This window comes from Protomyctophum parallelum, assembly GCF_964188405.1.
Source record: "Protomyctophum parallelum genome assembly, chromosome: 23".
Classification (NCBI taxonomy): domain Eukaryota; kingdom Metazoa; phylum Chordata; class Actinopteri; order Myctophiformes; family Myctophidae; genus Protomyctophum; species Protomyctophum parallelum.
The window spans coordinates 2,329,394-2,401,482 of NC_139715.1; the positions used below are offsets into that span (position 1 = coordinate 2,329,394).

General features: G+C 42.6%; 2 protein-coding genes across 2 annotated transcripts; one reads left to right on the forward strand and one right to left on the reverse strand.

Moving 5' to 3' along the window:
* Window positions 1–27,137: 27,137 nt before the first annotated feature.
* Window positions 27,138–35,134, reverse strand: LOC310854347 (N-acetyllactosaminide alpha-1,3-galactosyltransferase-like; the record flags this gene model as incomplete). The annotated part of the gene is given in 7 exon segments (XM_083758945.1): window positions 27,138–27,288; window positions 29,463–29,540; window positions 30,460–30,542; window positions 30,545–30,595; window positions 31,407–31,523; window positions 34,267–34,380; window positions 35,093–35,134. Coding segments are annotated over 7 exon segments (636 nt in total).
* Window positions 35,135–49,606: 14,472 nt separating this feature from the next.
* LOC310854350 (CMP-N-acetylneuraminate-beta-1,4-galactoside alpha-2,3-sialyltransferase-like) lies at window positions 49,607–50,773 on the forward strand (the record flags this gene model as incomplete). Its single annotated transcript, XM_083758948.1, has 1 exon — window positions 49,607–50,773. The coding sequence occupies one exon, from the start codon at window positions 49,607–49,609 to the stop codon at window positions 50,771–50,773; it is 1,167 nt and encodes a 388-aa protein (XP_083615074.1).
* Window positions 50,774–72,089: the final 21,316 nt, after the last annotated feature.

Genomic DNA, 72,089 nt, shown 5'->3' on the forward strand with positions numbered 1-72,089 from the left:
GTATGACCTTGTCCCTCTACAAATTGGTGCACATGACTTGTATCTCATGTGTTGGTGGTATAGTGGTAAGCATAGCTGCCTTCCAAGCAGTTGACCCGGGTTCGATTCCCGGCCAATGCAATACACTGTCTATTCATGCAAGAGTTTCCCTGCCAAGTTGCAATGTTTCATTCAGCAATGTTCAAATGCCATGACTTGTGCAAATTGGGAAGGACAAACTGATATAATTCTAGACATAAACATTTTGCTTTCCTGTATGACCTTGTCCCTCTACAAATAGGTGCACATGACTTGTATCTCATGCGTTGGTGATATAGTGGTAAGCATAGCTGCCTTCCAAGCAGTTGACCCGGGTTCGATTCCCGGCCAATGCAATACACTGTCTATTCATGCAAGAGTTTCCCTGCCAAGTTGCAATGTTCAAATGCCATGACTTGTGCAAATTGGGAAGGACAAACTGATATAATTCTAGACATAAACATTTTGTGCTTTCCTGTATGACCTTGTCCCTCTGCAAATAGGTGCACATGACTTGCATCTCATGCGTTGGTGGTATAGTGGTTAGCATAGCTGCTTCCCAAGCAGTTGACCCGCGTTCGATTCCCGACCAATGCAATACACTGTCTATTCATGCAAGAGTTTCCCTGCCAAGTTGCAATGCTTCATTCAGCAATGTTCAAATGCCATGACTTGTGCAAATTGGGAAGGACAAACTGATATAATTCTAGACATATACATTTTGCTTTCCTGTATGACCTTGTCCCTCTACAAATAGGTGCACATGACTTGTATCTCATGCGTTGGTGGTATAGTGGTAAGCATAGCTGCCTTCCAAGCAGTTGACCCAGGTTCGATTCCCGGCCAATGCAATACACTGTCTATTCATGCAAGAGTTTCCCTGCCAAGTTGCAATGTTCAAATGCCATGACTTGTGCAAATTGGGAAGGACAAACTGATATAATTCTAGACATAAACATTTTGTGCTTTCCTGTATGACCTTGTCCCTCTGCAAATAGGTGCACATGACTTGTATCTCATGCGTTGGTGGTATAGTGGTTAGCATAGCTGCTTCCCAAGCAGTTGACCCGCGTTTCTTTTCCCGACCAATGCAATACACTGTCTATTCATGCAAGAGTTTCCCTGCCAAGTTGCAATGTTTCATTCAGCAATGTTCAAATGCCATGACTTGTGCAAATTGGGAAGGACAAACTGATATAATTCTAGACATATACATTTTGCTTTCCTGTATGACCTTGTCCCTCTACAAATAGGTGCACATGACTTGTATCTCATGCGTTGGTGATATAGTGGTAAGCATAGCTGCCTTCCAAGCAGTTGACCCGGGTTCGATTCCCGGCCAATGCAATACACTGTCTATTCATGCAAGAGTTTCCCTGCCAAGTTGCAATGTTCAAATGCCATGACTTGTGCAAATTGTGAAGGACAAACTGATATAATACTAGACATAAACATTTTGCTTTCCTGTATGACCTTGTCCCTCTACAAATTGGTGCACATGACTTGTATCTCATGTGTTGGTGGTATAGTGGTAAGCATAGCTGCCTTCCAAGCAGTTGACCCGGGTTCGATTCCCGGCCAATGCAATACACTGTCTATTCATGCAAGAGTTTCCCTGCCAAGTTGCAATGCTTCATTCAGCAATGTTCAAATGCCATGACTTGTGCAAATTGGCAAGGACAAACTGATATAATTCTAGACGTAAACATTTTGCTTTCCTGTATGACCTTGTCCCTCTGCAAATAGGTGCACATTACTTTTATCTCATGCGTTGGTGGTATAGTGGTAAGCATAGCTGCCTTCCAAGCAGTTGACCCGGGTTCGATTCCCGGCCAATGCAATACACTGTCTATTCATGCAAGAGTTTCCCTGCCAAGTTGCAATGTTCAAATGCCATGACTTGTGCAAATTGGGAAGGACAAACTGATATAATTCTAGACATAAACATTTTGTGCTTTCCTGTATGACCTTGTCCCTCTGCAAATAGGTGCACATGACTTGTATCTCATGCGTTGGTGGTATAGTGGTTAGCATAGCTGCTTCCCAAGCAGTTGACCCGCGTTCGATTCCCGACCAATGCAATACACTGTCTATTCATGCAAGAGTTTCCCTGCCAAGTTGCAATGTTTCATTCAGCAATGTTCAAATGCCATGACTTGTGCAAATTGGGAAGGACAAACTGATATAATTCTAGACATATACATTTTGCTTTCCTGTATGACCTTGTCCCTCTACAAATAGGTGCACATGACTTGTATCTCATGCGTTGGTGATATAGTGGTAAGCATAGCTGCCTTCCAAGCAGTTGACCCGGGTTCGATTCCCGGCCAATGCAATACACTGTCTATTCATGCAAGAGTTTCCCTGCCAAGTTGCAATGTTCAAATGCCATGACTTGTGCAAATTGGGAAGGACAAACTGATATAATACTAGACATAAACATTTTGCTTTCCTGTATGACCTTGTCCCTCTACAAATTGGTGCACATGACTTGTATCTCATGTGTTGGTGGTATAGTGGTAAGCATAGCTGCCTTCCAAGCAGTTGACCCGGGTTCGATTCCCGGCCAATGCAATACACTGTCTATTCATGCAAGAGTTTCCCTGCCAAGTTGCAATGTTTCATTCAGCAATGTTCAAATGCCATGACTTGTGCAAATTGGGAAGGACAAACTGATATAATTCTAGACATTAACATTTTGCTTTCCTGTATGACCTTGTCCCTCTACAAATAGGTGCACATGACTTGTATCTCATGCGTTGGTGATATAGTGGTAAGCATAGCTGCCTTCCAAGCAGTTGACCCGGGTTCGATTCCCGGCCAATGCAATACACTGTAAATTCATGCAAGAGTTTCCCTGCCAAGTTGCAATGCTTCATTCAGCAATGTTCAAATGCCATGACTTGTGCAAATTGGGAAGGACAAACTGATATAATTCTAGACATAAACATTTTGCTTTCCTGTATGACCTTGTTCCTCTGCAAATAGGTGCACATGACTTGTATCTCATGCGTTGGTGGTATAGTGGTAAGCATAGCTGCCTTCCAAGCAGTTGACCCGGGTTCGATTCCCGGCCAATGCAATACACTGTCTATTCATGCAAGAGTTTCCCTGCAAAGGTGCAATGCTTCATTCAGCAATGTTCAAATGCCATGACTTGTGCAAATTGGGAAGGACAAACTGATATAATTCTAGACATATACATTTTGCTTTCCTGTATGACCTTGTCCCTCTACAAATAGGTGCACATGACTTGTATCTCATGCGTTGGTGATATAGTGGTAAGCATAGCTGCCTTCCAAGCAGTTGACCCGGGTTCGATTCCCGGCCAATGCAATACACTGTCTATTCATGCAAGAGTTTCCCTGCCAAGTTGCAATGCTTCATTCAGCAATGTTCAAATGCCATGACTTGTGCAAATTGGCAAGGACAAACTGATATAATTCTAGACGTAAACATTTTGCTTTCCTGTATGACCTTGTCCCTCTGCAAATAGGTGCACATTACTTTTATCTCATGCGCTGGTGGTATAGTGGTTAGCATAGCTGCTTCCCAAGCAGTTGACCCGGGTTCGATTCCCGGCCAATGCAATACACTGTCTATTCATGCAAGAGTTTCCCTGCCAAGTTGCAATGCTTCATTCAGCAATGTTCAAATGCCATGACTTGTGCAAATTGGGAAGGACAAACTGATATAATTCTAGACATAAACATTTTGCTTTCCTGTATGACATTGTCCCTCTGCAAATAGGTGCACATGACTTGTATCTCATGCGTTGGTGGTATAGTGGTAAGCATAGCTGCCTTCCAAGCAGTTGACCCGGGTTCGATTCCCGGCCAATGCAATACACTGTCTATTCATGCAAGAGTTTCCCTGCCAAGTTGCAATGTTCAAATGCCATGACTTGTGCAAATTGGGAAGGACAAACTGATATAATTCTAGACATAAACATTTTGTGCTTTCCTGTATGACCTTGTCCCTCTGCAAATAGGTGCACATGACTTGTATCTCATGCGTTGGTGGTATAGTGGTTAGCATAGCTGCTTCCCAAGCAGTTGACCCGCGTTCGATTCCCGACCAATGCAATACACTGTCTATTCATGCAAGAGTTTCCCTGACAAGTTGCAATGCTTCATTCAGCAATGTTCAAATGCCATGACTTGTGCAAATTGGGAAGGACAAACTGATATAATTCTAGACATATACATTTTGCTTTCCTGTATGACCTTGTCCCTCTACAAATAGGTGCACATGACTTGTATCTCATGCGTTGGTGATATAGTGGTAAGCATAGCTGCCTTCCAAGCAGTTGACCCGGGTTCGATTCCCGGCCAATGCAATACACTGTCTATTCATGCAAGAGTTTCCCTGCCAAGTTGCAATGTTCAAATGCCATGACTTGTGCAAATTGGGAAGGACAAACTGATATAATACTAGACATAAACATTTTGCTTTCCTGTATGACCTTGTCCCTCTACAAATTGGTGCACATGACTTGTATCTCATGTGTTGGTGGTATAGTGGTAAGCATAGCTGCCTTCCAAGCAGTTGACCCGGGTTCGATTCCCGGCCAATGCAATACACTGTCTATTCATGCAAGAGTTTCCCTGCCAAGTTGCAATGTTTCATTCAGCAATGTTCAAATGCCATGACTTGTGCAAATTGGGAAGGACAAACTGATATAATTCTAGACATAAACATTTTGCTTTCCTGTATGACCTTGTCCCTCTACAAATAGGTGCACATGACTTGTATCTCATGCGTTGGTGATATAGTGGTAAGCATAGCTGCCTTCCAAGCAGTTGACCCGGGTTCGATTCCCGGCCAATGCAATACACTGTCTATTCATGCAAGAGTTTCCCTGCCAAGTTGCAATGTTCAAATGCCATGACTTGTGCAAATTGGGAAGGACAAACTGATATAATTCTAGACATAAACATTTTGTGCTTTCCTGTATGACCTTGTCCCTCTGCAAATAGGTGCACATGACTTGCATCTCATGCGTTGGTGGTATAGTGGTTAGCATAGCTGCTTCCCAAGCAGTTGACCCGCGTTCGATTCCCGACCAATGCAATACACTGTCTATTCATGCAAGAGTTTCCCTGCCAAGTTGCAATGCTTCATTCAGCAATGTTCAAATGCCATGACTTGTGCAAATTGGGAAGGACAAACTGATATAATTCTAGACATATACATTTTGCTTTCCTGTATGACCTTGTCCCTCTACAAATAGGTGCACATGACTTGTATCTCATGCGTTGGTGGTATAGTGGTAAGCATAGCTGCCTTCCAAGCAGTTGACCCAGGTTCGATTCCCGGCCAATGCAATACACTGTCTATTCATGCAAGAGTTTCCCTGCCAAGTTGCAATGTTCAAATGCCATGACTTGTGCAAATTGGGAAGGACAAACTGATATAATTCTAGACATAAACATTTTGTGCTTTCCTGTATGACCTTGTCCCTCTGCAAATAGGTGCACATGACTTGTATCTCATGCGTTGGTGGTATAGTGGTTAGCATAGCTGCTTCCCAAGCAGTTGACCCGCGTTTCTTTTCCCGACCAATGCAATACACTGTCTATTCATGCAAGAGTTTCCCTGCCAAGTTGCAATGTTTCATTCAGCAATGTTCAAATGCCATGACTTGTGCAAATTGGGAAGGACAAACTGATATAATTCTAGACATATACATTTTGCTTTCCTGTATGACCTTGTCCCTCTACAAATAGGTGCACATGACTTGTATCTCATGCGTTGGTGATATAGTGGTAAGCATAGCTGCCTTCCAAGCAGTTGACCCGGGTTCGATTCCCGGCCAATGCAATACACTGTCTATTCATGCAAGAGTTTCCCTGCCAAGTTGCAATGTTCAAATGCCATGACTTGTGCAAATTGTGAAGGACAAACTGATATAATACTAGACATAAACATTTTGCTTTCCTGTATGACCTTGTCCCTCTACAAATTGGTGCACATGACTTGTATCTCATGTGTTGGTGGTATAGTGGTAAGCATAGCTGCCTTCCAAGCAGTTGACCCGGGTTCGATTCCCGGCCAATGCAATACACTGTCTATTCATGCAAGAGTTTCCCTGCCATGTTGCAATGTTTCATTCAGCAATGTTCAAATGCCATGACTTGTGCAAATTGGGAAGGACAAACTGATATAATTCTAGACATTAACATTTTGCTTTCCTGTATGACCTTGTCCCTCTACAAATAGGTGCACATGACTTGTATCTCATGCGTTGGTGATATAGTGGTAAGCATAGCTGCCTTCCAAGCAGTTGACCCGGGTTCGATTCCCGGCCAATGCAATACACTGTAAATTCATGCAAGAGTTTCCCTGCCAAGTTGCAATGCTTCATTCAGCAATGTTCAAATGCCATGACTTGTGCAAATTGGGAAGGACAAACTGATATAATTCTAGACATAAACATTTTGCTTTCCTGTATGACCTTGTCCCTCTGCAAATAGGTGCACATGACTTGTATCTCATGCGTTGGTGGTATAGTGGTAAGCATAGCTGCCTTCCAAGCAGTTGACCCGGGTTCGATTCCCGGCCAATGCAATACACTGTCTATTCATGCAAGAGTTTCCCTGCCAAGTTGCAATGCTTCATTCAGCAATGTTCAAATGCCATGACTTGTGCAAATTGGGAAGGACAAACTGATATAATTCTAGACATATACATTTTGCTTTCCTGTATGACCTTGTCCCTCTACAAATAGGTGCACATGACTTGTATCTCATGCGTTGGTGATATAGTGGTAAGCATAGCTGCCTTCCAAGCAGTTGACCCGGGTTCGATTCCCGGCCAATGCAATACACTGTCTATTCATGCAAGAGTTTCCCTGCCAAGTTGCAATGCTTCATTCAGCAATGTTCAAATGCCATGACTTGTGCAAATTGGCAAGGACAAACTGATATAATTCTAGACGTAAACATTTTGCTTTCCTGTATGACCTTGTCCCTCTGCAAATAGGTGCACATTACTTTTATCTCATGCGTTGGTGGTATAGTGGTTAGCATAGCTGCTTCCCAAGCAGTTGACCCGGGTTCGATTCTCGGCCAATGCAATACACTGTCTATTCATGCAAGAGTTTCCCTGCCAAGTTGCAATGCTTCATTCAGCAATGTTCAAATGCCATGACTTGTGCAAATTGGGAAGGACAAACTGATATAATTCTAGACATAAACATTTTGCTTTCCTGTATGACCTTGTCCCTCTACAAATAGGTGCACATGACTTGTATCTCATGCGTTGGTGATATAGTGGTAAGCATAGCTGCCTTCCAAGCAGTTGACCCGGGTTCGATTCCCGGCCAATGCAATACACTGTCTATTCATGCAAGAGTTTCCCTGCCAAGTTGCAATGTTCAAATGCCATGACTTGTGCAAATTGGGAAGGACAAACTGATATAATTCTAGACATAAACATTTTGTGCTTTCCTGTATGACCTTGTCCCTCTGCAAATAGGTGCACATGACTTGTATCTCATGCGTTGGTGGTATAGTGGTTAGCATAGCTGCTTCCCAAGCAGTTGACCCGCGTTCGATTCCCGACCAATGCAATACACTGTCTATTCATGCAAGAGTTTCCCTGCCAAGTTGCAATGCTTCATTCAGCAATGTTCAAATGCCATGACTTGTGCAAATTGGGAAGGACAAACTGATATAATTCTAGACATATACATTTTGCTTTCCTGTATGACCTTGTCCCTCTACAAATAGGTGCACATGACTTGTATCTCATGCGTTGGTGATATAGTGGTAAGCATAGCTGCCTTCCAAGCAGTTGACCTGGGTTCGATTCCCGGCCAATGCAATACACTGTCTATTCATGCAAGAGTTTCCCTGCCAAGTTGCAATGTTCAAATGCCATGACTTGTGCAAATTGGGAAGGACAAACTGATATAATACTAGACATAAACATTTTGCTTTCCTGTATGACCTTGTCCCTCTACAAATTGGTGCACATGACTTGTATCTCATGTGTTGGTGGTATAGTGGTAAGCATAGCTGCCTTCCAAGCAGTTGACCTGGTTTCGATTCCCGGCCAATGCAATACACTGTCTATTCATGCAAGAGTTTCCCTGCCAAGTTGCAATGTTTCATTCAGCAATGTTCAAATGCCATGACTTGTGCAAATTGGGAAGGACAAACTGATATAATTCTAGACATAAACATTTTGCTTTCCTGTATGACCTTGTCCCTCTACAAATAGGTGCACATGACTTGTATCTCATGCGTTGGTGATATAGTGGTAAGCATAGCTGCCTTCCAAGCAGTTGACCCGGGTTCGATTCCCGGCCAATGCAATACACTGTCTATTCATGCAAGAGTTTCCCTGCCAAGTTGCAATGTTCAAATGCCATGACTTGTGCAAATTGGGAAGGACAAACTGATATAATTCTAGACATAAACATTTTGTGCTTTCCTGTATGACCTTGTCCCTCTGCAAATAGGTGCACATGACTTGTATCTCATGCGTTGGTGGTATAGTGGTTAGCATAGCTGCTTCCCAAGCAGTTGACCCGCGTTCGATTCCCGACCAATGCAATACACTGTCTATTCATGCAAGAGTTTCCCTGCCAAGTTGCAATGCTTCATTCAGCAATGTTCAAATGCCATGACTTGTGCAAATTGGGAAGGACAAACTGATATAATTCTAGACATATACATTTTGCTTTCCTGTATGACCTTGTCCCTCTACAAATAGGTGCACATGACTTGTATCTCATGCGTTGGTGATATAGTGGTAAGCATAGCTGCCTTCCAAGCAGTTGACCCGGGTTCGATTCCCGGCCAATGCAATACACTGTCTATTCATGCAAGAGTTTCCCTGCCAAGTTGCAATGTTCAAATGCCATGACTTGTGCAAATTGGGAAGGACAAACTGATATAATACTAGACATAAACATTTTGCTTTCCTGTATGACCTTGTCCCTCTACAAATTGGTGCACATGACTTGTATCTCATGTGTTGGTGGTATAGTGGTAAGCATAGCTGCCTTCCAAGCAGTTGACCTGGGTTCGATTCCCGGCCAATGCAATACACTGTGTATTCATGCAAGGGTTTCCCTGCCAAGTTTCAATGCTTCATTCAGCAATGTTCAAATGCCATGACTTGTGCAAATTGGGAAGGACAAACTGATATAATTCTAGACATAAACATTTTGTGTTTCCTGTATGACCTTGTCCCTCTACAAATAGGTGCACATCACTTGAATCTCATGCGTTGGTGGTATAGTGGTAAGCATAGCTGCCTTCCAAGCAGTTGACCCGGGTTCGATTCCCGGCCAATGCAATACACTGTCTATTCATGCAAGAGTTTCCCTGCCAAGTTGCAATGTTCAAATGCCATGACTTGTGCAAATTGGGAAGGACAAACTGATATAATTCTAGACATAAACATTTTGCTTTCCTGTATGACCTTGTCCCTCTGCAAATAGTTGCACATGACTTGTATCTCATGCGTTGGTGGTATAGTGGTTAGTATAGCTGCTTCCCAAGCAGTTGACCCGGGTTCGATTCCCGGCCAATGCAATACACTGTCTATTCATGCAAGAGTTTCCCTGCCAAGTTACAATGCTTCATTCAGCAATGTTCAAATGCCATGACTTGTGCAAATTGGGAAGGACAAACTGATATAATTCTAGACATAAACATTTTGCTTTCCTGTATGACCTTGTCCCTCTGCAAATAGGTGCACATGACTTGTATCTCATGCGTTGGTCGTATAGTGGTTAGCATAGCTGCTTCCCAAGCAGTTGACCCGCGTTCGATTCCCGACCAATGCAATACACTGTCTATTCATGCAAGAGTTGCCCTGCCAAGTTGCAATGCTTCATTCAGCAATGTTCAAATGCCATGACTTGTGCAAATTGGGAAGGACAAACTGATATAATTCTAGACATAAACATTTTGTGCTTTCCTGTATGACCTTGTCCCTCTACAAATAGGTGCACATGACTTGTATCTCATGCGTTGGTGGTATAGTGGTAAGCATAGCTGCCTTCCAAGCAGTTGACCCGTGTTCGATTCCCGGCCAATGCAATACACTGTCTATTCATGCAAGAGTTTCCCTGCCAAGTTGCAATGCTTCATTCAGCAATGTTCAAATGCCATGACTTGTGCAAATTGGGAAGGACAAACTGATATAATTCTAGACATATACATTTTGCTTTCCTGTATGACCTTGTCCCTCTACAAATAGGTGCACATGACTTGTATCTCATGCGTTGGTGATATAGTGGTAAGCATCGCTGCCTTCCAAGCAGTTGACCCGGGTTCGATTCCCGGCCAATGCAATACACCGTCTATTCATGCAAGAGTTTCCCTGCCAAGTTGCAATGTTCAAATGCCATGACTTGTGCAAATTGGGAAGGACAAACTGATATAATTCTAGACATAAACATTTTGTGCTTTCCTGTATGACCTTGTCCCTCTGCAAATAGGTGCACATGACTTGTATCTCATGCGTTGGTGGTATAGTGGTTAGCATAGCTGCTTCCCAAGCAGTTGACCCGCGTTCGATTCCCGACCAATGCAATACACTGTCTATTCATGCAAGAGTTTCCCTGCCAAGTTGCAATGCTTCATTCAGCAATGTTCAAATGCCATGACTTGTGCAAATTGGGAAGGACAAACTGATATAATTCTAGACATATACATTTTGCTTTCCTGTATGACCTTGTCCCTCTACAAATAGGTGCACATGACTTGTATCTCATGCGTTGGTGATATAGTGGTAAGCATAGCTGCCTTCCAAGCAGTTGACCCGGGTTCGATTCCCGGCCAATGCAATACACTGTCTATTCATGCAAGAGTTTCCCTGCCAAGTTGCAATGTTCAAATGCCATGACTTGTGCAAATTGGGAAGGACAAACTGATATAATACTAGACATAAACATTTTGCTTTCCTGTATGACCTTGTCCCTCTACAAATTGGTGCACATGACTTGTATCTCATGTGTTGGTGGTATAGTGGTAAGCATAGCTGCCTTCCAAGCAGTTGACCTGGGTTCGATTCCCGGCCAATGCAATACACTGTGTATTCATGCAAGGGTTTCCCTGCCAAGTTTCAATGCTTCATTCAGCAATGTTCAAATGCCATGACTTGTGCAAATTGGGAAGGACAAACTGATATAATTCTAGACATAAACATTTTGTGTTTCCTGTATGACCTTGTCCCTCTACAAATAGGTGCACATCACTTGAATCTCATGCGTTGGTGGTATAGTGGTAAGCATAGCTGCCTTCCAAGCAGTTGACCCGGGTTCGATTCCCGGCCAATGCAATACACTGTCTATTCATGCAAGAGTTTCCCTGCCAAGTTGCAATGTTCAAATGCCATGACTTGTGCAAATTGGGAAGGACAAACTGATATAATTCTAGACATAAACATTTTGCTTTCCTGTATGACCTTGTCCCTCTGCAAATAGTTGCACATGACTTGTATCTCATGCGTTGGTGGTATAGTGGTTAGTATAGCTGCTTCCCAAGCAGTTGACCCGGGTTCGATTCCCGGCCAATGCAATACACTGTCTATTCATGCAAGAGTTTCCCTGCCAAGTTACAATGCTTCATTCAGCAATGTTCAAATGCCATGACTTGTGCAAATTGGGAAGGACAAACTGATATAATTCTAGACATAAACATTTTGCTTTCCTGTATGACCTTGTCCCTCTGCAAATAGGTGCACATGACTTGTATCTCATGCGTTGGTCGTATAGTGGTTAGCATAGCTGCTTCCCAAGCAGTTGACCGGCGTTCGATTCCCGACCAATGCAATACACTGTCTATTCATGCAAGAGTTGCCCTGCCAAGTTGCAATGCTTCATTCAGCAATGTTCAAATGCCATGACTTGTGCAAATTGGGAAGGACAAACTGATATAATTCTAGACATAAACATTTTGTGCTTTCCTGTATGACCTTGTCCCTCTACAAATAGGTGCACATGACTTGTATCTCATGCGTTGGTGGTATAGTGGTAAGCATAGCTGCCTTCCAAGCAGTTGACCCGTGTTCGATTCCCGGCCAATGCAATACACTGTCTATTCATGCAAGAGTTTCCCTGCCAAGTTGCAATGCTTCATTCAGCAATGTTCAAATGCCATGACTTGTGCAAATTGGGAAGGACAAACTGATATAATTCTAGACATATACATTTTGCTTTCCTGTATGACCTTGTCCCTCTACAAATAGGTGCACATGACTTGTATCTCATGCGTTGGTGATATAGTGGTAAGCATCGCTGCCTTCCAAGCAGTTGACCCGGGTTCGATTCCCGGCCAATGCAATACACCGTCTATTCATGCAAGAGTTTCCCTGCCAAGTTGCAATGTTCAAATGTCATGACTTGTGCAAATTGGGAAGGACAAACTGATATAATACTAGACATAAACATTTTGCTTTCCTGTATGACCTTGTCCCTCTACAAATTGGTGCACATGACTTGTATCTCATGCGTTGGTGGTATAGTGGTAAGCATAGCTGCCTTCCAAGCAGTTGACCCGGGTTCGATTCCCGGCCAATGCAATACACTGTCTATTCATGCAAGAGTTTCCCTGCCAAGTTGCAATGCTTCATTCAGCAATGTTCAAATGCCATGACTTGTGCAAATTGGGAAGGACAAACTGATATAATTCTAGACATATACATTTTGCTTTCCTGTATGACCTTGTCCCTCTACAAATAGGTGCACATGACTTGTATCTCGTGCGTTGGTGATATAGTGGTAAGCATAGCTGCCTTCCAAGCAGTTGACCCGGGTTCGATTCCCGGCCAATGCAATACACTGTCTATTCATGCAAGAGTTTACCTGCCAAGTTGCAATGTTCAAATGCCATGACTTGTGCAAATTGGGAAGGACAAACTGATATAATTCTAGACATAAACATTTTGTGCTTTCCTGTATGACCTTGTCCCTCTGCAAATAGGTGCACATGACTTGTATCTCATGCGTTGGTGGTATAGTGGTTAGTATAGCTGCTTCCCAAGCAGTTGACCCGGGTTCGATTCCCGGCCAATGCAATACACTGTCTATTCATGCAAGAGTTTCCCTGCCAAGTTGCAATGTTCAAATGCCATGACTTGTGCAAATTGGGAAGGACAAACTGATATAATACTAGACATAAACATTTTGCTTTCCTGTATGACCTTGTCCCTCTACAAATTGGTGCACATGACTTGTATCTCATGTGTTGGTGGTATAGTGGTAAGCATAGCTGCCTTCCAAGCAGTTGACCTGGGTTCGATTCCCGGCCAATGCAATACACTGTCTATTCATGCAAGAGTTTCCCTGCCAAGTTGCAATGTTTCGTTCAGCAATGTTCAAATGCCATGACTTGTGCAAATTGGGAAGGACAACTGATATAATTCTAGACATAAACATTTTGCTTTCCTGTATGACCTTGTCCCTCTACAAATAGGTGCACATGACTTGTATCTCATGCGTTGGTGATATAGTGGTAAGCATAGCTGCCTTCCAAGCAGTTGACCAGGGTTCGATTCCCGGCCAATGCAATACACTGTCTATTCATGCAAGAGTTTCCCTGCCAAGTTGCAATGTTCAAATGCCATGACTTGTGCAAATTTTAGGAGGACAAACTGATATAATTCTAGACATAAACATTTTGCTTTCCTGTATGACCTTGTCCCTCTGCAAATAGGTGCACATGACTTGTATCTCATGCGTTGGTGGTATAGTGGTTAGCATAGCTGCTTCCCAAGCAATTGACCCGCGTTCGATTCCCGACCAATGCAATACACTGTCTATTCATGCAAGAGTTGCCCTGCCAAGTTGCAATGTTCAAATGCCATGACTTGTGCAAATTGGGAAGGACAAACTGATATAATACTAGACATAAACATTTTGCTTTCCTGTATGACCTTGTCCCTCTACAAATTGGTGCACATGACTTGTATCTCATGCGTTGGTGGTATAGTGGTAAGCATAGCTGCCTTCCAAGCAGTTGACCCGGGTTCGATTCCCGGCCAATGCAATACACTGTCTATTCATGCAAGAGTTTCCCTGCCAAGTTGCAATGCTTCATTCAGCAATGTTCAAATGCCATGACTTGTGCAAATTGGGAAGGACAAACTGATATAATTCTAGACTTATACATTTTGCTTTCCTGTATGACCTTGTCCCTCTACAAATAGGTGCACATGACTTGTATCTCATGCGTTGGTGATATAGTGGTAAGCATAGCTGCCTTCCAAGCAGTTGACCCGGGTTCGATTCCCGGCCAATGCAATACACTGTCTATTCATGCAAGAGTTTCCCTGCCAAGTTGCAATGTCCAAATGCCATGACTTGTGCAAATTGGGAAGGACAAACTGATATAATACTAGACATAAACATTTTGCTTTCCTGTATGACCTTGTCCCTCTACAAATTGATGCACATGACTTGTATCTCATGCGTTGGTGGTATAGTGGTAAGCATAGCTGCCTTCCAAGCAGTTGACCCGGGTTCGATTCCCGGCCAATGCAATACACTGTCTATTCATGCAAGAGTTTCCCTGCCAAGTTGCAATGCTTCATTCAGCAATGTTCAAATGCCATGACTTGTGCAAATTGGCAAGGACAAACTGATATAATTCTAGACGTAAACATTTTGCTTTCCTGTATGACCTTGTCCCTCTGCAAATAGGTGCACATTACTTTTATCTCATGCGTTGGTGGTATAGTGGTTAGCATAGCTGCTTCCCAAGCAGTTGACCTGGGTTCGATTCCCGGCCAATGCAATACACTGTCTATTCATGCACGACTTTCCCTGCCAAGTTGCAATGCTTCATTCAGCAATGTTCAAATGCCATGACTTGTGCAAATTGGGAAGGACAAACTGATATAATTCTAGACATAAACATTTTGCTTTCCTGTATGACATTGTCCCTCTGCAAATAGGTGCACATGACTTGTATCTCATGCGTTGGTGGTATAGTGGTAAGCATAGCTGCCTTCCAAGCAGTTGACCCGGGTTCGATTCCCGGCCAATGCAATACACTGTCTATTCATGCAAGAGTTTCCCTGCCAAGTTGCAATGTTCAAATGCCATGACTTGTGCAAATTGGGAAGGACAAACTGATATAATTCTAGACATAAACATTTTGTGCTTTCCTGTATGACCTTGTCCCTCTGCAAATAGGTGCACATGACTTGTATCTCATGCGTTGGTGGTATAGTGGTTAGCATAGCTGCTTCCCAAGCAGTTGACCCGCGTTCGATTCCCGACCAATGCAATACACTGTCTATTCATGCAAGAGTTTCCCTGCCAAGTTGCAATGCTTCATTCAGCAATGTTCAAATGCCATGACTTGTGCAAATTGGGAAGGACAAACTGATATAATTCTAGACATATACATTTTGCTTTCCTGTATGACCTTGTCCCTCTACAAATAGGTGCACATGACTTGTATCTCATGCGTTGGTGATATGGTGGTAAGCATAGCTGCCTTCCAAGCAGTTGACCCGGGTTCGATTCCCGGCCAATGCAATACACTGTCTATTCATGCAAGAGTTTCCCTGCCAAGTTGCAATGTTCAAATGCCGTGACTTGTGCAAATTGGGAAGGACAAACTGATATAATACTAGACATAAACATTTTGCTTTCCTGTATGACCTTGTCCCTCTACAAATTGGTGCACATGACTTGTATCTCATGTGTTGGTGGTATAGTGGTAAGCATAGCTGCCTTCCAAGCAGTTGACCCGGGTTCGATTCCCGGCCAATGCAATACACTGTCTATTCATGCAAGAGTTTCCCTGCCAAGTTGCAATGTTTCATTCAGCAATGTTCAAATGCCATGACTTGTGCAAATTGGGAAGGACAAACTGATATAATTCTAGACATAAACATTTTGCTTTCCTGTATGACCTTGTCCCTCTACAAATAGGTGCACATGACTTGTATCTCATGCGTTGGTGATATAGTGGTAAGCATAGCTGCCTTCCAAGCAGTTGACCCGGGTTCGATTCCCGGCCAATGCAATACACTGTCTATTCATGCAAGAGTTTCCCTGCCAAGTTGCAATGTTCAAATGCCATGACTTGTGCAAATTGGGAAGGACAAACTGATATAATACTAGACATAAGCATTTTGCTTTCCTGTATGACCTTGTCCCTCTACAAATTGGTGCACATGACTTGTATCTCATGCGTTGGTGGTATAGTGGTAAGCATAGCTGCCTTCCAAGCAGTTGACCCGGGTTCGATTCCCGGCCAATGCAATACACTGTCTATTCATGCAAGAGTTTCCCTGCCAAGTTGCAATGTTTCATTCAGCAATGTTCAAATGCCATGACTTGTGCAAATTGGGAAGGACAAACTGATATAATTCTAGACATAAACATTTTGCTTTCCTGTATGACCTTGTCCCTCTACAAATAGGTGCACATGACTTGTATCTCATGCGTTGGTGGTATAGTGGTAAGTATAGCTGCCTTCCAAGCAGTTGACCCGGGTACGAATTCCCGGCCAATGCAATACACTGTCTATTCATGCAAGAGTTTCGCTGCCAAGTTACAATGCTTCATTCAGCAATGTTAAAATGCCATGACTTGTGCAAATTGGGAAGGACAAACTGATATAATTCTAGACATAAACATGTTGTGCTTTCCTGTATGACCTTGTCCCTCTGCAAATAGGTGCACATGACTTGTATCTCATGTGTTGGTGGTATAGTGGTTAGCATAGCTGCTTCCCAAGCAGTTGACCCGCGTTCGATTCCCGGCCAATGCAATACACTGTCTATTCATGCAAGAGTTTCCCTGCCAAGTTGCAATGTCCAAATGCCATGACTTGTGCAAATTGGGAAGGACAAACTGATATAATACTAGACATAAACATTTTGCTTTCCTGTATGACCATGTCCCTCTACAAATAGGTGCACATGACTTGTATCTCATGCGTTGGTGGTATAGTGGTAAGCATAGCTGCCTTCCAAGCAGTTGACCCCGGTTCGATTCCCGGCCAATGCAATACACTGTTTATTCATGCAAGAGTTTCCCTGCCAAGTTGCAATGCTTCATTCAGCAATGTTCAAATGCCATGACTTGTGCAAATTGGGAAGGACAAACTGATATAATTATAGACATAAACATTTTGTGCTTTCCTGTATGACCTTGTCCCTCTACAAATAGGTGCACATGACTCGTATCTCATGCGTTGGTGGTATAGTGGTAAGCATAGCTGCCTTCCAAGCAGTTGACCCGGGTTCGATTCCCAGCCAATGCAATACACTGTCTATTCATGCAAGAGTTGCCCTGCCAAGTTCCAATGCTTCATTCAGCAATGTTCAAATGCCATGACTTGTGCAAATTGGGAACGACAAACTGATATAATTCTAGACATAAACATTTTGTGCTTTCCTGTATGACCTTGTCCCTCTACAAATAGGTGCACATGACTTGTATCTCATGCGTTGGTGGTATAGTGTTAAGCATAGCTGCCTTCCAAGCAGTTGACCCGGGTTCGATTCCCGGCCAATGCAATACACTGTCTATTCATGCAAGAGTTTCCCTGCCAAGTTGCAATGCTTCTTCATTCAGCAATGTTCAAATGCCATGATTTGTGCAAATTGGGAAGGACAAACTGATATAATTCTAGACATTAACATTTTGTGCTTTCCTGTATGACCTTGTCCCTCTGCAAATAGGTGCACATGACTTGTATCTCATGCGTTGGTGGTATAGTGGTTAGCATAGCTGCTTCCCAAGCAGTTTACCCGCGTTCAATTCCCGGCCAATGCAATACACTGTCTATTCATGCAAGAGTTTCCCTGCCAAGTTGCAATGTTCAAATGCCATGACTTGTGCAAATTGGGAAGGACAAACTGATATAATACTAGACATAAACATTTTGCTTTCCTGTATGACCTTGTCCCTCTACAAATAGGTGCACATGACTTGTATCTCATGCGTTGGTGGTATAGTGGTAAGCATAGCTGCCTTCCAAGCAGTTGACCCGGGTTCGATTCCCGGCCAATGCAATACACTGTCTATTCATGCAAGAGTTTCCCTGCCAAGTTGCAATGCTTCATTCAGCAATGTTCAAATGCCATGACTTGTGCAAATTGGGAAGGACAAACTGATTTAATTCTAGACATAAACGTTTTGCTTTCCTGTATGACCTTGTCCCTCTACAAATAGGTGCACATGGCTTGTATCTCATGCGTTGGTGGTATAGTGGTAAGCATAGCTGCCTTCCAAGCAGTTGACCCGGGTTCGATTCCCGGCCAATGCAATACACTGTCTGTTCATGCAAGAGTTTCCCTGCCAAGTTGCAATGCTTCATTCAGCAATGTTCAAATTCCATGACTTGTGCAAATTGGGAAAGACAAACTGATATAATTCTAGACATAAACATTTTGCTTTCCTGTATGACCTTGTCCCTCTGCAAATAGGTGCACAGGACTTGTATCTCATGCGTTGGTGGTACGAATTAGACCGTTCCTAACCCAGGAATCAGCCCAGCTCCTAATCCAGACATCAGTCTTGTCAAAACTCGACTATTGTAACTCCCTCCTTACTGGCCTACCAGCATGTGCACTTAAACCTCTCCAGCTGATCCAAAATGCCGCAGCTCGCTTGGCAAATTTCTCAGAACTTTGTCTCGAAAGTTTTTACAAAAAGTCCATGATTTACAAATGTGTTTCCAAGATTTGCAAATGTTTTTCTATGATTTGCAAATGTTTTTTCCATGATTTACAAATGTATTTCGTATTTTTACAAAAAGAATAAAGATTTGTGTGTGCGTTTATCCTAAAATACCATTTGTAAATCCTCAATTCGGCGTGTGAATTGTAAATCTGCATTTGGCATTCCTTTTTCCCGTTGAATCATTTTAAGACAAACGTCACGCTTTTTTATGATAATTTTCACAAACGTATTGTCGTATCCACAAAAAAACTTGTAACTTCTAAGTTGCCATTTAAATACATTTTTACAAATATATGACAATTTGTAAAAAAAATAATTTATACTTGCAGGCGCATTTATCATAAAATATCATTTGTAAATCATCAACTCTGTGTGTCAGAGTTGATGATTTGTGGATTTTCTCAATGCATGTGTGACTCCAGCCACTTGTGGATTTTCTCAAAGCATTTGTGACTCCAGCCACTTGTGGATTTTCTCAAAGCATTTGTGAAACCAGCACTCTAAACCAATGGGAGACTTACCATAAATCCCATAGTCTGAAGTCTTCAGACTATGGGATTTATGGCAGTCCAAGTTCCAGTAGATGAGTTAGATGCTCATTCATTATTGAGATCCTTGGTCGTCCAGTTCCCCACTGTATTTCAAGTTGGACTGGTGCTGGAGGATGTTGTTGATACTCTCTCATGGTCTGAACTGCAGTGCACAATTGTGCCTCTCGACTCTAACCTCCTGTGTCTAACATGCTGTGACACAATATCAATGAAAACTATTTCCTGTGCTGTATGCAAATTCCAGGTAGTCCACATATAGGGGTGCTTACTGGAGAAAATGTGACACCCTGTCATACAGTCTTTCCAAGACCTGATGTCTAAGCAATTCCTACAATGCAAAAATAATAGGACAAATTTGGTGAGAGGAGCCAGGCTTTTACAATAAGGTCATACGTGTCAGTATAATATTATGACGTCAGTATGCAGTCAGTGACATGTCAGTGTCATATCACAGTCAGTATCATGTCATCACGGGCAGTATCACATCAGTATCATGATAAGTATCTGGAAACAAGTCCACAGCAAAAGGATTTCAGTTCAACCACTTTAACCCCCTATGTACAAGCTCACTATTGCTATGCCACAAGTTGTGAGCTTGCAGATCTGCTATTTTCAGCTTGCGGAAACTAAGATTTATAGAAGGTAGAAGGTATGGGTAGAAGGTACCGTAGATTCTTTCAACATTGTAATAGCATAGCCTACACTGAGCTAAGGGAGCTTATTGAAGGCAGAAATACATCTAGAAAAAGGCACCAAAAAGTGTAAAATGGCTGCAGAAGAAAATACTTCTAAGACGACAAATGAAATGCAAAGAATGCAAACACAAAATGAAATTACAGACATCCATTTGTTTTGACAACTATGCATGGTAAGTTTATTATTATTATTGGATAAAAGGAAACATAAATGGGGATTTCATCTCAGAATACAAATAAATGCAATGGTAATGCAATCCATGTAAAAATAAATTCTAGCAATGCCCACATTGCAAAGGTGTCAATCTAACTTGTCAAGTTTGTGTCAATGCCCCATGATCATACTGTAGTTAGCATTACTTTGTAGGCTATGCTACAGTAGGCTATGCCTACTGTGGTTATCAAAGTGGGGTTTGGGGACTCACAGACGTCCTTGAGGGCGATCCAGGGCGTCCCCAGCAAAATAAATTAATATAGCATAAAAATCTGCTTAACCACTTCAAGCCTACTGTATATCCATCAGCTATTTGGAAAATAGCCAATCTACAAGATCACAACAAATCAAATGCCACACATTGTGAGCTTGTAGATCGGCTATTTTCAAAAAAATATTGATAGCATGACAACTGAATATTACACACATCAATAATCATATGTGGGTCCCTGGCACAGAACATTTCCAGATGTGTGTAGCCAAATACATTTGGGTGTCCTGAGAAACACTATAACCAGTACAATGTGGGTTTCATATTTGTCTGTATTTCCAGGGTTTGCAAACATCACAAACACAGAGGGAGGAAACTGAAGAGGTCTATTAGACACAAATCAATATTCAACAAGTCAAAGGTGTCCCTCTTGGCCCAGGCCGTAGCGTAACGGTCTGGGCACCGGACTGGTGATCCAGTCGCGGTGTGCAGCGGGTTCGACTCCCGGACCCGACACGGCCTTTACCGCATGTCATCCCCCCATCTCTCTCCCGTTTCCTGTCAGCCTACTTTCTATCCCTTAAAAAATCAATAAAGGCGTAAGCCGCAAAAAAATATCTTAAAAAAAAAAAAAAAGGTGTCCCTCTTCAACTGGATGCACTTTTTGTACAGGTGAGCTATGGCATAGGCAGGGGAAACATTATGATTGTTGTCTGTCTGGCTATGGCTCTCTATACTATACTAGGGTGCCCAATAGGTAGATTGTGATCTAAAAGTACAGGGGTTCCCAAACTGTGGTTGCGTGCACCCCTTGTGGTGCCCAACGCCCTCTCGGGGGTGCGTGACATGAAAAGGGTAATGGCGGTTTTACGGTGTTATTTAGCACAAACGGCAAAGTCCTGTAAACCACTGTTGTAAGGAGAGGTATAGAGCAGCTGTGCAGTATACAGCAGCTACATGTCTCTCAGTGCAGTGACATTCTGTGATTATTTGCCATAATCATATACAAAAAAATTATACAACGAGACTGAGCGTTGGGGGTGCGTCAGCTAGGTCAGGAAGTAACAGGGTGCACGGACAAAAGTTTGGGGACAGCTGTTGTACTACAAAGGCTGTGCAGGTAGATCACATGGCATGTCCCTAAAATATATATCATCTATCACTTGAATTGACTTGATTGATTGACATAAAAAGGTCCTGTCAGCTCAAACCCACAATGCAATACATTGTTTTTAAGAGTGTTGCACACAAACATCAGTAACATTACAAGGTTTTATAGGCCTACGAGAAAACCTACCAATTCCATTTTTTCTCTCTATGTCCTGTTCCAAGTGTGTCTTATGCAGTGTTGGGACGTAACGTAACATAAATAACGCGTTACAATAACGCCGTTACGTTCGGCAGTAACGGTTGATGTAACGCGTATTTTTTTTTCATTCAGTAACTTGTTACCGTTACTACATGGTGCGTTATTCTGTTATTCTTCCGTTATTTTTCATGTAGTCTCGATCGGGGGAGAATGAGAAGAACTGTCAGACTCAATCTGCTTGTATGCAGGTTGCCTGCAGTGTGACTCTGAGTGTGGTGGATACGTGCGTCACCACGTGTGGGTGTGTTTATGTTTACTAAACAGCAGCAACAAGAACTATCATGGCGGTGCCCGTGGTAGAGCCAACATGTTTCTCAAAGTGGATATATTTGCACTACTTTACATTCAGTGGCGGCCGGTGACATTTGCCCTAGGGAGGGCGCTATAACAAAATCAAGAAAACATGCAATAGGTATCATAGATTAAATATCTACTGAGGGAGCCTGTCTAAGGTTTATTAAATATATCTACTAAGGGAGCCTGTCTAAGGTTTATTAAATATATCTACTAAGGGAGCCTGTCTAAGGTTTATTAAATTTATCAAAATGTAACAAAAGGTTCATATAGCTAGGGTTAAAAAAACAAACCTGAGACAGAACGACCAGTGCCATAAAAAAGTGCAATGGCTCAAAGCCACATGACCTTGCTACAGTGGCTTTAACATTAACAAAAAAATAAACAAAAAGTCCTTATAAAAGAACCCTCAAAGCCATGACTCTGCCATTAATTTTTACTTTTTGTACATACATTTGTGATGATTACATCAGGTTTGTCTGGACCCAGCACTTTAATTCTTATTTTTTCTCTCAAATGGTGTTTTCTGCAGTGATTTCACATAGTTTTATTTTTCCTCTTATTGTTCCATTATGCAAGTGAATTAAACTATTATTATCTTGACTTTACCTGGCTCCATTCATCTGTCTCATCCCTCGTTTTTCTAGCATATGTTGTTGTGGCTGTGTGTTAAACCCTATGTCAAACTGTGCTGTAATGTGTATGCTGCCCCAAAGTGCTTAGTGGTGTGAATAACATGTCATGGATCGCACATTTTTCAGTGGCTGCCTATAGTTTGTATTGAAGACATGTGGACTGCAATGCATTACTCTTCAGTGCTGAGAATCAAGGGCTACAGATGAACGCGCACCAACATGTGACACTCAGTAACCAATCAGGAACGTTACACAACGTAAACAACATTTCACATTTAATGGAGGCATAATACTAACGTGGCAGCATAATACAACTTTTAATCACTGCCTTTGGTTAGTGGCTACTTATATTATATAATATTTACGTTTCTGGATTGCTAATTTTAAATAAATTACAGGCTGTAGATTTCGTTTCTCAGTCATTATTATTCACGTTTTATTCAGTGTGTGGGCATGGTGGTGCGGCGCACCAGCGCCCCCTATGGACGCACCGCCACTGTTTACATTTGTGGAGCACAAAGAAAAGAACATTTATGTTAAATGCAAATTGTGTGTTGGGTCAGGGACAAAGACCGTATCTGCAGCCGACAACAGCAATGTGAATCTGAAGAAACACCTAGACAAAAAACATGCTACGACGAAACTAGTATCCAGGACCTCTACTACAGACGCAGCCTGCAGCAGCACCCTCCCGGTACAGGGACAATCGGGTGCTCCCCCACCTAAACAACAGCGGCATTTGGTCTGCCCACAACAGGAGCTTCCTCAGGATAACATATCACTGGATAAACCCGAGCACTTTAGAACGCCAGAAAGCTGCATTGGCCTGTAAACGGTTCAAGGGTAGGCACACGCACGATGTCATTGCTAGTGAGATTGACCACATTCACACTTTGTATGGAGTGTCAACAAAAGTTACATCCACGGTTACTGATAACGGCTCTAACTTTGTGAAAGCCTTTGCCATGTATCAACCACCGGAATCTGATGATGACGATCATGATAATGTTGTTGTTGATAAAGAAGAAGATGTTATCTTCACTGATGTTACAGACGTGCTTAACACGCCACAGAGGAAGGGATTGTTTTACCTCCGCACCAGAGATGCGCATCTCACACACTCAATTGAATTTCATTTAATGACATCGAGAAGTGGCTTGTTTCAAATCCGACCACTAAAGCAATCTACCGAAGCTCTACAGCTAAGTGCACAGCACTGTGGAATAAGGCAAGCAGGTCCACATTTGCTGCAGAGATAGTGGACGAGGTGGTCGCCAAAAAGCTGCTTGTGCCGCGCACTACAAGATGGAATTCATTTTTTGATGCTGTGACAAGAATTGTTGAAATTCCTATGACTGACTTGAGTGCCATCTTTAATCGTTTACAGCTCAAATTAATTAGTGACAGGGAACTTCATTTTCTGAAGGAGTATTGTGCCATAATTGTCACGTCCTGTCCTAGGACGTACCACGCCTGGACCGCCGTCCTAATCTTTGCCCTTCTACCCCCCTGTGTGTTTCCCCGCCCCCCTGTTAGACTGACACCCTGGGACTCAGCTGTGGACAATGTTGCCATCAGGGCTTGTTAGTATTTATGTGTTGCTCCTGTGTGTTTCTGTGTGCGTTCCTAATTGTTTTCTAAACACGTCGCGAGTGTGTTCATGTGGTTCTAGCCCTGTGAGGCATCCTGTGTTACTCCTGTTTGTTTGAGAAGCAAATAAAGCCTGTTCCAGCACTTGGTCGTCCGTCCAGCTTACTCCCGCTAAGTTAAGTCCCCACCGTGATAGTAAGAACGCACCATAAAAAGTTCAATGGAGTCTGCGGGGAACGAACCAAGAGGAAAGGGCCGCGACAACCACCAGGAAGGTGGGTTGGAGCAGCTGGAGCGGTTTATCGAGGAGCGTTTGGCGAGGTCGGAGGACAGAATCGCTACCGTCCTGCTGATGATGATGAACAAACTGCGGGCAATCCCTGTGGAGCGCCAGGTTCTCACCAGGGAGGTGGGAACACAAACACTGGCGACTTTACGCAGCACCGATTCCCAGACCGAGCCGGAGGAAATCGGGGGTGTTCGTCTTCGGTTCTCCGGGGTCCAGCGCGTCGGAGACATCCCTGGACCTCGTGGAGAGAGAGGAGGCGGACAGCAGCCAGCGGCTTCCCGAGGACAGCAGCCAGCGGCTTCCCGAGGACTCCCAGCCTGGGGAGGGAGACCAGCTCTCGGCAGCCAAGAAGAACCAGCGACTAAGGGAAGGCCTTTGTTTCTATTGCGGTCTTGCTGGCCATGTCATTACCCGCTGTCCGGTTAGACCGACGAGGCGCATTAGGCGCATTTATGTTATACTGTGTTTTTTTCCCCTGCCTTTATTTTCTCCTCGTTAGCGTGCCCCGTGGGGGTTGTTTTATTTGTTTTTTCGGGGGTGGTGGGCCTCCTTTGGACCCGGTGGGGTGGTTTTGGACCCATGTGGTGTCTGTTACCTGTGGTCGTCTTTTTATTTCTTATGGGGTTACTGTATTTGGCCCAGAGGGGTCTGTTTTCGTTTTCGTTTTATTTGTGATCCTGCTGTTTTAGCCCTGAATTTATTGTTTTACTGTTGGTTAGTATTATAGCTCTGCATCTCAAACAACCCAACTTATAGAATTATGTAAGTAAACAAAGGGTCTGCTCTCTGCTGGTTATTGTGGAATTGTTAGATTACTAATAATCATAGGCTATAGTATAATTATTATATCTCAAAGGTCAATTTGAGGTTTTGAGTAGAGGGTTTAAGAGATTAAAATGTAATAGCCTATCGTTCATCAATTAATGTTACCAACATATACATAGAAAAGAAACAAATAAACAAAACAAAAATTACAGGGCACACTTGTAGTGCTGTCAAACAAGTCTATGTCTAGTTTAATCTGCAATACAGTTTTATAATATAATTGCCTATGTATAGTGGAGGTCCCTGCTTGATCTCTCACTCTCAGCTAAGTGGTCCTTGGCTTGACCTGAAAAACATTGAAGACCCTGGCCTGCATGTATTATTAACGTTTTAAATGCATAGCAGATGTACAAGCTCACAACGCGTCTCATCCACGCCCCGCTGTGAGCTTGTGGATCTGCAATTTTAGGCATGCAACACCGTCTTGCTGCAGACTATAAATAAGGCTTCTATCCCAGAGAACAGCAGGGGAAAGCTGGACAGTGGAAATTTGTGAAACGGTTGTAAACGACTTTAAACGCAAGCAGTACACCCAGCTGTGGCGTTGTTGTTGTTTTACACGTGTGTGCAGACTGCAGAAGCTTTCTTTAATTACAAATTGATTATCGCGACGCAGATTTGCATAGGAGAATCAGCGAGAACAGCTTTGGAGTGTGAATCAGCACGCAGCGCTACAGTGAAAAGTCAACAGATTGACGGACAAATTCGGACAGCTATTTTATAAAGCTAAAGGCGGTGCTTCTCGTTTAATGCGTACCATAACTCCAGAAAGACATCGGCCTGCTGTAGATTAGGCTACAGTAGGCTACCCACGTTGGGACTCTCCACAAATGCAGCACTGCACTATACTCTCCAACGTCCCGTCATGGAAATATTTCAGCACAGACAGCCCAAATCCTCGCATGTATGCGCACATGCAAAACACTGTTTAAATGGCTTAAGCAAAAACTTGCAACATTGTTTTTAATTGCGCGATTTTATCTCCTACTAATTTCATAATGACACAAAGACACATCGTTGATTTATTCCTTTACTTTTTTTTATTTTTTTGTAGCCCATATACATACCATACCAGTTTTATAAACATTTTAGGAGTGAATACATATGTTTAGATGCCTGTGACAGCCTCTCAGCTGGTCAAACAATGCTGCTCCGCTGTTCTACGACAGAAAAACAGGTGAGGACAAAGCGTACGACAGCCCCCGACCAGACGTGATCTTTGAACTTTGTCAATTTCAAGCTTTGGCGGAAATGGTAAATGCCGAAAAATGTAATAATTATAATATAATTATATAATAATAAAAAAAGAATTTTGGCGTGTACCCATATTTTGGCGTACGCACGGTTGATAAATGAGGGCCTTTGTGTGCACGGCCCTGGGTTAGGGTTAGGGTCAACAGGGTGAGTGTGTGCACGGCCCTGGGTTAGGGTTAGGGTCAACAGGGTGAGTGTGTGCACGGCCCTGGGTTAGGGTTAGGGTCAACAGGGTGAGTGTGTGCACGGCCCTGGGTTAGGGTTAGGGTCAACAGGGTGAGTGTGTGCACGGCCCTGGGTTAGGGTTAGGGTCAACAGGGTGAGTGTGTGCACGGCCCTGGGTTAGGGTTAGGGTCAACAGGGTGAGTGTGTGCACGGCCCTGGGTTAGGGTTAGGGTCAACAGGGTGAGTGTGTGCACGGCCCTGGGTTAGGGTTAGGGTCAACAGGGTGAGTGTGTGCACGGCCCTGGGTTAGGGTTAGGGTCAACAGGGTGAGTGTGTGCACGGCCCTGGGCCTATTTGACCTCACTCATGTCCACCATTTGGTCTGACCTCCTCGTAGTCCTTCTGCAGCTGAGAGATCCTGATGACTCTGATGTCGTCTGGTTTCTGGTCATAGTCTGACCACAGATACTCCGGAGACAGTACTTTGGTCGGCTTGTTGTACAGCAGGTACCTGATGGAGGGACAAACACACAGATAACGAACAACAAGTCAATGATGATGTAAAAAAAAAAAAGCCACTCAAACATAATGGGGATAATATAATTAGAAATGATGCTGTGAACAATAATTCCTTCAATTTCCAAATCAAACTAAATTATCTCATAAAAGGGGACCCAACGGATTAGTCATGATTTATTTGTATCACTTCACAGCATCCCAATGTTGAAGCCGCCCCGATCTCTACTGGCCAAAGCTGGAACTACAGGTGGGCGAGTTTTTTTCCCCGTGCATGTATGTATAACACGGAGCGCTCGATAGTACTTCCTCATTTTGACCACCTTAATGTTGGTGGTAAAAAAAACTAAACAAACGCGGAAGTTAAAGCATTCTTCCGGGTCTTTCAAACACCACTGAGCAACTTCCATTGAAATGAATTGTGAGGGCGGGGCTGTCTCTAGCTTATATATATATAATAAATTATTATATCTTATAAGTATAGCACAACAGTATGTGATGTAGGAATCATACTTGATATCCCCTAGAATAGATACTTCCGAAAATAAAACTGAACTGAACTATAACTCTATGATCTAAGGCAACTTTGACGATGGCGAGGGCCAATATATTTCCACCCTCACTCCAGAGGGCCATATTGCATACAGGTTGGAGCAAAAATAGCTATATTTGAATTGAAATCCTGAATATCATACTATAATTCAGCCAATGTCTGTCTGTGTGTGTCTGTGTGTCTGTCTGTGTGTGTGTGTGTGTGTCAGAAACACTGTCATAGCTCCACACTGCCTGCACCAATCACTCCCACTTTTCACACAGGCATTGACCATAATAATATGGAGGTCTTAATGAAGCCCTATTTTCGATTTGACACATTAATGATTAATAATGAATTTATTAGTGAATTAAAAATGCGAAAAGGTACCCAGGACAGTACCCCCAGCGGCCACAGGGCGGCAAAACTCCTCTCCCCGGAAATCACGTGTCACCAGTGTCACAAGTGAATTGCATTTTGGGACGGACACTGATTAATACTGGGACACAGTTTTCCGCGCAACATCTGTCTACCACCTCCTTCGCCGTGCCGTACACATGAGCTACATGCACGCAGCTATACTTTCGCAACACACTTGTATGTGTGTACTTTCACCACGCGTGTGTGTGTGTGTGCGTGCGTGTCTCGCTACTTTCGCAACGCACGTGTGTGTGTGTGTGTGTGTGTGTGTGTGTGTGTCTCGCTACTTTCGCAACGCGTTCAATTAACATTTATACGAATACTTACGTTATAGTACTGTTTTTATTCATTAAAAAAACACTATATATATTATACAAGTTAAAATGACTGGTAATTAATATTTCTGGGGGGCAATATCTCACAATGGGTAAGGACTAGTTATTTTTAATTTTTGAATTGTAATGCTGAAAAGTTAAATGTTTAATTTCAAATGCCTTTTAAAAATTATAGTTGTTAACTTTAATACATTGGACATAAAAAAAACTAACATTTGAATACTACTCATTTAGACTGAAGTTAAAGAGGGTCATGTTTGGAATTGTAACCTGAGGTAACATGAGGGCCACATTAAAGGACCACTTCACCACTTTTCAACCTATCTTCATATAATAGGTCCTCTCTAATAATCATGAAAGAATTTTGCACGATTTTGTCCTACTCAGTCTGTGTCTCATAGGACGGCTGTGGGCAGTTTAGAAACCGTCTTCCAGTGACATCATCATTAGGCAGATTTATTTTTTAAACAAGATTTATTTACAAAAATGTTTAGATTTTCATTATCGTGAGAACGATGGCTTCCATTTTCGCATTGCAACTGTTCAGAAAAAAAAACTAGAAAGCCTGCAGTTTTTATTAGCTTGCATTCCCCATCGATGATGTCACTGGAAGACGGTTTCTGAACTGCCCACAGCCCTCCTATGAGACACAGACCGAGGAGAAGTAAATTGCACCATTTTTTCACAATTATTTAAGGACCTATTATAATGAAGATAGGTTGAAAAGTGGTGAAGTGGTCCTTTAAGTGAAGGTGGGGGACCATGTGGCCCCCGGGCCGCCAGTTGCCCACCCCTGATCTAAGGAAAGCCCACAATGCAACAAAGCACAACACAAAGCACTAAATGAGAAAATGCATAGTTATTAGTTATCATGTACTGTACTTGTTGAGATGGCTCTCCTCTTGCCAGACGGCCTCGATATCCTTCTTGGAATCTATCTCTGATTGTTCATGGCAGTACCTGAGAGAAATAACAATAACAATCTTTAATTATAGAGCACCTTTCAGACACAAGTGCAGTTCAAAGTGCTTTACATAAAAGTTAAAAAGAAATCACATGAATGCAAAATAAATTGAACAAGGGTAAAAAAAAAAAAAAAGTATAATAGCTTCAAATCTGGTCAGTAGAATTTGTTCAAATTGAAAGTGAATTTAAGATAAAGTTACAACAACATCAGTTAAAAGCAAGGTCATAGAAATGGGGTATGTCTGTCTGTCTGTCTGTCTGTCTAGACTAGCATTTGTATTGAATGACTGCAGGTTTGAGAGCCACTGTGGTTCTTGTTCCCAAGTAGGCCTGTGGCCCCGAAGGGCACAGCAGGTCTAGGTCTTCTTGTTCCCGGTGGCCAGAAGGGAACAGCCAGGTCTAGGTCTTCTTGTTCCCGGTGGCCAGAAGGGCACAGCCAGGTCTAGGTCTACAAATGGAACCGAAACGTTGCATATTGTGGACATAAAATAAAGCGCTCTTGAAGGTCTCCCTCCTTCTCCTAAAGTTCTGCTGCTTCGTCGCCGACGCACCGCCCTGCGTCTATTAGTGAGTCTCTCCTCGATAATAAACTGGGCGTCCTTGAAACGAAACGGCTGGAGAATCACTAGAGCCTTAAAAATCTTCCCTTTATGGCACAGCTGCAGTGTAGTAGTAATCTATGGCTCTGCATACCTGACCAGTCTCCAGGTATAGCCTCCCCATACAGCTGCAGTGTAGTAGTATGGGGCTCTGCGTATACCTGACCAGTCTGTACATGTCCCCCAGGTATCCCCCCACACAGCTGCAGTGTAGTAGTATGGGGCTCTGCGTATACCTGACCAGTCTGTACATGTCCTCCAGGTATCCCCCCACACAGCTGCAGTGTAGTAGTAATCTATGGGGCTCTGCCTACCTGACCAGTCTGTACATGTCCTCTAGGTATCCCCCCCACACAGCTGCAGTGTAATAGTAATCTCCCTGACCAGCTGGGATGTATAGGCCTGAGACTCCGGACGTCGCTCGTACGTAAACTTGTCCCGGTCTGTGTCCTAATATAGAGGAGAATATAAGAATCAGTGGTGGGAAAAGTATTCTGACCTGAGATCAGATTCTAACGCACAGAAGAATGTATTCCGACCTGAGATCAGATTCTAACGCACAGAAGAATGGTGGTCCTTTAACGCATTTTGACCTGAGATCAGATTCTAAAAATGTCCTAAATCCTGAAAAAATAGCAGATCTACAGGCTCGTAGCGCGCCACCGAGTGGCGCGCTACGAGCCTGTAGATCTGCTATTTTTCAATAGCTAAATCACAACGTAATGCTAACACCAAAATGGGTTCCCGCCCAAAATGGGTTAAGTAAAAGTACCAATACTGCTTAGTACTTAGTTACTTTCCACCACTGTGTATTTCTATGCGGAAAGTATATACTACTACTACTATAGAGCGTTGCAGTCCCGCCCCCTGTCATGACGACGCCAGGCCCAGTCCCGCCCCCTTTCATGACGACGCCAGGCCCAGGAAATGATTCCCAATGAATTTTTCCTCATAGACATTTCAAAAAGTATTTATCTAAAGACGGTTACGCCGCGGACAAAGCCAACTCGAGTTGTGACAAATCATGGCAATAAACACAATATTTTGGACCAAACAAAATAATTACAAAAAAATGGTGTTTGTTGTCATGATTTTTCACGACAAGAGTTGGCTTTGTACGCCACTTAAAAGGTCTTTAAATAAATACTTTTTGAAAAGTCTATGAGGAAAATGAACAGAGAATCATTTCCTGGGCCCTGGTGGTAGGGGGTGGCGGGACTGCGACGCTCTATAAGCCTATACTACTAATAACAGTAAAGACCTTGTAGAAGCTGCGGTGAAGCACTGCAGACAGCCGACTCAGGGACTCTGCTCCGAAACGGCCGTAGAAGACACTGTCGATGTCCATCATGAACAGGTAGTCTGCTTCACCACGGATCTGTATAGGGAGACAGAAACCAGATCCATCATGAACAGGTAGTCTGCTTCACCGCAGATCTGTATAGGGAGACAGAAACCAGATCCATCATGAACAGGTAGTCTGCTTCACCACGGATCTGTATAGGGAGACAGAAACCAGATCCATCATGAACAGGTAGTCTGCTTCACCGCGGATCTGTAGAGGGACAGAAACCAGATCCATCATGAACAGGTAGTCTGCTTCACCGCAGATCTGTAGAGGGACAGAACACAGAACCATCATGAACAGGTAGTCTGCTTCACCGCAGATCTGTAGAGGGACAGAACACAGAACCATCATGAACAGGTAGTCTGCTTCACCGCGGATCTGTAAGGGGACAGAACACAGATCCATCATGAACAGGTAGTCTGCTTCACCGCGGATCTGTAGGACAGAACACAGATGTTTTAGAATAGTGGGTCCGGGGACGTCCCCCAGGGGTCCTTGAGGGAGTTCCAGGGGGTACCCAGCGATAGTTTGGAACCAAATTGACCCTGACAGTACGTTTGGCGACAGCCAGGCGAATCTTCCGCAAGTGCATTATTTGTCAACGGGACCCTACAGGCAACTACTGGCGATAGAGGCGAGCAGGCGAACAGGCGATGGTCGAAAAGTGGGCGAAGGAACGTCGGCCCGAAAAGATAAAAATAATTAATCTTTTGGGCGACGTCGCCCCGGCGATAGTGCGCGATTGGGCGATAGTGCGCGATAGTCAATGAAATTCAAGCGACACTCGCCGTTGGTCTCTAAAGTCTCCCGCTGTTAAAACGTACTGTTATGGGTCTGTAACTCTGAGAGTGTACAAATGGACCCGTTAGGGTCCAACTCCATTTGGTTCCATTTGTACACTCTCAGAGTTAACTTAACATTGATTTTACGATAAAAAAGGGGGTCCCCCCCGAGATAGAAGTGCCATTAAATGGTGGCCTAATGCAGGTCCAACTGGGGGTGCTTGAAATGAAAATGGTTGAGAATCACTACTAGAGCCGTAATGAAAATCCCTGGCATATATTTTTCAAATGGGGGTAAGTTTAGGGGTCCTTGACATGAAAAGGTTTGGGAACCACTGATTTAGAACATACATGGGCCACATGGCGGCCCGGGGGCCACGTGCGGCCCCCACTTTCACTTAATAATGCGGCCCTCAGGTTAATATCATAATACTGATATATATTATAGATTTCAGCTGTTTACAATTCCAAACATGCAAACATGACCCGCTTTTGTATGTCCAATGTGTTTGGATTCAGTTCATGAAGTTAACATAACTGTAACTGAATTCATTTGAAATTAAATATATATATTTTTTTAATTTTTCAGGATTAAAACAAAAATAGCTGATCTACAAGCTCAAAGTTTTGACCTTGTATATTGGCTATTTTTTGATACGACAGTAAATATGCAACGTGGCCCCTCTGGAGTGAGTGTGGAAATATAGTGGCCCCTCGCCATCGTCAAAGTTGCCCACCCCTGATTTAGAAGAAACAAAAAGTGTGTGATGGCGTGCACCTCAGCAGCCCGAGACAGCATGCTGTATACGGTGACTTCTCTTTTTGGTTAATTTAGTTTATAAATGCATTCTCAGTATATTCTACACACATGCAAACACATTGAAATAACTTACACACAACCAGTGTGAAATGACAGCTCATTGTTTAGTTGTTTTATCTGTGTTATTTATTTGCATTTGAGTTGACTGCAATTCGAAAACTGGCCCCCGCATTTCCATTGGTTCAATAATTTATAAAACCCACAGATACTGTACACTAAATCGCTTTCAAAATGTTTCTAAGGGAACATGCCTATGTTCCCTCAGCCCTGTGTTCCCTCAGCCCTGTGTTCCCTCAGACCTATGTTCCCTCAGCCCTATGTTCCCTCAGCCCTATGTTCCCTCAGCCCTATGTATGTTCCCTCCTATGTATGTTCCCTCAGCCCTAAGTTCCCTCAGCCCTATGTTCCCTCATTCCAAATTAGACCCATGTTCCCTAACCCCCATGTTCCCTCAATCTGAGTGTAACAAATGTAATAGTGTAATAAGTATATTAGTGTAATAGTGTAATAAGTGTAACACAGACAGCATTTTTTCCCAATGAAATTGGCTGAAAAAAGCCACTCGTACTATAATCTCGCTTTTATCCATTAGATGGCACCATTTTCCCCCAAAATAGGTCATCTCGTCTCGTCTCGTCATAATAATAGGTTCATAATAATTTCTCAAATTAATTAACTTATAATTATATCGTTCGGCCTCATGGTGGCGCTATAACAGCCCACTTTACGTTTTGGCTTGTTATAACTCTTGAACCATAGGTTACTTTTTTTTTACCCTGGATTCCTTGGGTCATGACGGATCTCACCATATAGGCCGGTATATCACCATATAGGGCAGGTGCTCTAGCACCTGCCCTCCGTCATGTGGCGTGCACAGATAGACACTAGGTCCTAGTGTCTATCTAAGAAAGAACGAAAGTTACTATGTTTACCCATGGTAACTGGACTAAGCTCAATAACTTGTTTACAGTCAGGCCCTGCTCATAGAACATTTCATGGTAGGGGTTCAATGCCTTGCTCAATGGCACTTCAGTGGTGGTAATTTTAACGTGCTGGTCCGGGAATACGAACTAGCGACCTTCCGATATCAAGACTGCTGCGCAAACCGTTCGGCCACCGCTGCCCCTAGTGTGCACGCCACTGTCTAAATGGGTTATTTGACTTCCTGTACCTGTTTGTCGATGGCGGCGGTGGCCCATTTCATTCTGCCCAGAACAACGTCCTGCCAGCGCTTAGCGCTGGGCATTGGAATGACTGAAATGTTCCTTCCTTTGCCCAGGGAGATCTGTTAAACACAAAACAAACAATACTATATTTGTAATAATAATAATAATAATAATAAATCAATCAATGACGTCCAAGACTTTAGCCTTTATTTCAAACATTTCTTATAACCTCTTTAGTCCCGTATATACTTCATCGTACAACAAACAGTGAAAATAGCCGACCTACAAGTGTACAATGTGTTGCAGTGGGGCGTGTTTTCTTTTACTTTTTTGTTGTTGAAATTGTTAGTCTATAATGACGTGGGTGAAAGTGGTTTAAACAGAGGCCAGAACTATATTCCTTGAAATAAAGGCAGTCTTACTACTTGTATAATGTTCATAAACATTGTATTGTTTCCGGTCTCCTTTATTCAATTTCAATAAAAATGCTTGCCAATAATATTATAACGGGTAATAAAAACCAATGAACCAAATTATAGTGTGTAAAAGTGATGATGGTAATAAATGACTGACCTCAGGAACCTCGTCCTCGAGGTCAGTGAAGACATAATAAGTAATAAGTAATAAATGTAATAAGTAATAAATGACTGACCTCAGGAACCTCGTCCTCGAGGTCAGTGAAGACATAATAAGTAATAAATGTAATAAGTAATACATGCATGGGCGGAGCTTGGGGGGGTGCAGGGGTTGCATTGCACCCCCTGGTGGCCGGGGGTGAAATTGCTTTGCTTTAAAAAAATAAAATAAAAGTTCAAGATTACTGTACATGACCAAGACATCTCCCTTCAGGAACGGTATGGGTATTTGTGACATGGGGTATCAGAGCTAAAGGAAACCCATATTACTAAAGTATGGCTTTCCCGGTGTATTGTGCAGGAGGCCATCCAACTGGCTTATGCCAGTACAGGGTTTCAGCCTCCTGAAGGCCTTAGGACCCAGGATGCTGCCATACCCTGCGTAGAGCATATGCTCTGCTGTGGGCCTCTGCTGGTAGAATCTAAAGCAGCAGCATCAAATATTTGCGATTGTTTTACAGCCCAATAAATCATCTTCCATTGGCCTTCATTGAGTTGATTGATTGACAGCTGACATGACAAGCCTCTGTTACGGGTCTCAGGGCTGCTGAGTACCTCATTAATAAAACTGAACCTGAATAAACAGGGATAAAGACGGAGCAATGTGTGTTGCTTTTCTTTCCAGAATGTAACTGAGGGGAACCGGAAGCTGCGCTCCTTATATTGGGACCCCAGAGAACCTGGGCTAGAACAAACGTTCCGTCCTCCAGGTGGGGCGAAATACTTTCGCGGCGGAGACGTAAGTCCCAACCTATTATTTTCCGTTGTTGGCTATATTCGAGTACGTCATGGCGTAAATTTCAATTCTTCCCGACGTTTTATTAATTCGCCCCAACGTCGGGGCTATAAAATAATTCGCCACGACTTAATAATAATTCGTCGCAGCGTTAAGAATCCGTTGTGGCGTGAGGACTCGTCGCGGCATAGAACGGGACTCGTCGCGGCTATATCTACCCGTTTGCGACGTAATAGGTTGACTTTGGTATATTTGCGGTGGTATAGAATCCGTTGTGGCGTGGGGACTCGTCGCGGCATAGAACGGGACTCGTCGCGGCTATATCTACCCGTTTGCGACGTAATAGGTTGACTTTGGTATATTTGCGGTGGTATTGCCTTTTTCCGCGCATCGTGCCCGGGGCCCGGCACGTGCGCCTCGCCGGTCCGGTTCCGTGGAGGGATGGCCCGACCCTCGTCCGTGAACCCCTGGGGGGGTGGGGGGGTCCCTGGGGGACCCTTGGGGGATCACGGAGGTCCGCATAGCGACGAGAGTGCAGTGAGTGTGTGTGTGTGTGTGTGTGTGTGTGTGTGTGTGTGTGTGTGTGTGTGTGTGTGTGTGTGTGTGAGAGCATGTGTGTGAGCGCGTGTGCGAGCGCTGAAGATGACATAAATGACAAAAAATAGAATTGTGGGTGCATGGGGAAATCACAGCTAACTAAAAGATATAATGTATAAGCCAATCCCTCGTTAATCCTTGATTTGTGTTAATAATGTTAAGGGTTTAAATTATCAAAAAAATGCATCATTATGCATATCACCCAATAAAATAAAATAAAAGATCAGTAGGCTATAATATATAAAGTAACGTGTCAGTGCAGGCAAGCTTATGCAATGCAACACAGTGAACGTCCAATAGCGAAAATAATCAGCTAAGGCCTACAAACGCAGACCAACACAGACATTAGTTACTTATTAGTATAGGTATATGTTTGCAAGTTCATTAGACAATCAAGGCTGTGCAGGTAGATCACATGGCATGCCCCTACATTTATATAATCTATCACTTGAATTAAGGTGACTTGATTGATTTACATGAAAATGGCCTGTCAGCTCAAATGTTGCACACAAACGTCAGTAGCATTACAAAGTTATACCAAAAAAAAACCCCAACCAATTACATTTTCACCTTATATGTAACATCAGCACCACTATTCCAAAGGTATTTTTTCAGCAATGAGATAAAAAAGGTGAGTAAGATCTTGTTTAGCTGTAGCTCTCAAGGCAAAAAGGTGTGGGCGCTCCTGCTATAAAGGATAGCACATGAAGTTATTTGCCAAATTTCATACAAATTTGTTTTTTTTCACACACACACACACACACACACACACACACACACACACACACACACATTGTTTGCCTGGAAACAAACATATAGCGTGTGAATGGAGGCCATACATATATGGTCTGAATGTATCACCTGAGCTACAAGTAAAACAACGGTGTTGGAGTTTAACTTAGATGATAGGGCCAAGAGATATTTGTATGTTCAGCACACTGTGTGTAGTTTTGTGTCGCTTGAAAGCATGACATGATAGTTTCCACTTGATTGCAATGAAATTGATAAATTGATAAATTGAAACTGGGCATTTTAAAAGTAGCTCTCAAGTCAAAAAGGTGTGGGCGCCCCTGCTATAAAGGATAGCACATGAAGTTATTTGCCAAATTTCATACAAATTCATTTTTGCTGTGTCACCGACCCAAAGTTTTATTATCTATTGGTATAACATTTGATTATCAATGAATTTGTTATAGGCCTATACTCCAATTCACTTTGACACATTATGATGAAAGCTGATATAGATGTAAGGTGAATTGAGTGGTGTAGGCCTATGGGTTATATCGTGTTAAAGTCGATTTCCACAATAGCGCTATACAAATTATTTTTTATGTTAAAATAATTTTCATTTTAAAGCGATCACATTGATCGACATGACCCCCTCAAGGGTTAAGAAAAGTTCCCAGATAGGCTACAACAACATTTACAAATTCTATATGGTTGTTGTGACCGTGGGACTCCGAACGTGTTCAAAGAGAGACTACAATAACATAGGTTAGGTCAACCTAACCTTATATCTTCTGCACCTGCCTATGCTTTAACCTAACATATATAAAGCCACGTTTCACTCATTCTGTTGCTTGCCTGAAGACGAAGTTCTGCTCAATCTGACGGAGAAGCAACTGCTACACACACGCATATCGCAGGTTTGTGTTTATTCATTATAAGAAGAAACTTGTTGAACATATATATGGGCACCTGACTTTTGTAAAAGTTTTTCAGTTTTCTTTCTTTCCTTTCTTTTATATTCACACTATATTAATACGCTCATTTGGTTAATTAATTCATCTTGTTTGTGTGTTTTCAGAAATGGATTTGCAGAGCATTTTACAAAGCGGGACCGACACAGCATCTGCATCTGCAGCATCCTCCTCAACATACCAGCTCAAGCGACCCACCATCAAGCTGAAGGCTGTGGCGGAGCTGTCCGGGAGTGGGACTGGAACCGTGAAGGGGGCATTAAGAATGCCCTCTCCTCCACCAACCTGCACGTGGCGTTCACGGACGGCGTGACCATCACGAAAATGGTGCTTTTTGAAAGGCAGGCCCCCAGGGTGAAGGCGGGCATGACCTACATGGTCAGAAATGACCGGGTCACTGCGCACGGGCTGCAGTGCTGGGGAGACACCGGCTTCTACGCCACATCGCCCCTGGACGTCGATGAGGCCGTAGAGGCGCGATGCGAGGCCCTCATTAACCCGGCATCCAAGGCGATGTCCCTGGCCAACATTGCTACAGCGGCAGCAGGCCGGCTGGTCACAGTGCAAGGTTACATTACTGATGTAAGTCGACCTTTATTATATTATTATAACAGTCGGAATGTTGGATGGTGTACCCAAAAGAGTAACTAATAAGTTAACATGTACTCCAATATAGGCATACACCGTACAAATATGCAGTACTATAAATACTATAATCATGCAATAAATATATGAATGGGGATATAATTTCTTCTCATTTCTATCATGTGCAGATGGAGCCGGTGCGCAAACATCAACCGGAGAAGGCAACGGCTGTTCCCAGGCAGAACATCAAAATACATGAGGTACGTTTTATAATTTAGTATAGCCTGTTTGTCTGCTCACTTCCAACTCTGTGAATATAGTTAATATCCTTACGATCTGTTTAATGCACATTAACGTTGTTAGCTCATTCATACTGTTAACGCCATGTGATTCCGTCATTGCAGAAAGGAGTTGAGGCCACAGTCCAGCTCTGGCGAGAGGCCGTCCTTCTCCCGCACCTTCAAAAGGGAAAGCTGGTGAGCTTCAGCCACCTGACGGTGAAATATGGCAACCTCGCCTCTACAGGCTTCACAAAAACCGAGGTAAGCCTGTCAATACAAATTAGGCTACTGTTTGTAACTGTATTGTGTAATTTCATTTGCAATATTGTAATTAAGTGTAATATTTTAACATTAGCCGTAGTGAAAGGTCTTTGCTACATGTATGCATTATATGTTAAACGAATGACTGAAAACAATGTTTGATTTCAACAGGTTGTGGAGCCGGAGCTGCCCAAAGAATATCAGCTCCTTGAAGCAATGAAGCTGGCCAGCAGCGACATGGAGCTGCTGTTGGACAGTGACCAGGTGGTGCCCGTCTCCTTGCCAGCGTTCGAGACACTGTTCCCCCCCGGTGAAATCACCTATCCACACGCCGTCATCGTCGAACAGACATCTGATGGGACGGAGGTGCGGGCCTGCAGTCAGGACCTTGGTATGGAGCTTCTGTTCGACGATGGCGACGAGGGGCTGGGGGGGGGGGGGCAGTTTCTCGAAAGCTGGCAAGGAGAGGAGCCCGCAGCCACAGCCGCGGTGAAAGACTCTTTTTGATTAATCATCACCATCATTTTTTCTACAATTTTTTCTACTATTTTTGCTATTTTTTTAAAATAGTTTTTACATTTGTTCCTCCTATTTTGTATATTTCATGTTTTCTGTGTTTAATAAATATAAGTTCAACTACAATACATATTTTATTCCATTCAAGACTCACACATTGTTTCAGGAAAGAAATGAGCAACTAAAATGGTTAGCTTTCACTGTTTTAATAGCATAATATAGACTTGCTTGATTCATTGAATACTTTATTAACTTTATTTAACAGAAAAAAGCACAAGAAAGTACATGTTCTGCTAAGAGGATTTTAAACCCAACAAAGCTATGAGTTAATTGTTTATAATTATAATTTGGAGTCATTCATATTGAATGCATGGGGAACAATGACATACAAAATTACAGTAGGCCTATAGGCCTAACGGGGTTGGGAAACAGTTGCACACCGGGTGGGGGCGCGTAGTTGAAAGCCAATGGCCAGTAAATAACTGCTCGGGTAAAAATGCTTTTTATTAAACAACGCGGGATGCAGCAATGCTAATCGCTGTACCAGCAACATTCTAACAACCGTGGCACATGTGGCGAGGACTTTATATTTGGAATCTGAATGTTTATGTACACGTTTACAATGTAAATGTAGCGATTGCGTAAAACAGGCTGCAGTTGCCATGACGCACCATGGCTAAATCTGCAGTGACAAACTATCAAACAATAAATAAAACGTGGCAAGCCATTCACAGACGGTGACTATATGAAGGAGTCATATAGACGTTTTATTATCTCCCGGGTTGCAACGAAACAGCAAAGCAGCAGCCAGCAGTGGTGGAGTTTAAAGCTGCGATCCACTTCTTAAAAGTTTGCTCCCTTCTGCCTTCCCACACACTTGTGTGGAAAACATGGAATGCTCTTCCAGACAATTATGTGAACATGAAGAAACTCGCATTTGGAGTATTATCCATCTTTGGATCAACGTACTTTTGTGAGCAGATATTCTCAAACATGAACTACATTAAATCCAAATACCGCACACGCCTCACCGATGAGAGCTTGCAGTCGTGTGTGAAGATTAAAGTGACATTTTACATGCCCAATGTTGAGAAGCTCTCCAGCGATGTCCACACACAGAAATCACATTCAACGGGTAAGAACACAATGCAAAAAACATGGCATAATAATGGAGGGTGCGTTGACTGCGTTCGGAAATGCGCACCGGAAGCGCACTCGCCTATTAGTTTGCATTGCACAGTGCACTATTTCCGAACGGGCTTGAACCATAGCGCAATTTTTATTTTGATAGATAGGCTAATATCCACTTGCAGCCCTGTTGTCTTCATTATATAAGCATTTTAAGGCTTACATTTTTTTTGCGGCTCCAGATAGATTTTTAATTAATTTTTTTGGTCGAAAATGGCTCATTCAACATCTTGGGTTGCCGACCCCTGCTTTAACCTAACATATATAAAGCCACGTTTCACTCATTCTGTTGCTTGCCTGAAGACGAAGTTCTGCTCAAACTGAAGGAGAGGCAACTGCTACACACACGCATATCGCAGGTTTGTGTTTATTCATTATAAGAAGAAACTTGTTGAACATCTATATGGGCACCTGACTTTTGTAAAAGTTTTTCAGTTTTCTTTCTTTCCTTTCTTTTATATTCACACTATATTAATACGCTCATTTGGTTAATTAATTCTGGGTGCCTGCCATGCAATGGCAGAAACACAGGTTGAAATCCGCAACACATACTTAATCGCCGCAATAATAATAATAAACTAGAAACAAAATTTCAAGAAATTTTACTGGGTGCCTGAAGCTCGCCAAGACTGTGCAGCATTTGAGCCACGGACCACCATTTGATGACATTTAGCCTCTCCAGGGTCCATATGGTTACATATGAGCCAGGTCTCCCCATTGACTTTCAATTTATTCATTGCGCATTACGTTGCCACCAACATTCTAATGCTAACATGCTAACATGCTAATGCTAACATGCTAATGCTATCATGCTAATGCTAACATGATATCATGCTAACGCTAACATGCTAATGCTATCATGCTAACATGCTAATGTTAACATGCTAATGCTAACATGCTAATGCTATCATGCTAACATGCTAATGCTATCATGCTAACATGCTAATGCTAACATGCTAATGATATCATGCTAACATGCTAATGCTAACATGCTAATGCTATCATGCTAACATGCTAATGCTAACATGCTAACATGCTAATGCTAACATGATATCATGCTAACGCTAACATGCTAATGCTATCATGCTAACATGCTAATGCTATCATGCTAATGCTATCATGCTAATGCTAACATGCTAATGCTAACATGCTAACATGCTAATGCTAACATGCTAATGATATCATGCTAACATGCTAATGCTAAGATGTCTGAGCTGTAAGGGTCCATTTGGTTTCGTTCAGGGGGGCGGCCCGGTTCCGGCGAGCCGCCCTGCTTCTGAAACGGTCGAGAAATGACAGTTACGTGTTTCCCCGATTTTCTCCATTGACTTTCAATGTGTGTGTGTGCGAGTGGTGGTCAACTTGGTCTAAGTGCATGGAGCAAGTTTCAAGACTGTAGCATGTTGCAAACAAAAGTTATAGCTGTGTAAAGGCCAGCCAATAGGAATACAGAGGGGCGGAGCTTAAGCAATTAAGCCATTACAGCTTGTTCCTCTTGATGGTCTACGTCCATGTACCAAAGTTTGAGGCTGTAGCATGTTGTAAGCAATAGTTGGAGCTGTGTAAAGGCCAGCCAATAGGAAGACAGGGTTTGTGTGTGTGCGTGTGCGTGCGCGTGCGTGTGCGTGTGTGTGTGCGCTCAGGGGGGCAACCCGGTTCTGGCGAGCCACCCCGCGTCTGAAACGGTTGAGAAATGACAGAGTTACGTGTTTCCCCAATTGTCTCCATTGACTTTCAATGTGTGTGTGTGTGTGTGCGTGCACATGTGTGCATGTGCGTGCATGTGCGTTCGTGTGTGCGCGTGTTTGAGAGGTGGTCAACTTGACCTTGAATCATTAACAAAGTATCAATTTCACCTGGGCTAGGGCTAGTCTATGCAAATGCAAACACTATTGAAAGTTAAAAAACCACACTGAATCAGTGAGAGAACGTATGTCCGAACAAATTGCTCTATCGAAAAAAGTAAACGTCAAATGCGATTTTTGTTTTCGCCGTGAGTGACCCGAGACATTGAGGTACGCCGTGTGCGATCGTGGTATTGGTACGATAAAAAACGTGGTTATGAGAGCGAGTTAAGAAATTGTGTTTGTGATGAAAAAATTGCTGACTCATTCATGCATTTAACATGGAGTTGTATGACACATTATGATGGTACACCTGTCGCTTTCAGGGCTGTAGTTCACGTACCGTATGAATCTGGGCTGTGGTTGTGACATTGGGTGAAAGAGGACGAGTGTGGCTACAAAATTACCGAAACCCATGCGTGTAAAGTGAATATTTTGGCCATGAGGACGATTTGTTCGGAGAATTTCGCTACAGTTTTCACATTGGCTTCTCCCTCTGACCCGCTCTCTCTCTGGCCGTGCGACACTCTAAATCGAGATTTTTGCTCAGACCACACACACTTTGAACTGAGATAGCGGGCAAACCGTGCAACGTATTCGAATTCCGTCTTAACCACAACAAAGTCGATGGCCTTGTGTGCTGTTTGAGGTTTAAATCGTGTTTCTACGTAACAGTATGCCAGAGCAATGTGGCTCCAAAGTAACGTGTCGTTTTCTGTTTTTACCCGCGTTTCCCCATTGACTTTGCATGGGGCATTTTTCGCGTCGTTTATTGCGAATTACGTCGGCACGGTAACCCGAAACGGAAAGAAAAGCACAAGCACACCATTCCCGGCCGAGCCGCACGTTTCGATGTATATATTGTGGGGCTTCGGTAAACCGTGCGGCCGGCCATAGACGTCAAAGTTTCGTGTCTTGATTACGATTACGATTAAGTATGTGTTGCGGATTTCAACCTGTGTTTCTGCCATTGCATGGCAGGCACCCAGATAATCAAGACACGAAACTTTGACGTCTATGGCCGGCCGCACGGTTTACCAAAGCCCCACAATATATACATCGAAACGTGCGGCTCGGCCGGGAATGGTGTGCTTGTGCTTTTCTTTCCGTTTCGGGTTACCGTGCCGACGTAATTCGCAATAAACTACGCGAAAAATGCCCCATGCAAAGTCAATGGGGAAACGCAGGTAAAAACAGAAAACGACACGTTACTTTGGAGCCACATTACTCTGGCATATTGTTACGTAGAAACACGATTTAAACCTCAAACAGCACACGAGGCCATCGACTTTGTCGTGGTTCAGACGGAATTCGAATACGTTGCACGGTTTGCCCGCTATCGCAGTTCAAAGTGTGTTTGGTCTGAGCAAAAATCTCGATTTAGAGTGTCGCACGGCCAGAGAGAGAGCGGGTCAGAGGGACAAGCCAATGTGAAGACTGTAGCGAAATTCTCCGAACAAATCGTCATCACGGCCAAAATATTAACTTTACACGCATGGGTTTCGGTAATTTTGTAACCACACTCGTCCTCTTTCACCCAATGTCACAACCACAGCCCAGATTCATACGGTACGTGAACTACAGCCCTGAAAGCGACAGGTGTACCATCATAATGTGTCATACAACTCCATGTTAAATGCATGAATGAGTCAGCAATTTTTTCATCACAAACACAATTTCTTAACTCGCTCTCATAACCACGTTTTTTATCGTACCAATACCACGATCGCACAAGGCGTACCTCAATGTCTCGGGTCACTCACGGCGAAAACAAAAATCGCATTTGACGTTTACTTTTTGCGATAGAGCAATTTGTTCGGACATACGTTCTCTCACTGAGTCAGTGTGGTTTTAACTTTCAATAGTGTTTGCATTCGCATAGACTAGCCCAGGTGAAATTGATACTTTGTTAATGATTCAAGGTCAAGTTGACCACCTCTCAAACACGCGCACACACGAACGCACATGCACGAACATGCACACATGTGCACGCACACACACACATTGAAAGTCAATGGAGAAAATCGGGGAAACACGTAACTCTGTCATTTCTTGACCGTTTCAGAAGCAGGGCGGCTCGCCGGCACCGGGCCGCCCCCCTGAACGAAACCAAATGGACCCTTACAGCTCAGAAATGTTAGCATTAGCATGTTAGCATGATAGCATTAGCATGTTAGCTTTAGCATGTTAGCATGTTAGCATTAGCATGTTAGCATGATAGCATTAGCATGTTAGCATTAGCATGTTAGCATTAGCATGTTAGCATGTTAGCATATTAGCATTAGCATGTTAGCATTAGCATGTTAGTATATTAGTATGTTAGCATTAGCATGTTGGAATTAGCATGTTAGCATGATAGCATTAGCATGTTAACATTAGCATGTTAGCATGATAGCATTAGCATGTTAGCATGATAGCATTAGCATGTTAGCATTAGCATGATAGCATTAGCATGTTAGCATGATAGCATTAGCATGATAGCATTAGCATGTTAGCATGTTAGCATTAGCATGTTAGCATGATAGCATTAGCATGTTAGCATTAGCATGATAGCATTAGCATGTTAGCATGATAGCATTAGCATGATAGCATTAGCATGTTAGCATGTTAGCAGCATGTTAGCATTTTAGCTTGATATCATGTTAGCATTAACATGTTAGCATTAGCATGTTAGCATTAAAATGTTAGCATGTTAGCATGTTAGTATTGGCATGTTAGCATGTTAGCATTAGAATGTTGGTGGCAACGTAATGCACAATAAACTAAGACAAAATACCCCATTGGAAGTCAATGGGGAGACCTCCTGGCTCACAAGTAACCAGATGGACCCTTCTGAGAGGCTAAATGTCATCAAATGGTGGTCCGTGGCTCAAATGCTGCACAGACTTGGCGAGCTTCAGGCACCCAGTAAAATTTCTTGAAATTTTGTTTCTAGTATTGTATCTGTGTTGTCTCAGCCTTGTAGCTATTGTTTTACCCGTTTCTCCGACATATTGTAAACCACATTTTTCACATGTGATTAAGTAAATGCAGTTGCTGGTTCTGGTTGTTATTTGTTGTTTAATCTCTAACGTGCGTTTTGTAGTTCTATTTTTGACTAATTGTTTGGGTTTGAAGTATTCTGGTCCCTGGCGTGCTGGTATGGTCCGCAGGGCTAATTAGTGTCCATTTGGGGGGGGGGGGGGACCTCTGCCATAGGAGGATGTACAGTATATGATGTTTACGTTGAAGTACACGTTATCGTTATATGGTTTAGCAGAACACAGATCAAGATCCTTGATGACTATTTCTGTGCATCTGACGTATTGCCTTGTTGTTCTTGCTTTACTGTAAATCGCTCTGGATTAAGAGCCTCTGCTAAAATGCCTGAATTGTAACTTGTGTATACTGTTGGGTTCCCTTCGTTTTTTGCCTGCAGGTCAAATCAGGATCTTTAGGCTTCCGTTCTTAGCTCTCTGTACTTACCCCAGATTCTTAGCCACAATTAACCCTAGATTTATTTAAAGGTATATTCAGTGATTTCACTTAATTCAAATATCACTAATTTTTTAGTTTTGTTGTGATAATCCTCTCTACTATAGAGTGTGCTGGCCATATAAGGAGTTCCTCCCTGTCCCCAGTTAACCCCTGGGGGTCAAAAAACCTTAGGTTTCGTTTTTGACTCTCTATCCTGATTGGATGAAAGGCTGGGTCCCACAGCCAAAAACGAAACCTAAGGTTTTTTGAGTGAAATCACTGAATATACCTTTAATGTGCAGTGTGGCCATTAAGCCACAGAGCTTTTGGCGTTTTTCAAACTATTGAGCACTGAGATTGATTGTGTGTGTGTGTGTGTGTGTGTGTGTGTGTGCGTGCGTGCGTGCGTGTGTGTGTGTGTGTGTGTGTGTGTGTGTACTATAATGAATGGGGAGTCTGATTTCACCTTCCCAGAGTAAAACTTCTTTGATAATATACTTTTAAAAACACAATATCCATTCCAAACATTTATGACAGCCAGTGTTGGGCAGTAACGAGTTACTAGTTACATGTTACTGTAATATTGTTACTTTTTCCAGTAACGAGTAAAGTAAGGTATTACTCTGCCAAAACAGTAATATTATTAGAGTTGTTCCGATACCGATACTGGTATCGGGTACTCGGCCGATACTAGCCTAAAGTACTCGTACTCGAGTATCTGAACCGGGCCCGATACTTTGAGACGAGTTGAAAACGGCTGATCTACAAGCATAAATGACAACTGACAAGTGTAGACGGGAGGTGGTAAAATAAGTGGTTACTCAACAAAAATAAAAAGTATTCGTATCGGTATTCGGTATCGGCGAGTACTTAAAAGAAAGTACTCGTACTCGTACTTGGTCTGAAAAAAAATTTGTATCGGGACATCTCTAAATATTATACCTATTTACTTTGTAAAGAAAATAGCACATATTACTCTGGATTTGTTGGCTACCGTTTAAAAACTTTAAATACCGTTTAAAAAGATAAAGCAAATAACTTGCTTTATTTTATAGCCTTTTTGGCTGATTGGCGACTCTTCTTAATATTATTATTCAAAACAATTAGATTCAGTTCTAAAACGAGACAAGCCTCGCATGTGCGTTTTAACCCATTTTGGGCAGAAAGCCATTTTGGTGTTAGCATCATGTCATGCTTTAGCTATTGAAAAATAGCAGACCTACAAGCTCGTAGCGCGCCACCGAGTGGCGCGCTATGAGCTTGTAGGTCTGCTATTTTTTGAAAAATCAACGACTGACATAGAAACATAGCTTTTTCAGAAAACTGTCAGGATGTATAGAAGAACATTTTTAGAATCTGATCTCAGGTCTAAAATGGGTTAACCTGAAGAGCTGCGTATCAGAATCACGAGAGATCTTCAAGTTTTGCACGGAGAGGCCGTATCTTCCGAGGCATCTCCTGCCGCACAGCCAAACCAAGTTTAACTGAAAAATGACCATGTCCCCCTTGTATATCAAACTACTGTCCCTGGTCACATATTGAGGGTGCATTTTATCGCCAGAGATCTTGGATTGTCTGAGCATATACACACAGATCGTCAGCAGACTAATGGAGAGAAAATTAACATCTTCAAGGGTTTCCCTTGCCGGATAACCATCAGGCCCCGGCCTGTTATAACCATAGACTGTAAAAAATATGGACAAAGCGTTCCCCGGGTCTAACATGAACGTAAAATGAAGCCTGTTATTCCTTGCACTGTAAGTCGCCATCTTTCTAGATCCGTTTGGGCCCAGCTGGCCATTGGCTGGCTCCGTTTGGGCCCAGCTGGCCATTGGCTGCCCAGACAACGAGGCGGGACTTCCCCCCTTCTTCTCCGTTGGTTTTTATTTTGACTCGAGTGGGAGGGGAATCCCGATCATAGACTGTAACGGTAGCCACGCCCCTCAGAACATACGCAACATTATGGTCATTTTTTTTATAAATGGGACCATAATTAGAAATGAGACTTTAAACTAGTGACTGGAAGCAGAAAGTATTCATGACCATGTTTATTAAGGTAATAGTCTAGGTGAAGTTGGGCCCAAATACATGGACTTCTATGGGGGTTTTTTTGGGCCCAATGACAGCGCCACAACAGGCCATTATATGAACTACGATTTCCTTAGTGGCTTCACAAAATATCTGTCTGACTGCCCCCCTGGTTTGAACCTATCCGAAAGAAAGGGAAATTGGTCGAGTCCTCTTGATACGGTATAGATTTCAACGGGACATCTGGGGTGGCTGTGACGAAGACTCTCACTTCCATTCATATTATCGGATCTGGGAGAGTTGTTCTATTGGATATAGTCTCATACATGGGGGTAAACTAACTAAATAAATAAATAACTAAATAAATGATGGAAAATAGGACTCTCATATAGCACGTTGGGTTATATGACACTAGAACTTCGCGGCACGCTCATCCTAGCGCCACGCCTCGTAAATGGGAAGAAGGCAATAGCGGGAGGGCGATACTGTTTTTTTTAACATGGCATCATGATGCAACCCATGATGTTTTCGTATACCCAGTTGCTTGGAAAGTGCAAACTTGGCAACCTGGCTGAGAGGCCCTATTTTTTGTTTTGCTTGTATTTATTTCCGTATAAAAGCAAGCATGGCAAGTGGCAATGTTTCTATATACCAAGTTGCTTGGATGTCGCAAATATGGCAACCTAGCGGGAATAGTACTATACTGTACTGTGCTGTGCTGTACTGTAGTCTGCTGTGCTGTGCTGTATTGTACTGTACTGTAGTCCTCTGTACTGCACTGTACTGTACTTCCCTGTGCTGTTCTTCTCTGTACTGTACTGCACTGTGCCATACTGCACCCTGTGTATGCGTGCGTGCGTGCAGTGAAAAGAGGAAGGGCGGGGAATGGGGAATTTGTGACGTCATTTGCATTGCAGCGAAATGTGCAATAACAGTGTGACAAAAATCATATTCGTACAGTAAATATGGCAGCTGTGGGGAAGTGATGCAGTGCATGTGGATCCGGGTGGCGTGCAGGATGTTTAGTGCACGGAGAGATGTGTGCTAATGGAGTGGTGTGGTAGGAGAAGGAGCACGGATAAACGGCCATGTGCTTGTGTACCCCCTTTCCATCAGGGTAGAAGGATATGACACGTGTAGTATGATAATCCCTATATTTGGTCCAGATTGACCTAGTGCTGATATCAGATAGATATGGTAGAACCCATATATGGATAGATCTGACTGGCGTAGTCATCACAACAAGCCTAGTCGGAGGATATATAACTGGGGTTTGCTACAGGTTTGGTGACAGAAGTCAAAGCTTCCTGGTTTAAGCTCTAATTGGCGTTGCCACAGTGGTGTGTTCTACACGAAGTAATCAGCAATAGAGATTTGAGCTGTCTAATATCAGCACTCCAATTAAATAGAACTATTTAAGTGCACCTAGAATACTGTGCACCTCGCCGTGAAACCATCATCAGAGGGGGCGCTCTCTCTCTCTCTCTCTCTCTCTAACGGCCCCAGTCTTCTAAGATCATGCGTCGTAGGAAGGCCGTGCGAATCATCTCCCTGGGAATCTTTGGTTTCATTCTGACGGCCCTCGGTGTCTGGGCCATGAGCGGCTTGGAGTGGAGGACAGGTCACGGTGAAGGCAGGACGGGTCACGGTGAAGGCAGGACGGGTCACGGTGAAGGCAGGACGGGTCACGGTGAAGGCAGGACGGGTCACGGTGAAGGCAGGACGGGTCACGGTGAAGGCAGGACGGGTCACGGTGAAGGCAGGACGCGTCACGGTGAAGGCAGGACGGGTCACGGTGAAGGCAGGACGGGTGATTGGAAGCTTGGCTTTGCATCTTCCAAGGTCGCCACCCTGTACCCAGGTTTTGGATCTGTGCCCGTTCCCATGTTCCTCGATTCGAACTTTAAGCAATTCCCCGACATCCTAGAGTGTGGCATTCCATTTGGAGTTAATTCACAAGAGAAGATCCTAGAGGACATTCTTTCGGCTACGGGAAGCTACGGTTTAGGGGAGGACCTGGATCGTTTGGAAAGCAAGAGTTGCGTCGTCGTCGGTAACGGAGGTATTCTGACCGACAAGTCTCTGGGTCATGTGATCGATACGTTTGACGTCGTCGTGAGGTTGAACGCAGCGCCGGTGAAAGGCTACGAGACGGACGTGGGCTCCAAGACCACCATGCGCATCATATACGCCGCAAGCTGCCCCAAGGAGACGGAGCAGATAGAGGACCAGTCGCTGTTTGTCCTCTCTGCATTTAGACCTGAGGACCTTCCTTGGTTTCGTCATATGGTCTTGAAGATGACACAGCGCGTACCAAGAAAGCCAGCCGACATGCGGATGCTGAACCCCTACTTCATCAAGGAGGCCTCCTTCCAGCTCATTGGCTTGCCGTACCACGATTGTTGGCCCGTTTGGGGTCAGAAGGGTCAGAAGGGTCAGAACGCCAATATTCCCACCACAGGGGCGATTGCCATAACGATGGCCCTCCATCACTGTGACCGAGTGGCTGTGGCTGGCTTTGGCTACAACATGAGCGACCCCGACGCCGCTTTGCACTACTACGAAGACCTCAAAATGTCAGCGGTGACAGAACACGGCGATCATAACATAGTGAAAGAAAAGCAGTTTCTGGCGAAGCTTGTGAAGGCTGGAGCTATCGAGGACCTGACCTTGGGCGTCATGTAGTAATTTGTCTCGTGTTACCATTGAGTCTCGCAAATTTCCAAATTGCTTCATCATAAGAGTCTGGAGTGTCCAACGGAAGAGCTGATGACGAAGAAAGAAGTGGAATGTCCGCACACGATATAATTCTGCTCCCCGTCTTTTTATATTTCAAAGATAAAACCCATTTTGGTGTTGGCATCATGTTATGCTTTAACTATTGAAAAATAGCAGATCTACAAGCTCATATACGAGCTTGTAGGTCTGCTATTTTTGAAAAATCGACAAGAACGACTGACATTTTTAGAATCTGATCTCGGGTCAGAATGGGTTAATCAGACCAGTGTGTGTCCCAGTGGAAACCTCGTATGAATCTGATCTCAGGTCAGAATGGGTTAATCAGACCAGTGTGTGTCCAGTGGAAACCTCGTATGAATCTGATCTCAGGTCAGAATGGGTTAAGTTTCGTCGCACAAATGTATTCTAATATGGACGGTGTCCGAGGGTCTTGTCCATCAGAGGATGCAGCCAGATGGAAATTGCACATTTAAGGTGAGACACTACAGGTGAAATCCTGATTTGTCTTTTTTTTTTTTTTTTGCTATTTTGCTTCCTAAACATGTTTTCTTTCAAACTAAAGCAAAATACACATTAAAAATACAGATTTAGATGTTTATTTTGATAGTTTATTTTAGCCAATGACAGCTCGTTTTTCTGGGTGAAAATCCACCATCTCTATTTTCATGATTGGTTGTTGGTACAAAGGAAGTGACCATATTTGGATCAGACCACAGTCAGCTCGAGGTCCAGACCTTTCCAATGATATATGCCATTAGCCTATATGTTGTTGCCAAGGTTTGGATGAGATATTTGTCTCCAAATAGTGGCTTCAATTAAAACGTTTTGGAATTTTACAATACAAATCTTTAAAGGCCGTTTTCTCAAAATAAGTTTTCCTCATACCTGGGACAAAGAATCTCCACTTCAGTTGAACTCACATACACCAAACGTTCCAGTCTCATTCATAACTATATTCCGCAGACATTTACACATGGATTTGTTGATATATCATTCACAGCCTGATTTACATCACATTTTATACCTAAAAACATGCCGAAAATGGGTTTTTTATGCCTGTTGACACTATTTTCTGATTTGTGGAGTGATAATTAGAGATATCAAAAATCCCATGTGTAATTTTCTTTGTCTCTAATGTGTCAACAAAATGAAATGATAATTTTGAACCTGGCTTTATCCGATCTTCAGATTTATCGTCCCGAAATGTATGCAAATTAGCGCATATAATGCCTAATTTGCATATTTAAACATATAATTTCAGAAAACTTGTAATACAAAAAATCTTATTTTTTATATAAGTAATCAACTGGAGAAGTTTCATTGTGATAGCTATTATTTAACTTTTTTCCCTATTCACCTGGGGTGTCTCGCGTTAACAAAAAGATAGGAAGGACATTTACATGAAATACTCTCAATAACGGGACTTTTGAGTTTGTTAACAGTCTTTGTATTGAGTTGTGCTTGAAATGTAATGTAATTCTGCAAACTGTTAATAAATATTTAAATCAATCAATAAATCCTTGTTTGTGCCGAATCTGGGTTGCACATGGTTTTTTGAACTCCCTCTGGTGTTGTTGTGTTGCTGGCATGATTAGACTGACTCAGCGTCACTGTTTATTATGATACACTTTTCATTTCATTAAAAAAAAAAACGCGGTAATGAACCTGACACCGCGGTATGCGTTGTGCGTTACATACCGGCGGTATGCGTTACATACCGGCGGTATGCGTTACATAGTGGCAATTCTGGGTGCCTGCCATGCAATGGCAGAAACACAGGTTGAAATCCGCAACACATACTTAACTAGAAACAAAATTTCAAGAAATTTTACTGGGTGCCTGAAGCTCGCCAAGTCTGTGCAGCATTTGAGCCACGGACCACCATTTGATGACATTTAGCCTCTCAGAAGGGTCCATTTGGTTACATGTGAGCCAGGTCTCCCCATTGACTTTCAATGAGGTATTTTGTCTTAGTTCATTGCGCATTACGTTGCCACCAACATTCTAATGCTAACATGCTAACATGCTAATACTAACATGCTAACATTTTAATGCTAACATGCTAATGCTAACATGTTAATGCTAACATGATATCAAGCTAAAATGCTAACATGCTGCTAACATGCTAACATGCTAACATGCTAATGCTATCATGCTAACATGCTAATGCTATCATGCTAACATGCTAATGCTAACATGCTAATGCTATCATGCTAATGATATCATGCAAACATGCTAATGCTAACATGCTAATGCTATCATGCTAACATGTTAATGTTATCATGCTAACATTCTAATGCTAACATGCTAACATGCTAATGCTATCATGCTAATGCTATCATGCTAACATGCTAATGCTATCATGCTAATGATAACATGCTAATGCTATCATGCTAACATGCTAACATGCTAATGCTAACATGCTAATGCTAACATGCTAACATGCTAATGCTAATGCTAATGCTAATGCTAACATGCTAACATGCTAATGTTAACATGCTAATGCTATCATGCTAATGCTAACATGCTAATATGCTAACATGCTAATGCTAACATGCTAATGCTAACATGCTAACATGCTAATGCTAACATGCTAATGCTAACATGCTAATGCTAACATGCTAACATGCTAATGCTAACATGCTAATGCTAACATGCTAATGCTAACATGCTAACATGCTAATGCTATCATGCTAACATGCTAATGCTAAGATGTCTGAGCTGTAAGGGTCCATTTGGTTTCGTTCAGGGGGACGGCCCGGTTCCGGCGAGCCGCCCTGCTTCTGAAACGGTCGAGAAATGACAGAGTTACGTGTTTCCCCGATTTTCTCCATTGTCTTTCAATGTGTGTGTGTGCATGCACATGTGTGCATGTGCGTGCATGTGCGTTCGTGTGTGCGCGTGTTTGAGAGGTGGTCAACTTGACCTTGAATCATTAACAAAGTATCAATTTCACCTGGGCTAGGGCTAGTCTATGCGAATGCAAACACTATTGAAAGTTAAAACCACACTGACTCAGTGAGAGAACGTATGTCCGAACAAATTGCTCTATCGCAAAAAGTAAACGTCAAATGTGATTTTTGTTTTCGCCGTGAGTGACCCGAGACATTGAGGTACGCCGTGTGCGATCGTGGTATTGGTACGATAAAAAACGTGGTTATGAGAGCGAGTTAAGAAATTGTGTTTGTGGAGTTGTATGACACATTATGTTGGTACACCTGTCGCTTTCAGGGCTGTAGTTCACGTACCGTATGAATCTGGGCTGTGGTTGTGACATTGGGTGAAAGAGGACGAGTGTGGCTACAAAATTACCGAATTATCGTTACAGTCTTCAGATTGGCTTCTCCCTCTGACCCGCTCTCTCTCTGGCCGTGCGACACTGAGAGTCGAGATTTTTGCTCAGACCACACACACTTTGAACTGCGATAGCGGGCAAACCGTGCAACGTATTCGAATTCCGTCTGAACCACGACAAAGTCGATGGCCTCGTGTGCTGTTTGAGGTTTAAATCGTGTGTCTACGTAACAGTATGCCAGAGCAATGTGGCTCCAAAGTAACGTGTCGTTTTCTGTTTTTATCCGCGTTTCCCCATTGACTTTGCATGGGGCATTTTTCGCGTCGTTTATTGCGAATTACGTCGGCACGGTAACCCGAAACGGAAAGAAAAGCACAAGCACACCATTCCCGGCCGAGCCGCACGTTTCGATGTATATATTGTGGGGCTTTGGTAAACCGTGCGGCCGGCCGTAGACGTCAAAGTTTCGTGTCTTGACGATTATAATTAAGTATTGGTTGCGGATTTCAACCTGTGTTTCTGCCATTGCATGGCAGGCACCCAGAATAATTATCGTAGTCAAGACACGAAACTTCGACGTCTATGGTATTGGTACTTTTTTATCGTACCAATACCACGATCGCACACGGCGTACCTCAATGTCTCGGGTCACTCACGGCGAAAACAAAAATCGCATTTGACGTTTACTTTTTGCGATAGAGCAATTTGTTCGGACATACGTTCTCTCACTGAATCAGTGTGGTTTTAACTTTCAATAGTGTTTGCATTCGCATAGACTAGCCCTAGCCCAGGTGAAATTGATACTTTGTTAATGATTCAAGGTCAAGTTGACCACCTCTCAAACACGCGCACACACGAACGCACATGCACGCACATGCACACATGTGCACGCACACACACACATTGAAAGTCAATGGAGAAAATCGGGGAAACACGTAACTCTGTCATTTCTCGACCGTTTCAGAAGCAGGGCGGCTCGCCGGAACCGGGCCGCCCCCCTGAACTAAACCAAATGGACCCTTACAGCTCAGACATCTTAGCATTAGCATGATAGCATTAGCATGTTAGCAGTAGCATGTTAGCATTAGCATGTTAGCATGATAGCATTAGCATGTTAGCATTAGCATGATAGCATTAGCATGTTAGCATGTTAGCATGATAGCATGATAGCATTAGCATGATATCATTAGCATGTTAGCATTAGAATGTTAGCATGATAGCATTAACATGTTAGCATGATAGCATTAGCATGTTAGCATTAGCATGTTTGCATGATAGCATTAGCATGTTAGCATGATAACATTAGCATGTTAGCATTAGCATGTTAGCATTAGCATGTTAGCATGGTAGCATTAGCATGTTGGCATTAGCATGTTTGTATGATAGCATTAGCATGTTAGCATGATAACATTAGCATGTTAGCATGTTAGCATTAGCATGTTAGCATTAGCATGTTAGCATGATATCATTAACATGTTAGCATTAGCATGATAGCATTAGCATGTTAGCATGATAGCATTAGCATGATAGCATTAGCATGTTAGCATTATAATGTTAGCATGATAGCATTAACATGTTAGCATGATATCATTAGCATGTTAGCATTAGCATGTTTGCATGATAGCATTAGCATGTTAGCATGATAGCATTAGCATGTTAGCATTATCATGTTAGCATGATACAATTTACAATTTACAATTTAGGCATTTAGCAGACGCTCTTAATCCAGAGCGACTTACATTTAGGCAAGAACAAAAGCATGGGAATACATCACATAAAAGCATTTATCATGAAACATGCGTAAGATAAGAAGGTAACAGTGGAATATCTATATGATGAAACTATACATACACTATACATAATAAACTATACATATTCACTACTATGCTATACATATGTACTATGGGGTGCTATGACTATATACAATACAATTATAGTGCTGTCTACATAACATGCTATAAGTCTGTGTCAAATGCTATCTAAGCCAACAGAAATGCTATGTAAGGGGTTAGGGTAAGTGCTATGGGCCATGATGGAGTCTGAAAAGGTGGGTTTTCAGGCTACGGCGGAAGATTGGGAGTGATGCTGCAGTTCTGACTGCAATGGGAAGTGCATTCCACAGTTTTGGAGCCAGAAGGGAGAAGAGTTTGGGAAGTGTGGAGCGTTGTCCCGGCGTTTTTAGTGAGGGTACTTCCAGTTTCCCTGCGTTGGCTGATCTGAGTGCGCGGGAGGGTTTGTAGGGTTCAATCATACTTGTAAGATATGGGGGAGCCATACCTTTGGTTGCTTTGAATGCCAGCATCAGAGTTTTGTATTCTGTGCGGGCAGCGACCGGGAGCCAGTGGAGGGAGCGGAGCAGGGGGGAGACATGTGAGAATTTTGGCTGGTTGAAGACCAAGCGAGCTGCTGCATTTTGGATCAGCTGGAGAGGCTTAAGTGCACATGCTGGTAGGCCAGTAAGGAGGGAGTTACAATAGTCGAGTTTTGACAAGACTGTTGTCTGGATTAGGAGCTGGGCTGATTCCTGGGTGAGGAACGGTCTAATTCGTCGTATGTTATAGAGTGTGAACCTACATGATCGAGTGACAGCTGTGATGTGAGCTTTGAACGAGAGCTGACTGTCCAGGACAACACCAAGATTCCTGGCTGTTGGGACAGACGTTACCAGGGCGTTGTCTACGGAAATAGTTAGCTCCCGCATAGGGCAGGACTTAGCTGGGAAGAAGAGAAGCTCAGTCTTGTCTGGGTTCAGCTTGAGGTGGTTGGAGGACATCCACTGTGATATGTCAGCCAGGCATGCAGTGATGCGCTCTTCCACCTGAGTGGCAGAGGGGGGGAAGGATAGGAACAGTTGTGTGTCATCGGCGTAGCAGTGATAGGATATATTGTGAGCAGAGATGATAGTGCCAAGGGATTTAGTGTACAGTGAGAAAAGGAGGGGACCAAGTACAGATCCCTGTGGGACCCCAGTTTGGAGGGTTCGGGGGGATGATAGCAGACCTTTCCAGGAAACCTGGTAGGTCCGATCGGTGAGGTAGGAGGAGAACCACTTTAGTGCCGTTCCACCGATGCCTAGCTCCGCTAGGGTTTCTAGGAGCAGCTGGTGGTTCACTGTGTCAAATGCTGCTGATAGGTCTAGGAGAATCAGTACTGCAGAGTGGGAAGCAGCTTGGGCAGCATGTAGTGCTTCTGTGACTGCCAGCAGGGCAGTTTCTGTGGAGTGGGCCTTCTTGAATCCGGACTGGTTGGGATCCAGCAGGTTGTTCTGTGAGAGATGGAGAGAGAGCTGGTTGGAGACGACACGTTCAATGGTTCAATGATAGCATTAGCATGTTAGCATGATAGCATTAGCATGTTAGCATTAGAATGTTAGCATGATAGCATTAACATGTTAGCATGATAGCATTAGCATGTTAGCATTAGCATGTTTGCATGATAGCATTAGCATGTTAGCATGATAACATTAGCATGTTAGCCATTAGCATGTTAGCATGATATCATTAGCATGTTAGCATTAGCATGATAGCATTAGCATGTTAGCATGTCAGCATGATAGCATTAGCATGTTAGCATTAGAATGTTAGCATGATAGCATTAACATGTTAGCATGATAGCATTAGCATGTTTGCATGATAACATTAGCATGTTAGCATGATAGCATTAGCATGTTAGCATTAGCATGTTAGCATGATAGCATTAGCATGTTAGCATGATAGCATTAGCATGTTAGCATGTTAGCAGCATGTTAGCATTTTAGCTTGATATCATGTTAGCATTAACATGTTAGCATTAGCATGTTAGCATTAAAATGTTAGCATGTTAGCATTAGAATGTTGGTGGCAACGTAATGCGCAATAAACTAAGACAAAATACCCCATTGGAAGTCAATGGGGAGACCTCCTGGCTCACATGTAACCAAATGGACGCTTCTGAGAGGCTAAATGTCATCAAATGGTGGTCCGTGGCTCAAATGCTGCACAGACTTGGCGAGCTTCAGGCACCCAGTAAAATGTATTGAAATTTTGTTTCTAGTTAAGTATTGGTTGCGGATTTCAACCTGTGTCTCTGCCATTGCATGGCAGGCACCCAGAACTACAATACTACATACAAAATTACAGTATAGGCATATGCAAAATAAAATAAAAACCTCATATAAACGGTTAGAAACGCTATATGTAATGCTCATGGTTTAACTTGTATTATTTAAACATTTCTGCTATTCTGTATTTCATTATGGTTCAAATAAAATAGATAGGATGCTATAGGCTGCTATAAAATATATAATGTGTTTTCAAGCCAATCCCTCGTTAATCCTTGATTTGTGTTGATAAGGTTAAGAGTTTAAATTATCAATGAAATGCATCATATGCATATGCCAATAAAATAAAATCAGTAGGGGCTGCTCCGAGGCCATACGCTGAGAGACACGACACAGACACACACACACACACACACACACACACACACACACACACACACACACACACACACACACACACATTAATACATTAATATGGTAGAAAAACGTAAAGTGTATGTATCGCATTAATGCTGTAAAATGTCTCAATTATTGGTAGTATTAGCATTGTTTTGTCATTGTAAAGTTATGTTGTAGCCATCACAGTAAAAAAAAATACATGGACATCATAATTATGTTGTCAATATACACTATATAGAGTAGACATTATACTACTAACTAGTATAATGTCTAAACAGTAGAATAAATATATCTTGAGCTTAAAATGATGATGAAAAAAGATGAGGAAACCATTTTGCTCTGGGGTGAAACTGTCATCTCACCAAACCTTCATTATGAGCAGATCTGGCCCACAATACAGCCGACTGTTCTTAAGTGCCCATCAATGAGAACAGCGCTGCCCTGTACTCCACAATCTGTATGGCCATTGCGGTACATAGTAATATAACTATTATATTGTAATTGTAATGTCATTAATTTGAAGTCACGTAAGTCAGGGAGGCTTATTGTCAATATCAGCTAGAGTGCTAGAGTCTATCCCAGTGCGGGTACCCTACAAGTTATTCCACCCTCCAATAGACACAGCTGTACCACGGTCTGTTTACGGACACCCGCAGGGTCGCTTGAGTGTTGCATAAATTAGCAGTTTGAGAATGTGCCATACACTACCTGTGTCTGTTCTTTAATGAGGCGGACAGTAGAAATGTTGCTATATGTCACTTTGTTGGATAGGTATGGGTTAAACGATGGAGGTCTTAATCCCTAGAGAGGGAGGTTTTGAAGGGTAATATATAGTGGTGCATTCAATTTATCGATGAAGAATCTGGACAATAGGTGAATCAATTGAGAGGCTGCTCTATCGATATGGCAATAAATTATTTGGGTGACGCAGTGTTGCCAAACGTACCTCTGTTTAACGTTATCAAAGCCCTCTTTGGGAGTTGAAATGCAGTCCCTTCCCAGACCCCTTGTTAGGATGTTTAGACATTTATTTGAATTATCTGTGGGCCTGGAAGTGCTTTATTGTATTTGTGCAACATGGTCATTATTTTGAATAAACGGTTAATCGAGATATATCTATATATATATATATATATATATATATATATATATATATATATATATATATATATATATATATATATACTATATGGAGTTTATACAATAACAGCATAAGAATAAAAACAAAAACAAGGCAAAAATAATGAGAGAGAGAGAGAGAGAGAGAGAGAGAGAGAGAGAGAGAGAGAGAGGGGCGGGCGGGGGAGGCAAGCCTCACGTCAGCGTGAAGAGCGAGAGATAATCGCTGTAAATTAACAGAGGCATGAAAATCTAACTGAGCGAGACCGTTTGACGTGAGGACAACGGGGGGAAGTCCAAGCCAGCCCGGGCGTGCTACGCTGTGAAATAGACAGCGGGAGGCGGTAGCTAGCGGGGCAATGTTAGCTGGGCAATTGTATTCACAATTTCATACAGCCCATAATGCATTGCGATTGTGTGTGCGGCAGTTCCGGTTGCACACGGGGAGGGGTCGCGGGAGGTGACGAGGAGGGAAGCCTCGCCCCCACGGGGAAGAGGCTTCCCTCCCACCCCATCCCACATTCCCTGCTGCTGTTAGTCTGTTCTCAATAGGTGTTAGGGTGGTAAAATACTGAAAGGCTTGATGCTCCTGCACTCTTCACATTTGCCTTGTGTTTATCTGTCAGTGCATGCCGTTCAATGGAGCCTTTACCTTTGCTGCTGATGTCAATATCCGTTCTACACAAAGTGCAAAATGCATGGAAACTGTCAATCCGACTTTTCTTTATGAACTCTAGTTCATTGATCCATTCCTCATTAAATGAAGTCTTTCTTTTCGGCATATTTGTTTTTTTAATCTATCTCTGCACAAGCACATGGGAAAATAACGTTTATTATATTTTATTCATGAGTCATGATGAAGGAATGAGTTGAATGCGTGCTGTAATGCTGTGGCCCCGATGGTATATGGTCTTCGCTCGTAGCATTTTATTGAAGAAGACTTGAATCGGGTGTGATACAGCGTATGAAAGCAAACTTCCCAAGGATTATGGAGATGTTTTTATTTTTTTGAAAGTTTGAGAAATGAAAGAATTATGGCCGTTTCTAATCTCAACATTTTATTAAGAAAGCAAAAGTGAAGAGCGCTGTTGCCATGTCTCATAGAAAGTAAATAGGTATATAAAAATAATCCCAAAAGAAGCGCATATAACAGGGGTCTGTAACCTATTTTAAGTGCCATGTTTTTATTTTCTAGATAGTGAGTCTGCCATATCCAGATTAATTTTAATGACACCACAATAAAATAAAAAACATATTTTGATTGTCCACAAATATAGTGGTTATAAGTTCTTCCTTCTTTTTAAATATTTTCTTGCACATTGGTATAATGATCATTATATATCCCCCTGCAGTCAGAGTTCATAGTTTTAATGAATGAATGTGATGCATTGTGAGATGGTATAGATCTGCTATTTTCAAAAGTAATCTTGGAAAAAAATAATTACATTTTTGGATTAGCCGTCCTTAGTTGGGCAAATGCATTCATCTGGGGATCCTTGACATGGGAATGTGCTGTGTGAGGATCACTGGTTTAAACAACATTAGGAGAAAAGCCCAAATAACCACTTTAGAAACAAAAAAAGCAACTAGTACAACTACCAATATTTACAAGCAACTTTACAGAAAAAGAAGCCGCTTATAATAAACAGACATGGCAACACTACAGCAGCCTCTCAGAGCCGCTCAAGTGTAAAATCAAACAGTGCTTTTTGCATTTAAGAGGTGGTCAGACCTGTACGTCTTATCGTTATGTCCTGAGTGTCTGGCCACCCTAGGTTTCATGTGAAATGTACCTAAATCAATCAATCAATGAATGTCAGTGTTGTTTACTATTCGTTATTGTGAATGTGGGTGGGACAGTGGGAGGCGACAGTCTGGCCATGCAAGCGTGTAAAGTGTAAACAGTGTGACGCTACATCCGTGGTAGCATCCCACCGGATGGGCCGCACACACGACTCTGTCCCCAGTGCGTTGGCGGGGAAAAGTGTGAATAGGCTATACTATAAAGCAGGGGTGCCCAAAAGGTAACCTGACTTTGCCAGATGGGGGCGGTATTGGGTAACCATGTTCCCCAACACCACAACCATCTGGGACCTCTCAGGGAGTTCAGCTAACACCGAACCGCTCCCGGTTCGAGCCAATCAGCGTGAGCTAAGGGCGGGATATGTGCGAAACCGGATGTGAAGCTATATAGACACGTCAATATGATTGGTTGTGTTTGCACGCCCACACGGTGATAGACAGACGGTCCCATCCAATCATCTACCAAGTATCTTGAAAAAAAGGAACAGCCCCGTCATCGAATTTGCTTCCGCGATCCCAGATCCCAATAAGCTGTGAAACAAATTTGTGTAGCAAGCTTCTTGGATCTGGCAGCGTCAGGTTACCCAAAAGGTAGCCCCTTTCGGGACCCTACATAAAGCTTTTCTGAAATTTTGATGAGTTTTATGTTGGGTCCCTGCTCACTACTGTATTTTCGTATGGAAATCCCTGGACACGGATGTAGAAATTCTCTCTAAAATAGGATCTGCGCCAAGTGACGGCATTATTTTACTTGAGTTATTCTGAATTCGGGAACTTTAAGTAGCTATACATCCCGCTGCGAATATCTCCTGTGGCGCGGAAGCCGCTAAGTATTTTTAATCTTTGTTTGACCGATTTGGTCGCTTTATTTCTTCTTGTTTGTTTACCGTTTATTGTACCGCCTCCCGGTGTGCGGTTGGCTTGTGCGGCTACGTCCCTGCCTCTGATCTGCTCTGTCATAGCTATAGCGCCACTAGCTAGCCAGATAGGCGGTACAATAAGGTGTCAATAAACAAGGAAGGAAGAGATTAATCCAAGCTTCCAAATCGGGCAAACATAGATTAAAAATACTTAACGGCTTCCGCGCCACAGGAGATATTCGCAGCGGCATGTATGGATACTTATACTTCACATATTCAGAAAGCCTCACACTGAATAATATCGTCATAGAGCGCGGGGAGCCGCGAAACATGTTGTTTATGTTTTAAAATGGGTGCGTCCCATGTGGCATGGTAGTAGTGCAACAGGACCCCATGGACTGGGTCGAACAAAATGTCAGAAACTTCAGTACCATTGGGTTCTGCTTGGAGGGCTACCCAAAAGGTAGATTGTGATCTACCAGTAGATCACAAAGGCTGTGCAGGTAGATCACATATCTATTTTTTTAATTATGTGTTTCCAGCATTCTTCTGCAAAGTTTTATTCCCCTATCTGGGGGGATAAAATCTTTGTAGTTTCCAATTCCTGCCATGGCTCAGACATATATATTTTTTTATTATATATGTGTGAAACTGTGAATGCTGGTGTTTCCACTTTCCAGCATTCTCCTGCAAAGTTTTATTCTCCTATGTGTGGGGATAAAATCTTTGTTTCCAATTCCTGCCGTGGCTCAGACATATTTTTTAATTTATAGTATTTCACAATTTAATATTTAGAAAATATCTTTGCAAGGAAGTCCTGGCCTATACACTATGTGTGCAGACAGTGAGTGGTCCAAGCAGCCCTTCATTCCTTTTTGGTAAAAACAGCAATGCTGTTAAAATCAGCCTGTAGCTGTTTTGGGTCCTCCTGTCTCACAGACTGAGAGCTGTTTGCTCTCAAACCATAGACTGTAAAAAATATGGACAAAGCGTTCCCCGGGTCTAACATGAACGTAAAATGAAGCCTGTAATAATATGCTAATTCCTGATGTAAGTCGCCATCTTTGGTACCAGCTGGCCATTGGCTGGCTCCGTTTTGTATACCAGCTGGTCATTGGCTGCCCAGACAACGAGGCGGGACTTCCCCCCTTCTTCTCCGTTGGTTTTTATTTTGACTCGAGTGGGTGTGGAATCCTGATCACAGACTGTAACGGTAGCCACGCCCCTCAGAACATACGCGACTTTATGGTCATTTTTTTAATTAATGGGACCATAATTTTCCAAAAAGAATATTATGACATTAGAAATGAGACTTTAAACTAGTGACTGGAAGAAGAAAGTATTCATGACCATGTTTATTAAGGTAATACAGTCTAGGTGAAGTTGGGCCAAAATACATGGGCCTCTATGGAGCTATGGGGCTTTTTGGGTCCAGTCCAGCGCCACAACAGGCCATTATATGAACTACCGATTTCAAATGAGGCTTCACGAAATATCTGGCTGACTGCCCCCCTGTCTCAAACTCAGTGTTGCCACAAAAAGTAAACTAAACCAATTCAAGCCTTCTGTGCCTATATGCAGTGTAAGTGCTGTTTGTCGGCTTTCAAACAATTGAAGGCATGACAAATTTCAATGTCCACAAGTTGCATTCATTTTGCTTTGCTTTTACTGGAAATAAAGTGCATAATACAAACGTTTACTCATTCTTCTGTGCTACTGGTAAAAACCATGTCTCCACGTAGGCGCATGAATTATCCCCCCCACACCTGTCCATAATTAAAGCCTAGGCCTGGGAGGCGTGGCCGTTTGTGCCCAAAACAATAAACCAATTATCCAATAATCAACAAAATATTCTCAAAACTAATAAGGTTAAATAATAACAGAAATAATACTCAGAAAATACAAAACATAGTAAAATGGCTTCTACATGCAGTATACAAAACATGGAAACGTTGCTTGCATAATTGCAGCAATTATTTTTATTTTATTTAGTAACTGTCTCTGACAGTGATACAAAAACCCTCACTCAACGTTCTATTCTCCTGCAATTCTCTGAAACCATAATATGATATCCCAGTGGCAAGCATACCTGCCGTTCTTGTTTTCATCTTCAACATTAGTCTTTTTAGCAAACATTTCAAGAAATCACTACGCAGAATCGGGACCATCCCATAGATCCGAAGTCCCGTTAGTCCGAACATGCACTGCTCCCGTGCTTGCGGTTAGGTTTAGGTTAGGGTTAGAGATAGGGATAGTAATTTCGGAACAATGAACCTTCTGACTAATGACAAGGCACCGCAGAATCGCACAATTGAAAATCTCTCACTTTCTGATTTGCACATATGAAATGTCTGTATTATAAAAAACAATGGTACTTTTGAAAAATTATATCCTACAATATATAATTGTGTAACGGCCTGCACCCCCACAGGCTGTGTCCGATTCACCCTGATCCTTGACCACGATGTTAGGCATGTAGACCAGCGCCGGGTCCATTTGGTTCCATTAGAGCTAAAAGGCCACAGCACGCAGCACATACAACGCTGCAAGGGCTTTTGTCTTTATGTTTATGTGTTGTTTAGGCGCGTAGCCTGAAAACCTCACGAGCTTTAATAACTTTGTAAAAAAGGAAAAAAAAGAAAAGAAATAGGCCTAAAGGACAAACCACGTCCACCTTGCCATGAAAGTAAAACAATGTATTTAATATAATAATTATTTAAAGTCTTTCATAAATGCTGCAGCTTCTTTGCTATTTGTTTGTTTTATTGTAGGCCTATAGGTCTACATTTATCATATGCCTACATTTATTTCTATGCAATATTTAGGCATAACATAACACATAACAAAAGCTTGCAGCTAAAGTTCTCTTTATCTTTTCTGATCAATGCAATAGTTATTATAAATGTTTGTATTTTTAAATATCCCTCCCAAAGTACACTATCGCGTCGTGAACCATGTATGTAGGCCTAATGTTATTGGGTCCCAGAGGGGCACTAATAGTGTTGACAAAGTCACACAGATATAGGCTACTCTCTACTCCGATACAATATCACTGTTCACTTTGTGGGCCACTTACCAAACAATTATGGTGTACAACTGTACATGGCTAGCCAAAAATATCGGTTCATGAAATGTAAAACCCCCAAAAGGATTACCGTCCTAAAAGAGTTAGGCTTCAGGTGTTCATTCATTTGTGATTGGTATTTATTTTTACTTGTGTTTTTCAATGTATATATTTTTTTTACAATATATACGGTACATGAGGGGCTGACAGACAGAACACAATAACAACCAAATAAAGACATGGACCTACTCAGCAACACAATCAATACTAGTAAACAAAGGAGGTCAACTGGACAAGCAAAATAATTTACACTAATTAGCCCCCGGACCCCCATTCGAAAAGATATGCCAGGGACCCCCATGGGAGAAAGCTCTATTCAGTGATTCTCAACCAGTTTAATTTCAAGGACCCCCAGCTTGACATGCATTAGCCTACGGACCCCCTAATGGCATTTGTTTTCTAACTCTGGGACGGTGGGACCCCCATTTTATAATCAATGTTAATTTAACTCTGAGAGTGTACAAATGGACCCGGTCGTTAGGGTCCATTTGGTTCCATTTGTACATGTTGGCAGAGCTGCCATTACAGCAGTAAGGGTAGATAGCCTTAGGGTGGCCAGACGTCCGGTTTAACGCCGGACAGTCCGGTTTTAGACCCACCTGTCCTCCTCCCACCTCAACCTCTGGCCGGACACATAATTGTCCGGTTTTTTGTGATATAGGCCTACAGTGCTTGTGTAATTTACTGTAATTTACGTCGTCTGCCTGGGTATTAAAATCTCCGCAGCGCTGCTCAGCTCCGCCTCCGCAGCGAGCCGGCCACACTGTCTTAAAAAGAGAGAGGCTAGTGGAGACGTTCAGAGTGTTGCCATGTCCGCTTAATTATAAGCGACTTTAGGCTTGTTTTATATAGGCTACTAAGCCTAGTCAGGCTTCTTTTGGGCTTGTTTTCATAGACATGGTTGCTTGGTTCTCTTCCAAAACTGGGCAACACTGCCAGTGGGATGGTCGGTTTGTTTGTTGTGCTCTCACAATCACTTTAGTATAGTTAATGCAGAGATAAACAAACCAAATATGCCGAAATGAAAAACTACATTTAATGAGCAATGGAGCAAGGAACTCGACATCATAAAGAAAGGGAGGCTGTGTGAACATATAGGCTACTGGCATCATTCTATGTCCCACACCGATGACCATAAAACTGTATAAAAAAAACCACAAGAAAGAGATTAAACATAAAACATATCTAAACATGAAATAAAATAAATTGATTCTAAAATGAATGGCCTTTGTGGTACCCTATAATTTAAAAAGGTTAATTTAATTAGCAAATATATGTTCTCTGTGGACATAATGCTGGAGATGATGGTGGTGAAAATCAGGTGCAATAGTAGTAGTAATAATAATAATATATGGGGGGGGGGGGATCTGGGAGGGGGGGGGGGGGGGGGGTCGGGGGAGCGAGCCCAGCAAAAGTGTCCTCCTTTCTGAGGTCTTGCAGGTGGCCACCCTAGATAGCCTGGAGCTAGTCGGGCTAGACACTCATGACAGAGGAACGTAAATGAGTACTCAGGAGGCAGCAATACATTCAGCTCGTGACCATGATAACACGAGTGTCTTCACATTGAGTTAATAGGCATATCCGGTACTTCCGGTATGGTACTTCAGTATAAAGGTTGCATTAATATACACATACAATAAATTATCATCTTAACAGTACACCATCTGAGTTACAAAACCCCATAAGGGTCCATTTGGTTCCTAACTATCATTTAGCTGGTCCCCCTTGAAAGGGAGGGAGGGAGGCTGTCATTACAAGCCATTATCATAGAGAATAAATCTTTCCCACTTCAGTGGGACTGGTCTGTTGATCTGTTGTTCATTCATCATCATGGAACTGGTCTATTGATCTGTTGTTAATTCATCATGGAACTATGGTCTATTTATTGATTATGTATTTTGTAAGTTATGATAGAGACCAAACGTCAGGATGTGTTTTATTTTGTAGTGATATTCATGCCCTGTAGTAGCTATACGGTTAATTAGTATTGTTCCTAGCAGGTTCCTGCCCTATAGTTACTGTTACCTGTGTTGTCTCGCCTCCCTGTGATTATTATCAGTTATCTCCACCTGTGTCATTGTCCCTAGAGCCAATCCCTGTGTTGATTGGCAGCTGTGTTCACCTGTGTCGTCCCTAGAGCCAATCCCTGTGTTGATTGACGGCTGTGTTCACCTGTGGCTGGTTATCCCCGTGTCTATATAACCCCAGTTCTGTGTTCTCTGTGTTTGCCACTTCTCTAATGTCCTGCTGCAGATCTGTTCTCCTGCTCCTGGTGTTTCCAGCATTATCCTGCAAAATTGTATTCTCCTATGTGGGGGGATAAGGTTTATTCTCCTATGTGGGGGAATAAGGTTTATTCTCCTATGTGGGGGGGATAAAATCTTTGTTGTTTCCAATTCCTGCCGTGGCTCAGACATATATATTTTTAATTATATATGTGTGAATGCTGGTGTTTCCAGCATTCTCCTGCAAAGTTTTATTCTCATGTGGGGGGATAAAATATTTGTTTCCAATTCCTGCCGTGGCTCAGACATATACATGTTTTAATCATATGTGTGATTGCTGGTGTTTCCACTTTCCAGCATTCTCCTGCAAAGTTTTATTCTCCTATGTGGGGGGATAATATCTTTGTTATTTCCAATTCCTGCTGTGGCTCAGACATATATATTTTTTAATTATATATGTGTGAATGCTGGTGTTTCCAGCATTCTCCTGCAAAGTTTTATTCTCCTATGTGGGGGGGATAAAATATTTTTTTCAATTCCTGCCATGGCTCAGACATATATATATATATATATATATATATATATATATATATATATATATTTTTTTTAATTTATATTATTTCACAATTTAATATTTAGAAAATATATTTGCAAGGAAGTCCTGGCCTGTAGGCTACAGTGTGTGTGCAGACAGTGAGTGTTCCAAACAGCCCTTCATTACTTTTTGTTAAAAACAGCTATGGTGTTAAAATGAGCCTGTATCTGTTTTGGGTCCTACACTCAGGCCTCTTTTAGACGGGGACCATCTCCATATAACACGTCAAAGTCCCGTTGCGTTCTCATTTTTTCTTACCCTTTACACGAGAACGCACACGTTATGATATGATGTGCTATTTTGCTATACTGTCGCTAGGTGGCGATAACGGGCTGCCAAATAGACAGGTCACCCACGTACAAGAAGAAGAAACCTTCACGCAAGCCTGCGCAACACGGCTCTGGGCGCGCCACGGGATGGTATATATTGTATAATACATTAGGCTACATAAACGCTGCTGCCGCGGCTGCCGTCTATCACAAGGCTTTTTATTTACATCATGGTTTTACATTCAACATCGCTGATGAGCATCACTTTGTAGGCGAGGAGGGAGGCTTGTTCAGGAACTCCATTATATCATAATGATATGGCTCTGCATCAATGTAATAAACATATGCGCTGTGAGCCAACATGAGCCATGATGTCATAAGTTTTGCGGATTCACCGTTTTGCCTGTTTATATGGAGACCATAGGAAACGGTGTTCTGAATGATTTCCACTCTGGAAGGCGGTTTCACTTCGATGCGTTTTCACCTCCTGAGAACACCGTTCTCGTCTAAATGACAGCGCTAAACGGTACTTTATTTTGCCGTTTTTTATGAACACCATCCTCGTGTAAATAGCACCTCAGTCTCACAGACTGAGAGCTGTTTGCTCTCAAACTCAGTGTTGCCACACAAAGTAAACTAAACCAATTCAAGCCTTCTGTACCTATATGCAGTGTATGTGTATGGCGACCATCGGGACGATTTTATTTTATTTAGTCGCCGAAAGCGGAGAAAAAGTTTACCTGTCAGACTCGCTGCCTAATTGTAATGAAATCACTTCTCCAAGATCCATGTGTTTCAGCATTTTGTTCATTTATTAAAGTTTAAAACACAACATCAGAATAAAGTGCATAGTGCAACGTGCAAATGACTTATAGGTAGCATAGCGTTGTATTTGCGTTCATAAAGCGATGCGGTCAACAAAGTTGGACTTCTCCCCGTTCACCCACTCTCCTTCCATTCATGAAACCCGCCGGTGAACACCTGACTTTACTACCTGAACCCCAACACCACGTGACCTGATAGTGAATGACGTGACCATTAAAATCATAGCAACCCGTCGAGCTATCTATAGGCTACCTGTCACCAACATGCAGTATACAAAACATGGAAACGTTGCTTGCATAATTGCAGCAATTATTATTTTTATTTTCTTTAGTAACCGTCTCTGCCAGTGACCCTCACTCAATGTTTTATTCTCTTGCAATTCTCTGAAACCATAATATCCCAGTGGCAAACATGCCTGCCGTTGTTTTTTGCATCTTCTAGTATGGAACATTAGTCTTTTTAGCAAACATTTCAAGAAATCACTACACAGATTCGATCTCTCACTTTATATTTAATGTCTGATTTGCACATATAAGAAAAATCCTTCTGCACGCCTACAATGGACAGGTGCGTTGGATAACTGGAGCTGATGAGTAGAGAAAAATAATCCCGCACACTGTCTTCACTTGAGTTTAGGTTTTTTTTAGCAATGTTTCGGTCGTCAGACCTTCATCAGGCAGATGCCTGATGAAGTCTCTGTGCGGGAGGCGGTAGGCCTACAATGGGAAGTCAAGGAAGTGAGGTGGTGAAGTGAAATTAAGCTAGTTTGCAGTGTGTCTTAAGGCTTTTATTATTTAAAGTTTTAAACATCATAGTGAAAAAAAAAGTGGAACACAAATCAAAATGCACTTTAAGAATGATACAAAGTGTCATAAAAACAAGCATCAAATCACTCCTGATTAACTGATGGCTCCATCTTTAAAGTCAGTAAACCTGAGTTGATTCACAATCCTATTTCTAATAGAGGGTATGCGCGTGACATCATCAAACCCGAAAGTTATGCAGGAATGCCTACTGAGTGTCAAAAAAAACACTTTCTGGCCTTGACAGCCCATGCATCCAAACAGAAAAGTCCTATCCGACTGCATTAAATAATGTTAAACAATGTTAAACTCACTTTGCATGTTGCTTTGCCACTCCATTTGACTCTATGTGTCATTCACTTTAAAGATGGAGTGCCGTTATTTTTTTCCACACTTAAACATGATCATCAGGTGTATTTAGGTGTATATGAGGTATAATTTTTTCAAAAAAGTGTACAGTATTAGTTAAAATGATGGTTTTATGTGGACACAACCACCAGTTCATTAGGTATGCGTGAGTTTAACCGTAGCACCACCCACCTAATCCAGTCCCTCCGCCTCCTCCTTTAAGACCACCCACTTGTCCTAGTCCCTCCCCCTCCTTATAAAAGGACAGCCCATGGTTCTGCGCTTTTGTTTACAAAATGACAAATTGGTGTCTGTAATGTAACAAGAACTCATGTTTTTGTGAATGTTAGAAGTGAACACTTCCCATATTTCTGAGATATCGTATAAGCACCATTATGCACTTATACTGCCACCATCCATGTATAGGCATATAATCCACGCATCCAGATCTGTTTTTTCTGATTTTGTTATAATCATTTATTTATTTCCTCCAATTATATTGACCCTATTGTCACAATCAGCTCAGCTCATCATCCAATTAAATCATAGTTTAACAGCAGAAACAATTAATTTGATAGATCATTTAGCATGAATAATTTTATTAATTTGCCAATATATTGTAGGCTATTGATTTCCTCCAGCTAAGCACCCTGGCATTAAAACTGTCCAAAACACTTGCACTGCCCTAGGCACATGATGCTCTGGACAGAAGACTCTCCACTCTTGCTCTGATCAAACTCAATTTACAACATGAATGTTCCTTCTGACTGCATTGTTTCAGCAAAAGTCGCCAGATTTAAAGAAACAAGTGGCCAAGTCCACAAAAATAAGTCACAGATATTGCCTTGAATATTTATGAAAACGTTTCAACAACACCAATCCTTTTAACAACATTAATTTGAGGGTCCTTCACATGAACCATTGGTCAAGTCAACCACATCTCCCCTGAAAGTTACTTATATGAAAACAAGCCCAAGTCGCTTGTAATAGCCAGACATGGCAACATGACTTCCATCGCGACACAGATTCTAATTATTGACATTACAGCCTCGTATAAGTATTAGGACCTACATATTGACTACAACAGCCAACAAGAATGCACATGCACTGTGACACGTACACTACACTCTGTATCAAAGCCCGACCACTGTGATTATAAAATAAACAACCTACTCCTTGAGAACAACAAGAGCAACTATACAGCAGAGCAGGTAGGCTATATAAGGCTGGTTTGTTGTGGTTTCCTTGATTATCCTGAGGACCCGACGTGAACATTTACTTGCTTCCAATCTAACGGAAAACAGTCTGCTCTGCTGTGAACTGGTAATGTGTGAAATGACTGTTTGAAAATCTGCCACACAGTTAGGTACAGAGCAGCAAACTGGCTGCCCCGTTCAGTTCACACGTGTGTATGTGGCAGGCAGCTCCGCCCACAGAGGTTGTCGTATTTAAAAATATATATAGAGGGGGAGGTGCGTGTGTGCGTGCAATTTTTTTACGTCACACTATCCGTGTTTACTTCATTGGCCCGTTTGACCGTCAAGGGTTCAGCCTCCAG